Below are 72,089 nucleotides of genomic sequence, written 5' to 3' on the forward strand. Positions count from 1 at the left end.
TTTATTTTTTCATTGTATTTTTTTTTAATAATGCTAGAAAATGCTGCGCCCCCTTCATTGAAAGTCTCTTCCCCCATGAGAAATTCCTCCATGGGAAGATCCTCCCACGTAGCCCCCCCTCCCAAACCAAAAAAAAATCCTCCTGAAAACGTCTGTACACTTCCCAGTAACCATTACTATATGTAAACACAAGTCAAAGTTTGTAACTTGCAGCCCCTCCCACGGGGACTGCGGGGGAGTAAGTCGTCCTCAAAGACATAGTTATTAGGTTTTTCGACTATTGTGAATAAAATGGTTAACTCAGAATTTTGATCCGGTGACTTTGGGGAAAAATGAGCGTGGGAGGGGGCCTAGGTGCCCTCCAATTTTTGGTCACTAGAACTAGGTCACTAGAACAACAAATAAACACGCATCCGTGATTTGTCTTCTGGCAAAAAATGCGAAATTCCATATTTTTGTAGATGGGAGCTTGAAACTTCTACAATAAGGTTCTCTGATACGCTGAATTTGATGGTGTGATTTTCGTTAAGATTGTATGACTTTTAGAGGGTGTTTACCCCTATTTTCTAAAATGAGGCAAATTTTCTCAGGCTCGTAAATTTTGATGGGTAAGATTAATCTTGATGAAACTTATATATTTAAAATCAGCATTAAAATGCAATTCTTTTGATGTAACTATTGGTATCAAAATTCCATTTTTTAGAGTTTCGGTTACTATTGAGCCGGGTCGCTCCTTACTACAGTTCGTTACCACGAACTGTTTGATGATGGGAATCCCATCCATGTGAACTAACCATTAATGTAGGTATCTCCTCTTGTCGATTCAAGTAGTTCATCCGCAGATCCCCCAAGAAATAGATAACACTAGAAAAAAAATCAATCGGCTTCAAAATCGACTTAAGCGACAGAAGCAGCATCAGAGGAGGCTTGAAAAAATGAAGGAAATGCAGATGACTAATGGAGCAGCTAGGAAAAAGGAAGGAGTAAATAAAAAAAAAATCAATATGTTTTTTACTTAACAATAATTATAGCCTGCATACTCACATTATCAGAACCATGTCTAAATGATAAAATTACGATTATGTAGAAGCTAATGTAAATTAATCTAAAAAATGTACTAAATTGAATATTACACTCAAGAATGATAAAGATAATGTTTTATCAAAATGCGTTGATTATGGCGTAAACAAAAGAGAAAATAGAACTAGTAGAAAAAATTATTTTCGAAATTTAGGCTTTTATTATGGTACATTAGAATTCAAGATGGGATTTTAAAAATTTGTTAAAAAGGTTTGACAAATTTTTATTTTTGAATTAATTTATGCGTTGAAATAAAAGCGCTAGTGCTAATCTAAAACTACTTTCATCTTAACTGCAATCTTGCTAATAATTGCGCTTCTCTTATAACATTATTTACTATTCAGGTTTAACTTTTAAGAATTGAGTCAGATCAACGACAATTTGAAAGTATTAATTACAAGCAGCTTTTAACTGTCAAATTATAGCCAAATTTTGTTTCTTTGCCCGACAATTAACGTAAAAGACACAAAAAAATGACACCATTTAAACTCATATTGACGTATTTGCACCTATAATGAGCAATTTCCCCATACAAATGCATGACTATTTGTTTTATACAAATATTAAAAAGCAATTAAAAAAGAAATAAGTTAAAAAACAATTTAAAAATAAAAAAAGGAGCCAATATATTATTTAAACAAAAGCTACTGAGCTTGTCTACTAGATTCATATCAGCTCTGTGGTCTTTTTTGTTTTGAATAAGCAATCAACAGCACAATTATGAATTTCAAATATATATATATATATATATATATATATATATATATATATATATATATATATATATATATATATATATATATATACAGGAACAAAACAACGGGGCTACGGCCAGTAAAAGAAAGGGAAAAGCCAATACGAATCATATTTCGCCTGTATAAAACTAGACGTCGTCGTGGCTAAATATAGAAGAAAACTAATTAAAAGATAATTAATAATCTACAAAATCTAAAGTTAAAATCTAAAAATAGAAAGACAATAAAAAAACATACAACGCAATATCTATGTATAAAATTAATACTACCGGGATACACCATAGAATATGTGTATGCACAGTTATGAATACCTCTCGTGAACACATAAAAACAACTAGATAAAAAATAAGAAAATGTTTATAAAATTATTTTGTTGTGAAACAATTTTTCTTTTGGCATCCAGTACTGCCATTCTTCTTGGTCTCTTTGTGATTTTGCGAAAACTTATTGCAATTAATAGCTATGGGTTCATGTTTAAGAATAATATCATAAATTGAGTCAATATTTAAATTCCCCGTGTCTCTGTAGGAAGTTCTACAAAAATACGTTTATTTTTTATTTTAACGATTTCTCTGGTCCATTGTGTTAAGCCTCTATTATTGGAGATGACTATGGCCTCCTCAAACTGTACGAAATGATCAGGTATGTGAAAAATTTGCTCTGCCAAAGCTGAAGCAAATGTTTCTGGAGGTTTTCCAAACTTTAAAGCCTTATCGGTTGAAATATGACTTTCAATAAAGCGTAATATACAACCTAATGGTATGTTTTGAATTTTTTTGGGGTAAAACAAATAACTGCTGGAAAACCAACAAGTTTGGCTTTAAAACGTATAGTTAAGCAATTGCTGCAGCTTCAATGACGCCTTTTGTTGGTCAAATTCATGCAAAATAGAATAAGCCTCCCTCCACTTAAAAAAAAATGATCCGAATCAATTTTCTTGTTTGTTCGTGCATGGTAGTATCAATACTTGACTCGAACCATAATCGGAGCAGAGGATGAAGGCCCCTCCTACAAACGATCCCTTCTATAGTGTGTATTAGTTTCACAATTCATTGCAATATTTATAATTCCTAGGAAAGTTTCATGGATGACAGACCAAACAAATAGAAACAAAGACTTCACTGAACCTTTGCTCTGAGTATTTAGGAGGTTTACAATTTAACATTAAAGTTCGGTTCAGATATTTTTTTTTTTCAGCAAGTTTAGAAACATCTTAAAACGATTGGGTGGAAACTGGAATGTTCTTCAAATCTTCCTCGTAGCCTCTTTAAGGCTCGGGTCCGAGGGTATTTAACTTGTTTTAAGGAAAAAGAAGTTCATAAAAGATTCTGGAAAAAAGAATAAATTATAAATTGGAAACCAAACATCTAAACAATTTTCTAGATATTTAATCTCAGATTGAGTTTGGAGTACCACTCCCTGCTCCCCACCCCATTTCTCTCCGGTGCAGTTTAGGTTGCCAAAATAAAAATTATACACTAAAAGGATGACTTTTTTTTTGACAGTTTTAACAATGCAACTACTCCTGGAGCTTAATTTTTGGGGATAGCGTCTTTTCTTTCTTTCTTTGTCTTTTTTTGTTTACATTTATTTTTTTCGGGGGGGGAGGGGTATTGAGGCAACAAACAATAACACAACATAAATAATCAAATGTCAGCTTAATCTAGCAAAAAATAACTTGATAAGTACTATAATGCCGCTATAAATACTGTTTAGAAAAAAAAAGGAAAGTGAGGGTAGTTTTGGATCTCAACTTGCCTTTATTGGTAGCGCAATAATGGCTTACTTGAGGACAACACACAAGACCATTGAAGAATCACCTTAGCATCCAAAATCTGGTCGCATCTAAACCTCCGTCTTTAACGGGCAGATTTTATATATGTTAAACAAAAAATAAAAATAGTAAAGACCAATGTTTCAACTGAAAAAAAAAACAGAAATTTAGCTAAATATAGGAAGGCTGGCCCCTCTTCTAAGTTTTTTTTTATTGATTTATTTTATACATATATATATATATATATATATATATATATATATATATATATATATATATATATATATATATATATATATACATCAAAATGCCCCGAGAATGAAAGTACTCAATTAGTTGTATTTGATTTAAACATGAAAACTCTCAGTGAATATTTTGATACGCAATCAGTAAATAATACACTTACAACCAGCAACTGGCAGCAGTTTTATGCATTTACAAGAAAAGTTAAACTTTGGCGCAAAGGGTACAGTACTGAGGGGGTCGCAGCTCAACACACATTTCAATGTATATTTATACTACACTACTTTTATATATATATATATATATATATATATATATATATATATATATATATATATATATATTTGTATTCTTAATGCATTGGATATGAAGGCTCCTTAAAACTCCAGTCTACATTGAGCTTCGATTGCCTGTTATAGTATTTCGATACTGAATATGCTCGTTTGGATTTACCTGTATTACATGGTAAAGTATCGACCTCGTAAAGCGCATTTTAAACTATAGTTTACAGTATGATGGGAAGTGTAGGTGGTTTAAAGTGGGAAGCACTGATTATTTTTCACGTAATTCGTGTTCGTCTTTAACGCTATTCTATTCAATGACGCATAAAATCCTTTTTTTTACTTCTTTTAACTAAGTTAGACTAGTGTCTCCCTCAGACGCTCATTCTTTCCACTAAAGGTTAGCTTTACCTGGAGAAGTGAACCCTATAATTCTCAAAATTTTTGTTAAATAAAAAAAAGAAAAATTTTGCAAAATATCTGGGGGCTGAGGTTATAAGTAATTGCATCACATTTTAACTTCTAATCTTTTCAAGTATTAAATAAAATCACGCCTTGAAGATTTTTATCACTTTCGACGACTAATACACAAATCAATAAATTCAAATGAAAAGAGGCTGAGGAGTTGAGCGTACACTTTTTTTATTGACCTGAATGATCTCTGGCAGAAAACCTACTCATTTTCTTATTCTTCTAACAGAAAGTGAGAATCTATTAGTATCACAGTCTGATTAACTTGTGAAGGAAAAGCAGACAGACAAAGAAATAGTTCAACCTGTGCCAGAAAAGATGACAAAGTTACAAGATTTTATGCAAGTGTGTTCAAAGAAATAATGGGGCTAGGATCTTGGGACGGAATTCTCTCTGTAGTAACAGGAAACTTAACAATTTGAAGAAAATCTTGTAACAGAGATTTTAAAAAAAGCTACTTAGTGCCAGATTTGGACCATAAATGGAAGACCGGAAAGCCGCCACTTCTACGACTGAAGTTGTAAGGAAATCTAATTTGAATCCCAGAACTAAAAGTTATGACAACATTCAGTGGGTCCAAAAAAAATTCCTTACTAAAATAATTATATTTTATTTTAGTAAGGAAATTTCGAAATTTCAGTCTTCCAACAGAAATTGAGAATGTGTTAGTATATCAGTCTGCTTAAAAAAATAACATAAAGGAAATAATTCGACTGTGCGGCTTTATTCCAAACATCTACACTGAATCATAACAACATGACAGAATTGTATGCATTTAATATATAATTAATTTACAATTGGCTAAAAAAAAAATCAAGAAAGAAAAACTGAGATTGTTTATTTTGTCTTGACCATTCGCCACTACCTGTCAATTTTGTTTAAAATCAAAAAGACTCCTTGAATATTAAATAGCATCAGAAAAAGCACGATTTTTGATAACTATAAATTCATTATCCTGAACAAAGGTTACACAATAAAATTGATTTTGTTTTAAATAATCCCTAAACTTCGTAGCAGAGGCTACAACATAATCGAAATCCTTTTTTTTTAATGACATACGATACATGAGACAGGAGCTGATATACAATACAGCAAGTACAGAGAATCACGCTCCAAACTTCGATGGCATGCAAATGTCATTTACCACAATAGAAAAACAAAAAAACAATCTTTCACTCTTACCTTCACAAATATATAAAACAATTCATACAAACAAAAACAAAATGTAGTCGACAGATCCATGGAGATAATTACACACTTCAATCACTGACACTAGCGCAAAACTGAAGTTCTTTACATCAAAATTACTGCTACTATACATCTTAGTGACAGCATCTATATACTATATACAATCGGACTTATCCCCATAATACTTCTTAGAGACAGTTGTACAATATCCTTGGGGGAATTATCACTCCAAAATACTGTATTCCACAGGTTAGCTAAATAATACACTGGGTCAAATATCAAACGTGTGTACCCCCACTTTTGAGTCACAGCTTTGTCCACAAGGCTCTCTTCTTAGTCCTCACTGTTAAAATAAAAGATAAGCTTCCAACCACCTTAAAATACGCATTTGTCTATCATAGCGCATGCGCTTTGTTTCACAAGGAAAGGAGGAGGAGAAGGAGGGTAGTTATTGCATAAAATAGTCTGGATGATCACTGTCCGTCTCAAACCTCTTAGCCTCTTCTTGCATTGATTCTTTAATTTTCAAAATGGCCGCCGACTCGGTCTGGTCCTACATGAACAAGAGTTGTTTCAGTTTTTGAAATAAACGGTTATACAAGTAGAAAAAAAGGACAGAAATTAAAAGAGAATTGCAGATGTTTTGCTGCCAATTCCGTCTGGTATTTTGCCAAGAGAGCTTATCTATCCGTGCGAGGGGAAATTTATTCATTTGAACTGAGAGGGAGCATATGCTCCTAAAGAGATCTTGCAATGCAAGAGCTCCCGAATAAACTCAGAAACGCTATTTGGAAACGGAAAAAAAATGATCCATCATCCCAAAACATTTGTACGGAAGGATTTCAAACTGGAGAGCCCTCTAGAACAATCTTAATAGTAAACATACTTTTGAAGAAAAAGAAATCCAACTACTGTTCCACGAACAAGGGCACATTGCTCTAATAAGGACAGTACATCGTCCAAAATCCAAAAACCCAATTTCGACGTGTGTACATGGCTATTACCCTTGTAGTTTCGATTAATGAAGTCCAAATTGCCACCTTTGCTCTTGATCTTGTGTTTTAATGCTGCAGATAAATCATCAAAAACCGAAATTATCGACTTCTAAATGGATAAAAACAACCAAATCATTCCCATGTCAAAAACCTTTTCCACTAATAACAACTGTAGATACATTGCCCTAATAATGGCATAACATCGTGAAAAATCTGAAGATCCAATTTGACTTCAGTGCATAGCTATACTGACTATACTGTTTCGACATAACTAAACTGTTTCGACTGATAAAGTTTGAGAGACCATTTTTAATGTTGATATCACGTTTCGATCCGTGGATCAATCATCGAAAACCAAAGATATCGATCTTTAAACTGATAAGAGCAACCAAGTCATTTCGAGATGAGACGAGCAATTTGGAAATAAAACATATTGAAAGCCCAAAAATTCTATGAAGAAATCCCGCAGTTCAGCGGATACATTGCAGAAATCCGAATTTTTGAAGAACAGATTACCGCATATCAATAACTAAATCTAGGATGTCAATGACTTAAAATGTAGCACCTTGCGATCTTTGGCTAGATAACCAGGGCAGACAGGCTTCGAGGTTTGAATGGACCGAATAATCTCTACAGACACCAAGGCTATAACCAGCTTCTTTCTTGCAAATATTAAAATAAAGTCCCAATGACAATGCAATCTTCATACTTAGGTGCGAAATTACCAGTATTTTGCGAAGATATTTCCCAGGCGCTACAAGTTTTTGAGTGATTAAAGCTATTTTTCCACTTTTATTACACAGGTTATGGAATATTTCCCTATGGGAATTACTTATCGCGAATGGAGAAAAAAAAGAATTAAATTAAAGAAAATTCGAATTTGAAAATGTTAATTTTGAAAAATTTCCAAAATATAAAAAAAAATTCACACAAAAATATACGCAAGCTGAGAACCTATCACATGGAATGGCGCGATAAGTACGAATTTTACACCCACTCAATGGGTACTTTCATAGAATTTACTGACCGCACAGCTGATCAGAGACATTAAGTCTTTTTAAAGGCCTTTAGGCTAAAATTATACTTTTCTGAAACAAAATTCCCATAAACGTGACTCCCCCCTCCCCCTTCAACTGGGTATAGCCTTGGTTAGAAAGTAAGAGCAGGGTAATCTAAAGAAAAGCATGCAAAAAAAGCAACAAAATGAATTTATTATAATATCATTGTTATTCCGTCCCATCACCACGTTTGGCAGCAAAACTCTGTATAATAGCAGCAGGTTAGTTTCAATTTAAACAAAAATATACACAGAATAAAGAGAGTAGTCCAAATCTTTCATTGAAAAAAGACGATGAATAAACAAAACGGAAATATCTACAAATAGAAATCCTTCAAAGCTTCAGAATATTATTTAGTAGACAAAAAAAAAAAAAAAAAAAAAAAAAAAAAAAAAAAAAAAAAAAAAAAAAAAAAAAAAAAAAAAAAAAAAAAAAAAAAAAAAAAATCACTCTTTGAGGACTAAACGCATTGTGAATATTTCTAAGGGATTAGCAAATCCAAATTACATGAAGTCATGACAGTGCCCAGGAAAGGAAGGCAAGGAAGGAGATAAAATTTCGAGAAAATACCTCTCGTAGTTTTTAGCAATTTCAGGAAATAGTTCAGTTCAAAAAGTGGAGAACTTAAGTATGAGAAAAAAAAAGAAAAAATAAATATTTGAAAGCACACAGACTGTGAAAATTGTAGGGAAGTTAACTAACGCATTTATAGCAGGTATTGACTTTAATTTGAAGGTTATTGATTTGAAACATTTGATTTCAATAGTTTATAAATATGTCTTTTTAAAGGGCAGCAATAAGGAATGATAGTTTAATGCACAGGATCAGAGTTCATCAGGGTCAATTCCGCATAAATTTGGGCCTGTTTTTACCTAGATTGGGGTGTTATTGATTATGAACAATCAGTTTTTAGACTCGCTCAAATATATTTTATAGTTGTCATCCTAAATCATTGAAAATCGACCATTTGGGAAAGTGGATAATCTTGAATAGTTAGTAAAGGGAAATACCCAGGGAGAGGGCCTCGTAATTCTTTTTTTAATATCTGGGCACTTGTTCAAATTATCAGACAGAACATTTTTTTATTATTACACTCCTGCCCCCTAATTTTCTTGTTACCCCCCCCCCCCTTTAAGAAAAAAAACTTGCGCCCGTACCTGAGCTAGTATTAAACATTCTACCTTTATGATACAAAATATAAATGAAGAGTAAATTATATGTTTGTGGTTTTCAAGAATGAAATGCTCACTGACAATATTATTTATAAGTTAAAAGAAAGAAGGTTAAACAAAAACTTTTAGAACAATTTGGAATAGCTTTTATATCAAAATATGCGAAACAAAATTTTCTTGCAACCAGAAGTTTTTTCGACAAAAAAAAAAGAAAACTTAGGGCAGCCATAACTTTTTTTTTGGAGAGGGGGGGGGGTATTTGGCTATGGCATTTGTTTTCATCTTACTTTTCATTTTACTACCGTCAACTTTTTCTTTTTTTACCCAAAAAGGGCTAACTAAGCTGAAGAAAAACCAAGACCAGGAGTGGTAAAAGTTTAAGAATATTAATTCAATAGCTGGGACTTGTTCTTTGTGTATCTGAATAAAATACAGCAATCGGACTTCATTAGAATTGCGATCATATCCAGGGACTAAGGCAAAAGGAAACATTGTCAAAAGTCACAGGAGCTAATCCTTTCATCAAAATTTGACATTTTCCCATCAAAGTTTACCGAAGTTATGAAACTCTAGGGGTGTTTATAGTTTAACCAAATAAAGTACAAATATAAAGGAATAATCCCCAATCAAAAGAAAACATGCAGGAAATAAGTTCTTTTGTGCATTTTCGGTACAAGGGAGAAATTAAATCGTGTATTTGGCTTGTTCACACATTTGTGGAATTAAATCGAGAATTAAAAAAAGATAAGAATTTTGATACACTGTTGATGCATAAAGAAGCGAATTGAACGTTTCAGGCATTGGGTCTTTTTTACAGAAAAAAAGTGTCACTCAATCTTGCTGCGGCAGGGATCGAACCTCGGACCCCATATTGCCAAGCAGAGCTTTGATCAACTGTGCTACAATAAGGCGAAGTCGAGTATTGGTTATAATCGAAATGCAAAGAAAGTTCTAGGGGTACATCCGCAGATAAATTCAGCGTTTTTTTCCTTTTCCTTTTTTATTTTGCTAATATACAAGCATGAGAAGCAAATTATTAAAATAGCAGCTAACAAATGAAGCTAAGGTAACAAAGTTTGTAATTAGCAACTGAGTTTGAATATTAGTTCCTATTAATAGTAACAGACAAATTTCAAATATCAAAGATGATGTAATATCACATCCTATTTTGAATAAAGTTAAATTGTATACAAAATTTCATACTTCGAGAATATTTGTAAAAAAAAGAAGAGACAAGAAAGAATGCAAAGAAAAACTTAGATATGCACAAAAACAGACAAAATAGAAAACGAACTAAAATATAACATAATAAAATTTCCAAGTTTCTTTTGTAAAAAGACAGGTTCAGTTTTGAATTTCCATGTATAAAATTTGTCTGATCAGTTCACGGTATATCCTTGTACTTTCTGCTGTTTACAGGAGGAAGGATCACAAGCACGTCCTGCCATCTAATTTATCAGGGACGGAATCTTGCTGAGCCGTTACGCCAGGTCTCTTTCAAATTCGCATAGATGGCTACGGCGTGTTTTTTATTTTAAGAATTGAAAAACCCGGCGCCGATACTCACATTTTCTCCAGGGCCACCGAAGCCCCCTAGCGAATAATCACTGAGAGATCCACCACCACCAGCGTCTTCACGGGGCGTGCCTGGCGTACCGTTAGCGGGAGACTGTTTCATACCATCCATTCCGTCGTTTCCATTCATTACCGAGTTGAGGCCAGACGGCCCCATTGGACCGCTCATTGGATTTCCATCAGGCCCACTGTTTATTGGGAATTCCTACAAAAAGAAAGATTTTATATTTATTCGTGGCTGACAATCGACAACCTGCCAGGGTCCAAGTTCTCAATTTCGGGTAAATCTCCATTTTTATTATATCGACACAAGCAATATGATTTTCACTTGATTTCTCCTATGACCTTAACTAATAAAAATATCTTCCTACATTGAATGATGGTTTCAGTTTTATCCCCAAGTATACGTACTCTGTCTTCTTGACAACAACCACAGCAAGATTTTTCAGGAAACAAAAACCTTTGTGCATTTTGGAACATTTCCGTAATCTTAGGATATGTTCTGGTCCCGTAAAAAGTTGTGACTCGCTGTGCAGGGTTTTTCAGAAATAAATCATGGAAGCCTGTTTGTTTGACTTATTTTTTGTGCACGGATCGAACAATAAATTTCAATTGCTTTGTTTTATATATTAATAATTTTACTTTTCAGCACCAAAGAATTAAATTAAACATTAATTTCATCAATTCCGCTCCTAGATCAAATGTAAAAGCAGAAATTTCGGAAAATGCTTCAAACGACTTTTTCTTCAACTTTTTATATGTTTCATCAAGCTTGTCAAACTCATAGAACACTCAAAAACTAACGGTGCTTTCACAGTGCCCCGTAGAACCTATCACACCAGCACAACTTGCGGTACGTGATCGTACAGGTACGATACATGATCGCCAAGTAGGACAACTAGTAACAACCAATTTTAATTTGTTTATTTTAAATGTTTCAAAAAGCTTATCGAACTAAAAGAACGCTACACAGCTAATGGTGCTTTCATATTAGGGGCCATATCCAGGATTTTTGTTCGGAGATAGGGGGAGGGGTACAAAAAAATATAATTGCGTTTTTATTCTTTTTATTACGTTTTTACGATTAAGACAAACATATCGGGGGCAGGAGGAGGGAGAGGGTCTCGGTTCCCAATAGACTATAGGCCTACATAGAATTTTGGTACAGAAGCTCATGTTACGATATCGGAAAGTCAACATAGTAGCAACAAAGTGGTATTTCTGGGTGAGCAGTTATTCAACTTGAAAAAAAATTAACAAACTTTTCATAGAAAGCCTTTCACTCTTAATCAGATCATGAACATCCCATCTTCATTACATATTTTAATTTTTGAACACTTCCCTTATGATGATTATAATGATTTTAGACAAAAATATGCTTTTTTTTGGGGGGGGGGGGAATTTTACGTTAGTCTAGTTTGACTTAAAAGTGTGAGATGTTATACTGAATCTAGCGTAACTTAACCATTTACCATAAAAAATTACGTACACAGTATTAAAGCAGCTTATGTGGGTTACATTGTAGCCAAAAAGTAAGCTTTCAATAGGTGGTTATGGTGCGTACTGTTATAGTAAGCTTTAGAGCTACTGAAGCTTCAGAACTACCATTCCTTTTACTCGTATAAATTAGTATACCATTAATGTACCCATAACAAATGTACCCACAATTAACAATTAACAATAATAACGGACAATTAACAATAACAACGGAGCTCTGATTAGTTTTAATATACAACTTGCCCTCTGATCCCTTATTAAAATGTACAAAATTTAGAAATAATCTTGTTTTTGGATTTGAACTCTCAGAAAGTCTTCAAAAGGGTTGCAGATAAAAATACAACTAATGGTTTTATAAATTGAACAAGTATACACTGCTATACCCAATAATTTAGTATTTTAGGATAAAGGTGCCTTTTTTTTTCTAGGTATATAACCCAATTTTTGGGAGAAGTTTCTAACCATTTCCTTAGACAGTGCATTATCAATAAATGATTTATAGATGAACAATATAGTAGAACATAAGTATCCATTTAAAATAACAGAGATGGTAATAATGACATTCTGTCTCCTCTAGGAGTCACATCCAATTGTGACACGAGACACAAATAACACATTTAATAACCCCTTCAAAGCATAAATATAGGAAATGTTAATAAAATAAAATTTAGAACTGGGTCAACCCTGGCTGAGTCTACATTTATATATTGTAAATTAGTACATTTTATCTTTAATAAAAAACCTTTAATAGAATGAAGTAGATTTAAAACAGAAAAAAAATCCACCAAGAATAAAGAATTATGAATAAACTGAAAGGGGTAATACTTACCCCTGGCATAGGACCTCCTGGCACTGATTTCATCATTCCGTACATTCCTTCTCCCCCTGATCCAGATGAGTCTTGTTGTGGACTTTGCATTATCGGAGTTCCTGGGCCTGGAGGCCCACCAGATACAGGCGGTCCCTATAAAATCATTGCATTTAATCTTATGTCATTTCTAACATTACATCTAGATTTGAATACACCAAGCATTTCATATACATCACTGACTATGCACTGCACTTTAAATGCATTTGTAACTGCGCCAAGTACTTCATATTTTGAAACTTTATCATTACTGACACGAACGATAATTCTTTCTTTGATGAAACTATCGATGGTTAGATAATATACCTACGCATTGCAGGATATAAGGAAAGTACTGTTGTTTTTTTTAGTAAAGTTGGGTTAAACGAGTGGTTTGTTTCAGTAATAGAATCTAAGATTATTCGATAATAAAAAGATAGAAAAATAAACACTAATTGGAAATAAAATATAAGGAAAGCTTTTTGAGGGGGAGTTGAATGTTTTTTTTTTTTTTTTTTTTTTTTATACTTCTTTCAGCCATGATTCACGTGGCTTTAAAGCATCCGTCTATCTATACCGCGAACCTTACAATTACACAGCTGGTAACTGTGTAATTATCCCATACTATATACAAGAATTTTCCCGAGACACCTTTGAATCTCTGAAGAATTCATACTACAAGCAACTCACCCCTAAGCCCCTATTTTGAATCAGCTTAGCTGTACTAGGACAGTTTTAGAAGCCCCTACAAAAAGTGACCATTCATATTTGTGAATTAGTCTAATATATGACTTCTACAGAGGGATACTCAATCTAAGGGGTAACAGATTCTGAGAATAAACTATTAAACCCAGATTTCTCGTCCAGGAAGATCGGAGTCGATCAATATTTGCACCCAAGCGAGATGTAAGGAGCAATAAATTCCAAAAAGACAGGAGTTGTTTTTTTTGTAGCCCCTACTATATTCAAGCTCTGGAGGCAGAGTTGCCAACCTAAGCACAAGCTATTAGGTCCAACTGAAGTGTTATCTGCATTACAAAGTTAAGAAAATTTAAATACTAGCCAAAATTGGACTTCTCCTGCCTTTCTATTTGATCGCCAAATTTTGATCAGAAAGTATGTGAAATACATGCTTCATTTTGATAATAAGCAAAAATTAACACTATCAATACTAAGTTTCAAAATCAAGAATAATTTTAATATAAATAAAATTTAACTAGCAAATATTTTATCTAGCTATTATACAAAGATAAAACTCGTGCATAAATGACAAAAATGTAGCCAATCCGATATTTACAATTTTGATCAAATCTAATTTTCCATAAACATAGTAGTTTCTTATATGTAAAAATTGAAAACTCAACAATAGCAAGGCAAGGTTCTTGACCAATAAAATGTGGGGATGAAGACAGATATATTCTATAAGCTACTACTGCCACTGACAAAGACTCAACAATAGCAAGGCAAGGTTCTTGACCAATAAAATGTGGGGATAAAGACAGAGATATTCTATAAACTACTACTGCCACTGACAAAACTCAAAAATAGCAAGGCAAGGTTCTTGACCAACAAAATGTGGGGATGAAGACAGATATATTCTATAAGCTACTACTGCCACTGACAAAGACTCAACAATAGCAAGGCAAGGTTCTTGACCAATAAAATGTGGGGATAAAGACAGAGATATTCTATAAACTACTACTACCACTGACAATTCTGTGCTGCATTAAGCTGTCGAATACCAATAAAGCAACACACAATCCCCCTCCATCCCACACAGTTCAAAGCTTCACTCTTTATTTCTTCCCAAGAAATTCCTACATTCTCCTTTCTTCCAACGCGTCTTCTTTTCTGACACTCTTATGATTCCAGGCGATCGATGAAACTAAATTAAGTTATAATTAAATTTATGAAAATAAACTAGTCTACATTTATACAACTTTTAGCGCCAGAAAAGACAAAAACAATTCCAAGAAATCTTCCCATACGTAGCCATCTATAACTGGTTAATATTTCTACGGGTAAAGATACCTGAAAAGTAAGGATATGTACTACTTTAAACATATATTTTTAAAAAAAATTTTCCATAACATCACATCTCCTTAGAATCTTTATAATGCTTCGAAGACACTGCAAAGACCAACCCTTTTCCACAATTAACTAAATTAAGATGTATTTTTGAAAGAAGAAAAAAAAAAATACGTAGTAGGAGACTGATTTTGAAGTTAGTTAAAGAAAATTTCTTTGACTGGCGTAAATCAAGGATGGTAAAATCTTTGGTATAGCAACCCCAGAAAAGTGTAGTTACCCACTACACAATTTGCACCAGAGTCTACAACTATTACTAACTTGTGAAATAATTGCCAAAAATCGCCTTCTGAACTGCGCTCAAGAGGAAGGTCAGCAGGCCAATGTAGGTTCAATCACACCTTGGGTCCTCTTTATCTATATTTATCTGCTGATCCTCCCTTTGAGGACAACTCGGTAACAGTTTTTGGCTAATAAATCAAAAATGAAAAAATATCAGAAATGTCAAATTGCAACCTTTAGGTTAAGAGATACGATAAATATGATCATGATTATGAAAAGTAATTATGAGAAAAATACATAATTTATAATTGTGTTGCGAGAGCAACACTTTGGTTTTGTCCCGTTTTTTTTTGTTGTTTTTTTTTTTTCCTATGCCGCCGATCTCAGCTTATTCCTGGAAACTGGTAAGGGTCTAACCTGTGCGGTTTTTACGGAAAGTGTGGACCTCAGGCCGGATTGATGAATATGACATTACATTTTGGAAAGCTCCGTAGAACTCTTGCCTGGGGCCAAAAAGGATGGTTTTGGCTTGTCCTCGAGCCAGAGCCTATGGTGTGCGAAGTGAAGTGGAGTTATATAGCCTATGTCAGAGAGGAGTATCTGAAGTTGTGCAGCCAAGCTTTCGTTTCATCAAACCATGTTTCTGCTTTCGAGTGGAAAGCTCCGTTCTAGCAGGCAAGCAGGCAGGCACCAGTTTCAAATTGAAGATGGACTAAAATCTATAAGTGTTAAATATATGCGGTAGTTCCCCGGCCCCACAGCCAATATATCTTCTTTGAGTGATAAATAGAAAAATTTAATGAAACAAAAAAATGCGATTTTCCCACGGGTCCGAAAGTGCTGTCATCTATTGTTTCTAGCCATTTCTGTTCGTGATTTCAGCTGACTTTACCATTCTTTTTTTTTCTACTTGGGATTGCAATAGAGAAATGGTATCAGATATACCTCTTAAACTTTAAAAGTTCTCTCATTGCTAAAGAAATTAGAGCTTATCCTTTGCTCCTTTCTAAGTGGTGGTGTTAGAAAGTTGGCCTCCGGCAAAAAAGTCAACTTTTGAACTAAGACAGATAGAATTTTTTTTTCAATGACAATCGATAGACCTTGATGAGCTGATCAAAGTATATGTCACCCATTTTTTGTTACAAAATTCCTTCATGACATACACCAGTTTGAAAGTTTCAAGGGGTTGACAACTTCAGTGGTAAGGTACACACTTGAACCAAAAATAGGCCGATACCAATTGTGAGATATGTAGGGGACCTCCAAGCAACAGTCGATTATTAGCTTATAATCATCTTTGGCAATGAGGGGTTTGCAATTTTTGCTGATTGGTGTACCTATTATCTGTTTCTGGTGTAATTGATGGTAAGAACAACTTGGTTCCCGATTGTAAGACATGTAGGGGAGTTGTAAGTAATAATCGGCTGTTAGGCTACAATGACTTCAGCGACAAGGGGTTTGCAACTTTTGCTAGTTGGTGTACCCATTATTTGTTTCCGGTGAACTTGGATGTATATCACGGGAGAGGGACTTGTAAGTAAGAATCGGTTGCTAGAGGAGGTTCATCAGAGGCTAAAAATTTGTGCAAATTGGTGCACATCTATGGTATTTGATCCTGAAAAGTCACGAATAGCTTTATAATACCAACTAGATTATATAAGATAATGTTCCAAGTTTCCATCGGTCACGATGTCTACGGTTGAAAAGGATAAAGTTCAACTGGCTGCAAACTCAATTTAGTCCCTTCTTCCGATATTCTTTTGCTGTTGTTTTTTCAACGCTGAAGAACTTGATCATGTGATTACTGATTGTGTTCTGCTTTGAATATGCCGTTTTGAATGCTTTGATAGTTTTGACAACTTCAGAATTTAACCGATAGCGAAGAAACAAAACCAAAGTGTTGCTCTCGCAACACTTTTATCGGCGAAGCCGGACAAAGGTTGCCGCAACACTTCACGTTGCCCAGGCAACGTAGGTCTAGTTAAAATTGTGAGAAATAAAAATAATTCTATGGAATTCGAAGCTTGGACTTAACATTTTTTTAAGACAAATACACAGTAAAATTAACTATCTTCAACATCTTAAAAAGAAAACTCATCGCACCAACCTAGGTTGCTCCTAGAACCTCTAGATGGTATTCAAGGTAGAACACAGGTATTTTACTCTCATTAGGGCGAGAAAGAATACAATTTCCGATTTCAAAATTCATAACTGACATTTCAACTGCAAATAATACATTTTTTGGCGAAAACACCGATGCTTCTGTTTTTACGTTTATTCTTACATGCTCTAAATGTCAAGAATAGAATAGAAGGGGTTCCTAAATAGCATTATCAAGTAACTAATACTTGTTATAGATTTTAAAGTTCCTCTTTTTGCATTTAAAACGTTATTTTTTTATGCATTCAAACACTACAAATTATAAAATTATTATTTCTAAGACATTACAAACACAGCCAACAAGTGACTAAGTAGTTACACTCAGATGACATTGATGAGAAGTGCCGTTACCGTCTTATGCGCAAGCCCAAGTGGAATCATCCAACCAGGGACGAGCAGATAAAGACCCCCCCCCCCCCATGGACAGATATCTGTTGAATGTTGCGACTTTAAGTCAATCTTGTTTTAAAAGCTTTTTTTACACACGGTATTAAATGCTCAATTTCAAATTCTTATATTCCGTGACAAAACAGAGATGTTCCTTGAGATGAAGCACTTAGTTATGGCTTCACTACTAAGATTTCATGAATGACGGAGATAGTAGGAAAATTAAATACACTAAATTTTAAACATCAGACCAATTAATTAATAGACATCTGAGACCAAGAGACCAAGAATTTGAAACATCAGACATAGTAATATGATTATATATTATCTTGTTCACACATCAAATGCATCTGCATATTATGACATTTCAAACAAAACCCTTATTCACCAGGAAAGCATGTGAAAACAAGGCATTATCACTTCCCTTGTTGAAAGTAAAACTATTCCATCCATTGACATAGTTGATCCATTGACATTAGTAGAAGACAAAGTTAAATGCCTAGGTTGGAGATTTTCACAGGAAGTTACAAGACACCAATAAGTTAGAGCTAGTATTATTTTTTGTTTAGATTTTAAAAGATTTCACCTTTTTAGAAAATAAGTTGATTCAGTCCCAGAAAATATACTGTCCGAGTTGCTTACTTGACCTCCAATTAAATTATAACTTAAAAGTTTTTATCGAGTTTTTTCGGCTGGAGTCATATGAATCAGTGCCGGAAGCAACATTTCTATACTTACAATTGTAAAAGTAGTATCCCTATTTTGGCCCAAACATAATTGTGAGCAAGCGTTTTCATACTTGAAAACAAACAAGTTTAAAAACAGGTCACTGTTGACTAACTACAAGTTGAATGCAGTTAGGAGAAATACAACCTAACATGTTAACACAGTTCAAAAATAGTGTCCTAAAGTGTCAAAAGAGATTTTTCAAGTATAATTTTAATATGTGGTCAGACCTGTGTAACAAATTGAATATATTATATGTATGTAAATAGTGTAAATTGTAGTCAAATATATATGCCTCCCCAGCTATTAGATGCATTCCTTCATAGGAGATCTGAGTGTAGCTATAAAAACCGGAATCTATAATTACGAAAAAAAAAACTAAATACATATGTAGTATATTGGGTTCTGAAATTTGTAATTTAGTGGTAAACTTTTAGCAAAAAAATAGCTGACAATATTTTCAATGAAATGTTAATTGCCGAATACTACAGCTTCTTGAAATATCTTTTTGAACTTGCAAGTACAATTACAGATTTGATCAGACCGATTAATGAAAAATGGTATATTTTACTGACAATTTTTATTTTTTTTGAAACTTGAAACAAAAAAAGTATCTGAAGTAATGACCTCGTAAGTAATTAAACTAGAAAAAGTATGCACCATTAATGTCCTCATTCATAGGCTGGTTATCTAAAGAAAAAGGCTTAATGAGATTTTTGCAAAGCAGTATTGTCACTTCTTCATCCCAGTAAACACCTTAACACTAACAAGAGATTTGACTGTACTTGGGCAGAATTCAATCTATATTACCTACTTATTTCAGAATAAACTTACTGTTGAAGAATTAGGTTGCCACTGCGGCCTTGGACCACCAGGTCCCATTCCTATTGGCATTGGTCCTCCGGGCCCCATTCCCGGTCCTAAGCCTCCAGGCATTCCTGGGCCAGGACCACGCATGCCAGGACCGTAAGGTACAGGCCCCATCATCCCAGGACCTCGAGGACCTCCAAGCCTCGGCCCTAATACACCCATTGGGGGTCCTAAAAAAAACATGAACATTATAAAGTGCGTTAGAAAAGACTTTTAGAAAAATAAAATCAATGATAGGCTAGTACGAGAAAAAAAAAGCGTCTACATTTACATCAAAATTACTTCTTTTCAAAAAAAGAAAACGAAAAACAGCTTACAAGAAAGATGAAACCTCAATTTGTGTACTGTTACGATCGAAAATCTTTGGCAGATATTCGAAAGATGTTTCTTCTAACATCACAATCCATAAACTTCGCAATTAGGCTCATTAAACCAAAAGAATTCAGAACAAATTCATGAAATGTGAATTTGAAAACTCTCTCGATTTTATCTTATTTGGGAGTTTACAAGATTAATGCCATCTCAATATTGGTCTTCTGTTTTCATTTAACCATTCTAAATACTGAGCTGTCACGACCTATGATTGTCATAAAACTCTCCCGCTCAATAGAAGGACTTGAGTTCAAGATATGCTGTGGCAGCAATGTGGAGTACAAGCAAATATCTTTCTTTCGCCCGACGTGTACCAGTGAATTGAACTCTGCTTGGCATTACGAGATCCAGGGTTCGATCCCAGTTGCCACAAAGTTGGACGACGGGCTTGCTACCTGTCCTGAAAAAAGACCCGGCAACTGAAACGTCGAGGGCAGTCGACGCGGAGTTCTCTTTCTTTTTTAAAGAAAAATAGCTTAAACAACCAACTCCATGCAAAGACGGTGAATTAGCATAAATTCGTTATCTAAATTATAAGTAATGAATTTATCCAGGATAACCAACAAAGATGCAACAAGTGCCTATCTTGCAAAACGCGAGCTAGCAGTCTCTATCTTTTTAGTTTAGATAAACGCAGTTCAATTTCCCAAAACTGAAACATCTTTCAAAAACTTGCAAAACTAATTGGTGCACACAACAACACAAACTAAAGAAGAAACGAGAACGTGTTTTGGGGACAGATTAACTTCTCTTGAGCATTAGTCAGATAGATTTTAGGTAATTATTCTGAATGCTGAAGACTTTCTACAAGTTTAGAACCGATTATATCATTCAATATTCATAAATTATGAAGACCTACAACGCTATTCTGACAGCACAATGATCAATAATGCCATATATCGAAAAGAAAATACTTTCAAAATTATTTTTTCATGAGATTTTTCAGACGGTGAATCTTCTCCGGGTACATGTAATCTGTTAATCTATTTTAATTCAGTAAGATGTATTTACAAAGCAGACAGCAATGATTTGTACAAACATAAATCAAAGAATGGAATGAAACTCATTGGCAGGCATTTTAAAAGTAGTTTTTACACATCTAACGCAGCTTTAAATCAAATCTAAACACAAATCAATCTTGATCACGATACCTTTAAGCATTCAGTAGTTCCAAAAGAAAGGAATATTTTCCCAATAGCATAAGAACCCTAACCTTTCCACCTTCAAAATCAGTCCATAGATTAGTATTACTATAAACATACATTTTCACTGAGATATGTATGAATGGGCTATAAATAGAAGAAATTCTATAAAACAACAACACCCATTTTTGTCCAATACTTTTTAAAAAAATAAGGAACAGCATAAAATAATTTATTTATTCAAGAAAATTCATGGCAATTCCTGAATTCCGAGAATATGATCAACTGATGATATTATAACTAGAGAGAAAAACTTTAGCCGTAAAAATACGTCTAAAAAACCTAATTCAATTTAAAATTAAAACAGTAAGTATAAAATAAAACAGTAATTTTTAAAATAATGTCGGAAGTCTAGGCAAAATTGCACCAAACTATTAGCATAATCCTCAAAAACCGTCAAAAAACGGTTTTAACTTATCTTTCTTCTTCTTCTTAAACATTTATTTAAATGAAACAGCAGCATGCTCTAAGAAATTACTCAGAATGGTATAAAAGGGAGGTTACCCTAATGACCAGCATAGACATCTTAAGAACCGCCGACACAGCTTGTAATTATCAAAAATAACTCTACAAATCATATTTGTTAACTTATGATCTTCCAGTGGGCTGTCCCAGCAAGGCAAAGCTCATTTGAATTATCCTTACTCCATGCTTATCTACCTTAGTTCTGCCCTAGGATGCATGACAGACTATCTATCAACAGTGAAATGACATCATTTTTATACATTTCTGAAAAGGGCTTATGACAGCTTTGCCTCTCACTGAAACTATCTGTCTAGGCTCTATTCCAAATAGCCATGGATCTTAAATCTTTCATCGTTTCCACCTAGTTGATTTTAATTCAAAATTGTAGGGTATCCTTATATCAACACAGAACCTTGAAAATCGTTTTCACTTTTAGTGTTATATTGGCTTTGTCATCTTTGCACAAAAATTGGGCCCTAGTAAAGGGCTGGTAAGTCCTTCATTCCGGTCAATCCCATGCATTTGTCTTCATCTCAATTCCCATATGGTCCACATATTTCTTGTCATACAAACGTTCCTGAGCTCTAACGAGCTCTAGTAGTTCCTCCCAATATTTTACTTCTTTTCTATTCCCCTTTTTCGGTTATTATTTGCAGTTATTCCCTATCTGGATAAGGTTCCTCTCTTAGCCAATCAGAATATTCTATGAGAAATTTTGATTGACTCGGCCTTAACTAAAAACAAATCAATTGAGCTCTAGTCTTGGCTCAATTCAGTTATGGACACTAGACAGTGCGCAAAACTGCGTGACTCTCACTCTAACTAGTATAAAGATTGCAGCTCCAAAGCTGAAAATTTGCCAACTCTGATAAGTATCTACAACCATCAAAATTTTTTAGTTTTTAGTTCGTCTTCTTTTCTTATGCATTAATCTCGGAGCAGATAAAACCAAAACAAAAAATTACTTTTTTGCATAAAACAGGAGTGTGGTTTCATAGATCACGGTTGGTGAATTTTCCAAGCCCCTCCTGGAACGAGCTGCTACAGAGGCACTCACTGTCATTTTCCTCTACCAATACAATAGTATATTTTAGCCTTAGTAAATTAATCAGAGAAACAAAACTTGATTTACCTTGTCTGGCAGGATCTAAGGTGTTGGGCATCATTTGTTGTCCAGGCTGAAAAAAAAAAGAATAACGAAGGTAAGTAATCTAAAAAAGCTAAAATTTTGGCGCTTCATTGTAGCCAAGAACCCATTCGGGAAGAGAGAAGAGTGAGGATACTCTACCTCCTACCCCTATAGCCTACAAATGCCTACCTACTCCAAGAAAAACCAACAAATAAACTACTCTCTCAGTGAGCAAAATAAGTCGCACATTAATGCACACAAATTTTGGAAACTTTTTTTTCACAATATCCAAAATACACAAAACCTCACTAGAGATTTTAAAAATATGATTTTGAATTCAAAATTCTGAACGATTAGGGGTATTGCTTAAAATTTTCTTAGCTCCATTTCCCCTATTTTTTTTATTTTTTTTAATCTTTTAAACAAATCCTGCCTTTCCGCGGGAATTACAAAATAAAAATAAAAAAAATATGTGTTTGTTTGTCACTTCTTACTGTTTTCACCATATATACAAATATACGAAAACTTTTTTCAATATATAAATGAAGGTTACCAAAACGCGCACAACTTATTATACGACAAAATTCAGGCATCTATTTTTCCGACTTACTTCTTAAGGACTTTGATACCATAAATGGCCTTTGGCGAGTCTAATCGTCAGCTTACAGTCTCAAAGACAAAGCCAATTATCTCAGCATCAAAGGGAGCTTCTAAGGTAATTTTTGTAAAAAATGATAGGGGATCATACATGTGACAACAGTTCGAAAAGCTAAGGAGAGGCCAGTTTAAAACAAAGAAAACCTATAATCTCTTGCTAATTGTTATGCAAAACATTGTCTAATCAATGCACGTAAAGCATAAATAATGTGCATCCTGTGCCCACAAAGATTTCAATCAAAGCACAATGAAACCTCCGAAACTACCAAACTATTCTTATTCTTTTGAGCTGGTTTTAAGGTTTTCTAAGCAGAGGTTTTAACTGGAATATTTAAAAAACGACCATTTCCTGACTTAAAAAAGAAAATTTTGCTCGGTTCAATAATAATAATAAAAAAAAACAAACTAAATTAACGCTTTCTAATGATGCAAGTTTAATTAAACCTGAATACCACTATCATTGGCACAAACAGGATAAGTTACCTGTTTTTCTAAGATTTTCGGGAATGAAGGTGACGTCTTTTAGTGTTCTGTCGTTTATATGGATCCCTTTTCTAAGCTATACAAGTCATGGCAAGAGCATCACCCAATCAGTTCCGAATAGTTTGGTCACACAAAATATAATACAAACTTGTAACGGACGAGATAGGGTGATCCTTTAAGGCATCGAAGAGCCTTAAGTAACAGAATGAAGAAAAAACTGAAAGAACTAAGCTACAACTAAATTTTGTATATCGTATCGTACCCCTATTATTGCGATATTAATGACTTTCCAAAATCAAAGGAATAAAAATCTTCATTTTGCAAAAATTCAGAATTTAAGGTTTGAAGTAGCCTACCAGGGACATTTATTCCCAAAAACATGGATTTTCGTCAATTTTTATTTAGGTTGTTATATTAAGAACTCATTGTTTACATTCCCTCCTTTATTGCCACACTGAGTCATGACAAGAAACAAATCACTTGTCAACTTGTCACTAGTCATGACAAGAAACAAGCAAAATTTTTTCCTGTTTACAAAAAAGGCCAAACCTAACGCTTGTACCACCCAATTTACATGCATCATAAAGTCAAGTATTTCAATAATTAATCGGGCGATGCAACTTTTTGGTATTGAATAAACATAGAGTAGTGAGAATGTACCAAAATTAAGTAAGAAAATTGATGTTTTTCGAATCAGAAGAAAGTAAGGATTCTATTAATATGTAAATAGTCAACTAAAGGGATAAATACAATAAAATAGCCTATCGTAAAATCCTAAAAACATTCTAGTGTAGGTAAGTCAATTAATTATTAATTTGGATTATTTAATCTTAAAGAATTGTATTTAGTGCATAGCTTAGATACATATGTATATATATATATATACATATATATATATATATATATATATATATATATATATATATATATATATATATATATATATATATATATTTACATATATATATATATATATATATATATTATTTTTATATATATATAGATACTAGCTGTTGGGGTGGCGCTTCGCGCCACCCCAACACCTAGTTGGTGGGGCGCTTCGCGCCCCCCAAGCCCCCCCGCGCGCGTAAGTCGTTACGCGCCATATTAGTTACGCGCCATTGTAGCAGTGTCCCATGTGTCCCACCTGTGAATAGAGATAGATATAAATATATATTTTTAACTACGTAAAACATGCGAATATACAACATTCTTCGCTGTCCCATTGTCTGTGCATATAAATAGCATTTATATTCCCTGTGTCCCGGTCGTCATTTGTGTCCTGGTGTCCCAGTTTGTATTTCCTCTTTGAGTGTCCCGGTCGTCATTTATATTCCCTGTGTCCCAGTGTCCCGGTCGTCATTTGTGTCCCGGTCTGTAATTTCTATTCAAACAATCCCTGTGTCTCAGTCGTCAATTATATATCCCACCTGTGCCCCCGGCGTCCCCGTTGTAGTTGTGTCCCTGCGTCCCGGTTGTCATTTATATTCCCGGTCGTGATTTGTGTCCGGGTGTCCCAGTCTGTAATTTTTCTTTGAGGTTCCTGGTCGTCATTTATATTCCCTCTGTGTCGGTCGTCATTTGTGTCCCGGTCTGTAATTTATCTTTGAGTGTTTTTTCTTTTTAGTTTTTTACATTTTTTCAGTTTTTTTTTTCTTCTTTATTTTTCAGCGTCACTATGAAGTACATATCGCCGAACCTTCAGTCATTTTACAATTAAACATTTTTCCGTGAACGCATGTCTTAAATACCATTAATGACGTCACCGTCAAAGCAAAAATGACGACAACTAATTTCATGACGTCAGTCAACACAGAAACATGACGTCACCTGATCCACAGACAGACAACTTATTTTTATATATATAGATATATATATATATATATATATAAAGATATTTCTTTTTAATTACTATTTGGAAAGATGATATTAGGGCTATATTCTTGGCTATATATTTTTATCATTCAGTCACTGTTTTTTTTTTTTTTTTCTACCCAGTCTATACCAATTTAAACTTGGCACTCATTATGCTTTAAAATTGTATAGCTGCATCGAAAATTTTTTTCATTAAAATTGAGTTCCCAGACTTTCCCTATTTTTTAAAACATGTATGGTTGTATAAGTTATCACTTAACCAATTAAAAGAATCAGAATCCACTTTTAATGAACTCAGTATTTCAATGGTTTGGGCTAAAAAACCGACAATAAATGAACCGAGTGTCAAGAATACAGTGCCCTAACTTATTTTTTGGCGAAATTGGACCCAAGTGTCACTCGATTTGGGACGTTATACTATTTTATGGAAAATCGGTCATATAGCGTTGAAATTTTTGTCAACCCTTGTTTTTGACCAAATTCAGTGTTACTATAAAAACATGCAGTAAGAACGCGATAATAAATTTATTTTATTCAACAATTCGAAGACCAGATGTTTCAATTCATAAGTATCAACATTTGAAACATCTAAAATATTTCCAACACGGTATGAAATATTATATTAATAAAAAATAACTTACTCCATTAAAGTCAGGTCCCAACTGTGGCATCCTCACACCAGGTCTAGGTCCTCCTGGATACCTAGGGTTCATAAACTGAAAAAGAAAGAAGGTTTAAGATTTCATATTATAACCGTTTCAGTAGCCAGTTCAGTAGCCATTCAGTTCAGTTCAGCCGTTCAGTAGCCATAAAGCAAATACTATTCAAAAAGCACTATTATACAGTAGAGCCCGAAGCCGCCCTGAAATAAAAATTGGCGGCGGCAGATTGATCGTCGTTTGTTATATTTTTAGAGTTTAATGGTTACTTTTAAAAAGCTTTGGAAACTTAATCGGTATCAGTTTTTATTGGAATTGGGTCCACAATTTCTTTTCAGCTTCATTACCAAAACCAAACCTCAGACAAAATAAGGATGAGATATCAATCTTAACTTCCAAAAAACATTATTTAATCCAAATGATCGACAGCACGACCTTAAACTGCCTGATAATTGAATGAATCCGACAAAATAGGTAATTTAAAATTTAAATAAAGTTCTAATTCAAGTTAAGCTCTAAAACCTGAAATAAACAAATTTACTTGCACCGTAAATCCATGGTTAATTTATAAAATACCAATGGAATCTCATGTGTATATCTTACTTTCTGTTCGAATTTCCTGGTCTTGCAGCCTGCATTCCACTTCTTTGACTACCCTACCCCTAAACCCCTCACTCTCGACGCTACAAAAGCTATTATTTCTCATTGCTTCAAGATTAAATCCTGTCAAATGATATAATAAAAGTTTTAGAGTTAAATATTTTAACCAACTTCTTTGAGGATGAAAGAGCTTATTTTTTGTCCTTTTTATCTCAGCAATTAAGATACTGTGGTCGTGGACGTACTTGAACATGGCGGGTAGGCATATCAAACAATAAAAGTTTTAATTTAGCATACATAATTCAATTTTTTTTTTTTTTTTTTTTTTTTTTACATAGCCAATTTTCAGAAAGTTAGCACGTCGTTTTTTAAGAAGAGTTGGTTCCCAGGTGTAAGAAGAAAAAGAAACAACATTTTGTAAAGAAAAGCTTTCATATAAAAAGAGGCAACATCATATGAAGAAAAGCATTCTGTAGTGTATTATTCAATATATTATTAAAATTTTTAATTCAGGCTTTAAATTTCACAATTTAATTTGAATTAAGCTTCAAATTCCCTATTTTGTCAATTCCCAGGCAGTTTAAAGAGCCAGAATCAAAAATTCAAAATACTTAGCTAGAAATAAACTTTAGCACTTTCCTACAAAACTTTGACAAGCTTGTAGTTATCATGTATAAAAATAAGCTTGCTTACACGGCGTGGAGCCAACATAGAACACACAGCAGTGACAGTTAGTCATGTCCCACTGAAAACCTTTTCTGCTGTGGTACTTGTTGCCAGCAACATTAGAACCTTTCTTGCCAAAGAAGCAATCAACGACAGCTGAATATATTATATTATTATTCTTAATTATTTATTAATTATTATTATTATTTAGAAATATTTAGAAATAATATATTTAGAATTATTTAGAAATAATATAATGAATATAATAATATAATAAATAATATAATTGACTATATTATTCAGAAGGCAATGGTTTGGGACAGGATCATCTCCTGGCATGGGCTGCCAAAGCATCGACTTGACGCCAAAGCACATCATCATTTTCATCCTGTTCAACATCATCGCTCTCACACATTTGTCTGATCGAGCAGCCTCCTCTTTTTTATATAAGATCATGAGGAGATTTAGAGTACCTGCTCATCTGAGAAAATCCATTCGCCATATTCACATAACTGATTGGGCTAGCTGATCCACTGAAAGCACCAGAGATTACAGCCTCCTCTTCAAGCTATTTGAGGGCCCTCTCCTCTTTGTAAAAAGAACTTCCACTGCAGTAAAATACTCGCCACAAGTTGAACTGGAGGAGCCTGGAGTGTTCCTTGGACACATTCCGTTCACATGAGATGTGATAAATTACCTTATGTCAGTCCCTAGCAATAGAATATTAACCATTTAGAGCAAGAATTCCCTTCTTGTCAGTGAACTATAAACAAGGTTCAGATGGTCATCAGTTTCATCTATCTTGAATGTTTTGAAGTCCAAAAGTGCAGCTGACAACAGTATATAGGAAGCGAATGTCAAACTTTTTTATCATCTTTTCTTTCAGAAGCAAAATACAGCTACCATGATTAGGTTGCTCCTCAAGGTGACCTTTTAGGAGGTCCCAACAAAGCAGAGCGACATTTAGGGTGGGAAAGGACTCTCTCTCAATAGTGTCGACTGTAGTGGAAAAATTTGTAGAAGAGGAGAGCAAAGGTCACACATCAGTTCATATTCCTCATCATCTAGAGCAAGGTAAGTTTTCCCAATTTTACACAAAACACTTGCCAGACGGCCTTCGTATTGAATAATACTTTGCACCATGTTATATGTTGCATTCCTTCTAGGCAAATTCCGTTTTATGAACCTGTATTGTTCATCTTTTGGTAACTTTGGAGGCAGATGATCAGCAACCTGAACAATGGGCAACTGAGCATCAGCATCAAGAACATAATCTAAATCACAAATTTTTTTAAGGAATTCATTTCTATTTTAAATTTAAAATTTTTCGAGAAGGTTGTTGGGAAGAGAAAGGATTCTTCCATATAAGTTTAGTTCTTCCACTTCGTACATGCTTCCATGTACAAATGTTAAAAAAGCATGTACATATGTAAAAACCATGGCAATATCATGGCTAGTCAAAACTCATTTTAATTAGAGAATATGGCATTGTAGCGAAGAGGACAGAAACAAGTGAATGATAATCTAAGGTCCATAGTTGATGAGTAGATAAAAAAATTGAGAGGATCCGAAAATTTTTACATGTACCATTAGATTTTGCATTATATTTGCTTCTCAATAGTCTCAGAAAATAACTCATCGCTTCAAATTTTCAGCAGATTGCCGCCGCCGGACGTATCAGTGGGGTTGGCGGCACGCCGCGGGTTTTCGCCACAGTTTCGGGAACTATTATACAAGACAATAGGAAATCTCAAAAAACAAAGAAAATTAACACGTGAAGAAAAGCCACAAGTTATCTTTTTAAATCACTTAAAAGCCCCCCCCCCCTTGCCCCAAGAAGAGCTGAAATACTTCGGAATAAAACTGCACTTTTTCTTGTTTCGAGTCCACCCCACTCTAACAAAACCCTCCGACACCCATGAAAAGCTATAAGGCTTTACACACTTAATGGTTGACGTTGAAAAAGTGCCAGACGGTTTTAGCCAATCATCGGCTTTTCATTAACAAAAAAAAAGAAAAGAAAAAAAAAATCAACTTGCACAGCTTTTCTTTTTTCATTAACATCATTTCGAACCAGAAGAAAACCGGAGATTTTTTTTTTCTACCGACTATTACGACAACAAATCCAAGGAACTTTGGAGAGCCTAAACTTCAGTAATTTATGACAACTATTTAAAAAAGAAATAGTGAAGTAAAAAAACTCTTATATGAAAAAAAATATTAGCACTACAATATAGCGGAGGTCTTAGAATGTTGTAGATACAGATTAACGCTGCTTTAAGCAACATTCCTGCATCTCTTTTCTATTGGCAGAATATGCCCTCTTTAGCCTTCATGCTTATTAAAGGCTATGTAACCTTTGTTTGTATAATAACCATTCAGCAAATCAAACATATTATGCCCAAGAGGAACAATCTTTTATTCTTGCTTTGATTTTAGTGACAATTTGATTTAATGACATTTTGGAGGTCTTCCACATAGCTATACTCAGTCTGATTAAAAAAGTAAAAAGTTTTCTAAGCTAGCTCCACGAGCAGCAAAATGAATGTAGGACTTAATTAGTCCCAACTAAGATTCCCAAGATGGCAGTGATGAGGATTTGGAAGATGTAGCCTCGCGGTATATTGGTAAGATAGAGCATTAGCATGTTAAAAAATTGAGACACAGTTCAGACTATCCTAGTTAAAGATAAAAAAAAAGGACCTGAAGTAACGATTAAGAGTGATGATGGGTGAAATATTTTGAGAAACCAAGAAAAAATTTTAAGACATGATATAAGCAAATAGCAAGACTTTTTTTTAATTTAGAAGCGAAGGAAGATTTATTTAATAGGAAGAAGTTTAGAGATGTTTACAAAAGACAGAAAAATAAAATTGCCCTTTGATTGATTGATAGTATGGTAAGTTAGTTTTTTTTTGTTTTTTTTAATTCGATGGTTATGAAGTTACAAAAATTATACTGAATATTATGAACATGAGCCTGGTGAGGAAGTACCAAGTGATTTAAGGAAAACTTATATCAAACCCCTTTACAAGTATGATGATAAGATAGAGTGCTGTAATTAAAGATTTAGTAGTCTAACTTCGGTAGGAGGCAAATTAGTATGAGAATACTTATTAGAAAAAGAGATGCTCTAGATAAAACTTTTAAGATGAAAATAATGTGGTTTAAAGAGTTAGAGAGGATATGTTGACCGAATTTCAGTCATTATAGTGAAGATCATATTCTTGTATAATATACTAAATAAGTACGTCAAAACGATTAGCTTTATGTAAGAGAAAAATTTCGCTGCAGCAAAGACAGGAAGTGAGGGGAGTAAGTGGTTCTGTAAGGAGTCCAGAGTTAAGCCGGATTGTGTCTTATCCCCGAATAGATAAAAATAACTTGACGGACTTCGTTTTAGAAAAGATAGCAAAAGCCATGTGAGAATATGGTATCAAAGGGGAAAGTAAATCTCCCCATATATATTTTTTGGATCGTTTGAGCAGCCTAAATAAAATAATCGCGAAATGAACGAATTTGTGGGGATTTTGAGAGTTCAGATAACAAAATTAGGTTCCACAAAAATGTCCCACAAATAAAGTTGTGGCCAGAGGGCCAGAGTCATGATTTACGGATGAAAGCCGCCAAAAATCAATTTTTTTGGCAATAGAGTTGAGGATAAAATGAAAAAAAAAGAACGTCGTTGAATTGGGTAGATAGAAGTTATAAGAAAATATTTAAGGGAAATAAAATTAACGAAAGGGAGTAAAAATGAAACCCTGAAATAAATGGACGGAGATTGAGTGTGCTCAGTTTTGTTGGCCTCAGGTGGCTTTGCGCGATGGTAAATTTTGCAGTAGTAGCAGTAGTATAGTGTTTTAATTACATCCCCTAAAGTTGTTTCAACCCTCAGCTTTAGTATTATGATGTATAAACAGAGCTGATTTTTATTCTTCTTTCCTATTTTTCTTATATCCCAGTTGTTTCTTTCGTCATGTTGGGACCTACTGGTCCTTAATACATTTATATATCTGTTTACGCCTGTAAAATAAAAGCCATTACCTGAGGTCCTGGCATCATCTGCGGTGTAGGTGGTCCTTGTCCATGTGGAGATGGCTGTGATACTGGGTGTGTGGGAGGTGATGGCCGCATACCAGGATTCTGCAATTTGTATTACTTTGATATACAAACAACAACTACATTTTAATATGATTCTTGCTATTTAAATCCGAGAAGTTTGTCAGACAGAACATAAATAAATTGATCAGCTGATACTACAGGATAAACCACTTATCACGCTATAATTAAACCAGTGGTTCCCAACTACCTAGCCGCGGCTCATTAGTGTTCCGCGGCAAGTACTCTGGCGTACCGCAAGCTGATGCCATGAGACAATACGAAATATATTTAACTAGCTGTTGGGGTGGCGCTTCGCGCCACCCCAACACCTAGTTGGTGGGGGCGCTTCGCGCCCCCCCCAAGCCCCCCCGCGCGCGTAAGTCGTTACGCGCCATATTAGTTACGCGCCATTGTAGTTGTGTCCCTATGTCCCACCTGTGAATATAGATATATATATATATATATATATATATATATATATATATATATATATATATATATATATATATATATATATATATATATATATATATATATATATATATGTTTTTAACTACGTAAAACTTGCGAATATACAACATTCTTTGCTGTCCCATTGTCTGTGCATATAAATAGATTGTCAGGTTTACCGACTCTTGAACATGCAACATATAATGGTCCATGGGAAAACAATCCGTATTCAGATCTATACCTCATGATTCTAATGATTGCCCTTGAGCTTTGTTGATGGTGATTGCTAATCGACCATTCCCTGAGTCGCCATCGTCATTTATATATCCCCCTGTGCACCCCGGCGTCCCCTTTGTAGTTATGTCCCTGTGTCCCGGTCGTCATTTATATTCCCTGTGTCCCGGTCGTCATTTGTATCCCGGTGTCCCGGTCTGTATATACATTCGTTTTTTAGTTTTGTTTTTCTCCTTTATTTTTTTCCTTTTTTCTTTTTTTTCTTTTTTAGTTTATTTAGATTTTTAGATTTTTTAGTTTTTTTTATTAGTTTTTAGTTTTTTTGTAGTTTTTACCATTTTTTTAGTTTTTTTAGTTTTTTTTTTTACTTATGTCCTGGTCGTCATTTATACTCCCTGTGTCCCGGTCGTCATTTGTGTCTCGGTGCTTTGTTGATTGCTAATTTATATTATATTTATATTTTTTATATTTATTAATATTTTTTTAGTTTTCTTTTTCTCTTATTTTTCAGTTTTTTCCTTTTTTTTAGTTTTTTCTTTTTTAGTTTTTAGTTTTTTTTTGTTTTTTCAGTTTTTTTAGTTTTTAGTTTTTTACCTTTTTTTATTTTTTTTTAGTTTTTTAGCTTTTTTAGTTTTTTTTCTTTTTAGTTTTTACCTTTTTTAGTTTTTTTTCTTCTTTTGTATTAGTGTGAAATAATTCAGACATCATATGCGGACAAACACGACGTCACTCGACAGACAGACAGACAGACATAACCCACAAACAACTTATTTTTATATATATTTATTCATATTTTTTTAGTTTTCTTTTTCTCTTTTATTTTTCAGTTTTTTCCTTTTTTTTAGTTTTTTTCTTTTTTAGTTTTTAGTTTTTTTTAGTTTTTTACCTTTTTTTAGTTTTTTTTAGTTTTTTTAGTTTTTTAGCTTTTTTAGTTTTTTTATTAGTTTTTATTTTTTTTGTAGTTTTTGCCTTTTTTTATTTTTTTCAGTTTTTTTTTAGTTATTAGATTTTTACCTTTTTTTAGTTTTTTTTAGTTTTTTAGCTTTTTTAGTTTTTTTTTCTTTTTAGTTTTTTTTGTAGTTTTTACCTTTTTTAGTTTTTTTCTTCTTTTGTATTAGTGTGAAATAATTCAGACGTCATATGCGAACAAACATGACGTCACCTGATCCATCCACAGATCCACACACAGACAACTTATTTTTATATATATAGATATACGCAATAATTAAACAAGTCTCTGAAAACACCATTTTCCAATGTTTACAATCAAATGTAAACAGCAGTTGCAAGCTATCGTTCACATAAGTTAAGTATAACCCTTTGTTCAACGATTAAATTTGTTTATGACACTTGAGTAGACTTAATGAAGTTAAACGAACTAGAAAAGAATACAGCTCTTCAACCCCAAACAGTGTGTCAACTCCTCTTTTGTCAACTCCGACTTAAGGGTGGCTTCCTATGTAACTTTTCGCGTTGAATCGATTAGTATATAGGAAGCTTTTTATCTCCCATGGTTGCGTAGATTGGCATTCCAATTTTACAGTGAATCTACTGTTTGTCCTGATTATCCAAATCAAAAACAGTATATCTGACGGACCAATTAAAAGGTTCCAAAATATTCACTAGCCCAAAACAGCGTATCTGAAGAACCAATCACAAGCCTGAATCTTCACGACATTCACCACCTCTGCCATCACCATTACCAATATTTACCTTTGAGACAGTTCAAACCTTGTAAGTGGTTGATGTCCCAGTCTATTGATTGTTTGAGTATAACTAGTATCTGTAGAACATGGTGTAATCAAAGTTCCCATTAATTTCTTACGACGTGAAACAGGGTATATATAGGAAAGTCTATTTTGTCCAGAATCGGGCCAAGCTTTGACAAAACAAATAACTCTACAGGAATGAGCAATAAAAACTCGTAGGGAAGTACTTTTCACTTAAACTTTTTTTTCCAAGCGCCGGAAGTCTGGCCTTTATGCGAAATTGTCGAGGTTCTCCTGTAAAACTTTGAAAAATATATATACCCTGGTTTAGAATTGAACAGCCGAAAAGCGCCGCAGCCAATCGAATTACAGAACTATCACAACTCTGGTCACATTTTTTTTTGAGCCATAATATTCCGTTCGTTCAGTTACCTCAGTTCATTTGATTTACAAATAACAATTCTTATGAGAAGTGTGTCGCGAAAATGCAATTACCGTAGATTAATAGTGCCACAATACAAAAAAAAAGATTAGGAACCACTGACTTAAACAAGATTTCAATTTTTGTTTAGTGATTTTTTTTTCTAGCGCAAATAAATTATATTCGCACTCGTACTTGCTCGCTAAATAACCATTTTAATAGTTTATAACTCTTTGCCACGCGTCGTTTTATCTTCTATGAATCGATTCAAATGTAGAAAAAAAGAAAAACGCTTCATAATAGACAAAAAAAAATCTTGGTATATACTAAGTTTCTTTAGAACAAAGATTCTAAACAAAGGAGATACAGAGCCCCATTCTTCTCCCTCTGTAATACTGTTAAATAAATTTCCATTATTAAAAACAGTGATTCCCACGCCATTCAACGAAAATGGAAATTTGTTTTTAACTGAATTTAAAAAAGAGGGAATAGTTGTGGGAAAACTGGAAGTCATGGCCAATTGTAGAAAAAAGCCAAGACAGATTGTTGAATTAAGTGGGCAGCCCAGTCAAGGGTTAATTTTATCCCTTTGATTGCCGTTGTTACTGTCTGCCATTTATGCTACACCTTTCCGTGCATGTGTGTCCCTTCACAAATGCCAAACTAGAGTCGTACCTGTTGGAGGTTCTCGCTGGGGAACACACGCAGGTTATTAAGAAATCTTTTCGTAATAAAGCGTAATAGCACGTCTTTTAGCATCGATCACAAGTAGTTCTGGATAGTACGCAATAGCACAGTCCATGTGCTACTTTATTTATAAAAATTAAACGTTACAGGATAAACAAAATTTAAAATTTAGAAGAAAACTATTTCAGCAGATATAAAAATATATTTAAAAAATTCAACAGGGTTACTAAGCAATCAGATACTCGAGTTCGTATATTTAAACATTGAAGTACATAACTACTTAAATAATTCCAATGTGTCTACAGCTCTAAAAAACCCGTTTATTTATATATATAAATACAGCAAAAATGGAAAAACAAGCAAGACCGGCTAGCTAATAGGCGGAGCAGATAGATCATCCTGCTTTCAACCTCGTGGTCGTGGGTTCAAGCTCAGCGTTGGACTTTTTTTTCCTTAATCGGCAAAAAGTAAAATATTGAGAATCTTTGGAGTAGAATTGCAGTTGTGTCGAAAAATTGACATTAAACCATTTTAGGTAAAGTTGTAGTTTTGGAGAAACAGAAGTTTCAGGCAGTTTTTTGGTAGAGAGGGCAACTCGATTTTTTTTTTGGGGGGGGGGGGAGATTTCTTCAAGCTTTGTAAAAGAGCATCCGCTGACGTTTTTATGCCTGCTGTCCAACAGGATCCGCAGCTTGTACGAGAAAAGGATAAATAAACGTAATTGTTCTTTCAATAAGAGGAACTTTTAAAAGCTGCCTATATTTGTGAACTTCAGTCAATTTTATAGGAACATTTTGATCTTTTCCTATCACAATCCTACGAAAAAAATATCGAAACGGAAAGAAAAGAGACAGAAAGAGAGAAATAGAGAGGGATTTAAATCGACCAATATTATAAAATCACGAACAGATAGTTAGAAAATCCTCGTTTTTTTCTACTAATGAATTATCATAATGTTTTTGTTTTACTAAAGTATAATAATGTTTTTATTAATGAATTATCTGTATGCGAATAGTTTACGAATTAATTGGCTAATCTTCCCACAATATCCTTAAAACCTTTAATTTTATATATATATATATATATATATATATATATATATATATATATATATATATATATATATATATATATATATATATATATATATATATATATATATATATATATATATATATATATATATATATATATATATATATATATATATATATATATATATATATATATATATATATTATATTCGCTGGATTCAGGATCCTTCGTCTGAGAGGACGCGGGTTCGAATCCCAGTGTACCCAATTATTTAGTTTGGGACGGGAGTCAGTGGCGTGACTCTGTAAGCTTAGCCAGAGTCGACCCAGCTCTAAGTGGGCAGCTGGAGAAATCTGGGGAAGGTAAACAGGAAGGGTGTGCGAAAGCACAGGATGGTTGGCCCCCAGCCCCCAATTGCACTTCCTGGCTAAAGGGCCAAGAAACGGAGATCAGCACCACCGGTAGGGATTGTAAAGTCTAATGCCATATCATTTACCTTTTTTTTACCTTATATATAAATTAAGATCGTTGGCTTGTCGCCAAAATAGCACCAAAAGATGTCTAACTAAATTGTACCAAAATATCCTAATGAAAACACATACATCCTAACAAAAAATATATATATATATATATATATATATATATATATATATATATATATATATATATATATATATATATATATATATATACATTTTACTTATTAAAACTAAGATATGATATCTAGTTTGCGATTGTGGCCTTTCGATTGTTGGTCAGTACAGAAATTTAATGCTAGTAGTAATTATAACAAATAAGGTGGGGAAGAAACAAACGTAAAAACAATGAAGCACACTTAAGAAAAAACAGGCACAAATGCTAACTACACAGTCACGAAACAGATAAAACTACTAGATAAACACCACACCAAAAGAAATAATTAATAACAAATAGCATTATTACCGGAAAGAATCCATGTGGTAATGGGCCTCCAGACATATTCTCAGATGAAGGCATCTGGCCCAAAGGGCTAGGAACTGGGCCCGAGCTCTGAGAAAAATAAATAATTCTTAGAAAAATTTAATAGTGTTTACTTACGAGGCAAATATGCCTCATGGAGAAGGACGTCGGTTTACATTTTATACACAGATTTCTTAATTAAATGGGATGGGGATTGTCTTTAGTAGTTATGAATGACACAGCGACTCCAAGCCAACCTATATGTCTCGTTTGTGCTGGAAAACCCCCCAAAGTATTCTCTTTTCAACAACAAGGGCACGTTGCTGATAGATAATGCCAGAACGGGACAGATAAGAAACATTTATAGTTTAGTGATTTTCAAATTTTGGGATGGAAGAATCGTTATGTCTAGTAAATTTTGCATCTGTTTAACTGTTTATTCTTTTTTTTACTTGATGACAAACTGCACCCACATAAAAAGATCAAGAAAACGTTTATGTCATAAAAAACGGTTTCCATCTTGTTTTTTCACTTAGCTAAAAAAATTAATTTTTTCCAAGAATTTAGAAGACTTGAAATATCCTCTTAGAGTCGATATATATATATATATATATATATATATATATATATATATATATATATATATATATATATATATATATATATTAATTAATTTTTTTAAACACGGCTACGATACATAACTAACTTATACGATCAAGAGCTTGGAATTGAAAAGATGTCAGAGATACATCCAAGCACTTGTGGCGAGGACGCAAATAACAATTCGAAAAAAAAAAACATAAAAAAACACTTGACTAAAATTCATTAACATATATAAAGTGATATAAAATCACTGAAAAAACTTTTTTTTCGGTTTTATGAAGACATGTAGGTATTTTTACTTTGTTATTCCGGACGGAAAGATCATCATGAGGTGATTAGGTTTGAAATTATTTATAAGGGAGTTCGGTAATTTTGGTAGGGTTGTCTCGGCTGTTGCTCCAATTGCCGTTTCGATCAAAGCTTTCACTTCATGTTGTTTTAATCTCATAGTTTTAGTCTGTAGCCTCCAACCAGCAATGTATCGTCAATCGGGTATGAAAAGGACGTATCTCCATAATTGTAAGTCTTCCGAATAGCAGAAAAAAAAGCCTCACAACTGTCTTATTTCCCCTCTGATAACCGTAAAAAAACGAGTAGATATGTATTGATTTTACATACCTATCCGTTTTTGTTTCATGGTTATTGAAGGGGAAATGAAAAAGTTGTAAGTTTTTTTTTATGCTATTCGGAAAACTTACAATTATGGTTCCTTTGATACCCGACCAACGATATGCTACATCGCGGCTTTGCTACCTCGTTCCCAGTAAAACAAGAGTTGTTACAATGAGGAACAGAAAAACAATTTCAAGTAAAAATAATCTACACAGTAATATTACAGTCTCTAATAACTATTTATCTAAAAAGGAATATTCATAGAAAACATTGCATGAGCCATTGCAGTTCCTTGGAAGAGATAAAAGTAAATGTTTCTTTTCTACAGAACCCAAATGCTCGGAAACAAAAAACTAAGAAACAATTACAACAGCCTTGCATGTCGGCTTGCGTGAAATACAGCATGCCAATATTGTTAGTAAAGCAAATCTACAGACAGCATGCAGCCATGTGGCATATTTAAAAGCAATATTTTTTCAGTGATTTAAACACAACCGCATTAGACAGTGCTTTGATTATTTAATCAAAGCAAATATTATTCATGTAAGTATAAAATAGAATCATTTATCACAAATCTTTAATTTGCAGTAGAGTTCAATTAAAAGATACGATCACCTTCCAGCTTAATCAACAGAAGTTCAGCTAAAAGAAAAGAAAAAAGAATCTCGTATACAAAAAGATCTATGTAGTTAGGTCACTGAAAATAAACCAAGGGGCCAACAAGGGGCAATACCAAGGGGCCAACAAAGGGCAATACCGAGGGGTCATCCTCTGTTGATGCCACGTTTTAGAGTCTAATGGAATGGTCAGGGTTCCTTATAATGTGACTTGATCGTGAATATTAATGAAAAAACAATCGTTACATCTTTTAGCATTAAGGCTTACACTTGTTAGACTACAATTTCCAATGCTTTTGGATTTTCAAAGGCTATATCAATACTACTAAATAAAAATCCTACAATACTTTCAATGGGACATTAAAGCAATGTTTTCGGCAATCCAAGAGTAGTGTAAAATTCGAGTCTTGCAATTTGTAATTGCAGAACTTGAATATAGGGGATCGGCAGAGCAATGTTTTTCTGTGGTACTTTCCTATCGATAGCATCTTTTCTAATACGAAATAAAACCGCTTAGATTTTATCGAAACTTAGTCGAGGACTTTAAGATCTTCAGAGGAGTCCTAATACAGATACAAATTCTAGAAACAAATAGCTTGGTTAGAATGCAGTATTTAATCTTTACCGCAGAAATAAAAAAAACTAGAGTTTATTCTGCGCATTCATTCCCACTTTGACGGAAACGCTATTATATCTATAAGGTCATGTCATTCATTCAGCCGTCTTTCAAATTCAATGGTCGCTATAGTGATAACTGCAGCCCCCCACAAAAATTATCAGTTTATAACACGACGAAAATTTCTATTAATCATATTTTCATGGTTGTCCAGGGTTTTCCTTCATCCACGTTGTCAAATCGTTTCGTTAAATGTCTTGAATTAATATTAAAATGGTTCCATTACAAGGGTTCCGTATAATGTGACTTCATGTTGAATATTAATGAATATGAACGGCATTTAAATACGTAACTGGTTCCTTATGAAAAAGCAAAAAAAACGTCAAAAATCAGAATCGGTAGTAAGGCTAAAAAATTATTGGAATGCGTTAAAACAGGGGATAGCCCGAGAGTTATTTGAAAATTCGGCTTCATTGTAGACATGTTGCCCGCGTAGATAAGAAAATAACGACAACAGACGAGATTTATGTAATTTGAAAATATTCTTAAGGGGGTATATAGCAAAAAAGTTTTTGAGAGGTCTCCTTCTTCATTCTTCAGGATGAAAGATGCCCTATGATAGGCTAATATCTCACTTCTTTTTACTAGACTTTTTATCTTTGTTAAAATTCTTGGTACTTTTGTATTATTCAGAACACACTCAATAAGTGAAGTTAGGTTCTTTCATGAAACAAACTACGATGCAGTTACATTTGAATTAAATATTTGCTACTGGTTTATTATTCAAAAGAAACTCAAGAATTTTACTAAGAAAATCCGTTTTCATAGCCACAAAAACTAAATCAATTTAGTTTGCTACGCATAGTGATAGAAGATAGTGTTTGAACATGGATTTTGAAATGAAGATTTGGGATTTGCCAAAGACTGAAAAAAAGGCAATTATATTTTTCCAGGATAAGGGGTTGTTGCCCATAACAAAACAGTTCGTAAATGGACACAACAAGACTCTTACGAGAAGGAACATTATTGAAAGTGTTACAATAACATAACCTAACCTAACCACCTCTATATATAAAATATTTCATTAAAATGTACCTACATCGTAGTTTGTTTCACGAAAGAACCTAACTTCATTTATTGAGGGTGTTCTGAATAATACACAAGTACCAAATTCTTAGTATTATTTCAAGTGTCAACAGTGCACCAATTTTTGCAATTGGAGGCACTATTTTCAAACAGGTACAAACCTTCATTTGGACACGGATATCCTCACAATATTTTATACCCCGCAATAAATGTCAAACCAATGGTATCGATATGAAATGAGTAGCCTTTTGATAATATAGAGCCAATTAATACAGAATTCTTCAGTCTACCCTTTTCGTAGCCGTCGACGGGTTCTTTCAGTGTCGGATCACCAAATTTTTTCTTTATTCTTTTTTGGACTACTAGTTTGACGGGTTGACTACTTATTCAGTACAAACCTGTTTCTCACATTATGCAAAAATTAACACATATTTTGCTTCCAAGCAAATTTTGGCTACAGTCTGACCAACAGAGTAAAAAAATACTTAAGCTAAGAGCTTGTTTCTTAGGTGAACTTACACTTTTTAAAAGCTTAAAATGAAAAACGAAAAACATGTCATAGAATCACTAATTAGTGCTATTTTAGCAATTCAGCTCGAATTGTGTGGCTCAATTTAAACTTGAGAAGCAGAACAAGTACTACGTTGGGTAGTACAATAATGTTATCACAAAAACTAGTTGATATATTTTAAGGCTTCAAACTAAATAGATGATGAATGTTCACAACGCAGAATTTTAGCTGGAATTTGTGAACAAAATGACATAATAAAAAGAGCATGCCGGAGGTACCACAAACAGCAACCTCATGCAATGTTCAAATGTATCGTAACAAAGACCTCTGACCTAACACGAAACAGATAGCCATGAACAATCTTTAAGACATTTGTCGCCAATTTAAGCTAAAGTTGTGTCTTCGCTTTGGTAAACAGCGCAATTAAAATGTGTAATTTTGTTATATAAGGCAGTTATACAGGAATTTATTTCGGAAACCGGAGAATTCTTGGGGGTCCCGAAATAGAAAAAAAGTAATACTAGTGAAAAAGCGTAAGGCATTATAATGCAAATCGTAAAAACTTAGGTATTTGGAGGAGTAAAAAGTAAAGTGTTCTCGTACCAGAGGTAAATAAGCCGAAAACCTTGCACTCTGTCTATCAAAATGTACTTCGTTTCCATATCCATGTTTTCGGTCCTGTCTCTGCATCTAAAACCTTTGGTGTATATGGAGAGGATCAACTAGGTAGCATCTTGATCAGGCTACATATTATAGACTATGAATTTCTAAAACTTCTAATTATCAAATGTTCAAAGTACCAAGGACAGAGAAAACTAAGTTCGATTTTTTGAATTGGCAAGTAGAAACTTTCACAACCATATGTATCTATAGAAATCGGGAAAAAGATTCCATACGTAGTAGCAGTTTTTCGTAGAAGAGGGGACCAAAAAAAGACATACTAAAAATCAGCCAAAAGTAAGTTAAACACACACCGCACCAAAGAGCTTAGGTAGCTTTTCTTTTGAAGGTGTAGTTGTTTTTCAGAATCAAGAGCTTGTTAATGTTTGATTTCTTAGACACGAACAGCGTTGTCAACTCTAACTGACTACTTATGCCTATTTATTTTCAAGATTCAATGCCGATACACTGATGTAGTACTGTCCTAAAAATTTCCTAATTTTCGACCCACCAAAAGTAAAATATAGAAAATCGTGGTTTTCGTGTATGAATAGTCCTAAAATAGATCCAAGGTGGGGGGGGGGGAAGGTTTTTTTTCCTTTAATGTCCTTTGCATTTTTAGTGCATCATTATGACCATAGTCACCACTACTATTACATAGGGGCCAAAATATTTTTACACTTCAGGATCAAACTATTTGATTTTTGTAGAAAGTTTCAACCAAAAAAAATCGAGTGGAAAGTGATTTTTTTTTCTGTAAACCTTTAGCGTTTCTTAGGTCAAAGTTCTAAAAATTTTCTAGTTTAGCTTTCCTTGCTAAACTAAAAAATGTAATCTTTTCTTAGTAACCATGTTTCATGTATAGCAGTTTCTAATAGAACTTTTGAAGATGAATTTAAAAATGCGAAATGTGTAGCCTAGAGACTCTCAAAATTTTACGCTAAATTTGAAAACTATAAGAACTTTTCATTTTCACAGTTTTTCGATTTTTTTTTTCTGTCAGAAATACTAGCAATGCAAAAATTCTTTCCCAAACGACACTGCTTTTATCATAAACAACCAAATTTGACAGGAAGTTCTTTAAGGCGAAATCTAGACAAAACGTTTTTTATAATCTAGAAACTGATTGTATTGGAGCCCCCTCTTAAATCCTGAGTAAAACCTATTGCTATTCTTGGGGAATTTCGTTTCACAGGGACCTCGTCCTCGGAACACGGGTAAACAAGTCAAACCCGTCCAAAGGGACTTCTGGAAAAAATTTGAAATACAAAATTCAATATTTGGACCTAAAAGCAAAAATCAAGTCATTAACTTTTTTGGTTGCAACAAGAAACTAAAGCTTTCGTACAAGAACAAGGTTATTCCGTACAAGCTATTTTGGATCTCCTTTCTTTCTGCCTCCCCCCCCCCCAAAGAGAAGTAATACATCACAGTTTTAAAAGCAAAAGCCTGAACTCGATAAGGAATCACTTGTAAAGTTCATCAATTATACGTTAAAATCTACTGAACAAGAATAAACTAAACTTAGGTATGCTTGAAATTAACTATTTGTTTCGTGTTCCACAAAGATAATCCGACTGCACATATGTCAATGTTTTATGTTAATGTTTATGTTTTTAAATATGCCACTTGTTTTTTAGCGGATAAGCCTAAGAAACACAAAACGAACACCTATGAAAGCGACATTTAACTGAGATACTTACATGTGCAATCCCATTGACACCATAGCCGGAATTAATAAATCCCTAAGAATGAGCAAAACATTAGAATATGTCCCTACATTTTTCATAGGAACAAAATAATACACAAGAGGCGACCCTAGAACATACAATTCAGCCAAAATGGTTTTTATATTTGAAGAAAAAAAGACAACTGGAAAGCCAAATCATCAACCAACTATCAACCAAATGTCTGAATTTCACCTCAGATTTGAGTACCAAAACATTTTTTGAAAATACTGACGCATCTCCCCCAAAAATTCTACAGTAGAGGGAGGTGGGGTCAGTGGACATTTCTTAGAAGGAGATTCGTACTCTCCTTGTCCCGACACTTATGTAGTTATGATGAGTTAAGCTCTATATTATTATCTGTTTTAATTTATATTACCATCATATTCAGGACCAATCCGGGGACTTTGATTCAGAGATAGGAGAGAGGGAAGATTCAACGTCTTTTTCTAGCAATTTCTTAAAGTTTGTATTTTCATACAATCTTTCTCATTTTTCTGCGATGAAATCCCAGTGGGCCCAGGTTGCATTTTTTTTTAGATTTGGGAAGTTTTTTTCATTGTTTTTTTTTTAGGTGAAGGGATTTTGTGCCTTCTAAATATCTGGAATTTTGATTTCATAAATTTAAGGTAGCAGAGACAGACCCCATCTATTTTAAAATATTGATAACATAAAAATAAACTATCATATTTTCTAATAGGATTTTCTTTTGATCTATTTTACACGTGTAAATTTGACACATGTAAATATATAGCAAGGATGGTAGTTTCAAAATTCACAATGGATTTGGAAGAACTTGGAAAAATACAGGCTTTAAACAGTTTAATCATTTCAGTTTAGTTAGCGGGAAATACGAAAAAGAAGCCAAACATATCATTAAGCAGAAGCTTTTTAATTTAATCTACTAAGCAATAACTTCCAACACCTAGCCATAAATTAAAAATAGCGTCATAAACTTCAGTTGGATTTGAACTTTAAATCCCTGAAACACTGATAGAAGAACCACGAGCCCAATTATCCTTCTTATCTTTTTCGATTCTACATTCTTAGATTCACTCTCTCTCTCTCTCCCTCTTCTAGTAGGTTATCAACCAACCAAAGCTTCTAACAATAGGCTATATTCATATCTGCACAAGAGGCATGAGCCCCACCCCCTCCTACAGGTCCCAAGAACGAACCCCAGAAAATTGGGATATTTTAACGCGAAAATTGTCGTTTTCCCCGCTTTTACGACACCCTAAATATCTTCTGAAATCCCCTCCCCGAGCTGGATCTGAGTTCATCTACGAACAGAATATTTTCATTAAGCTTTACAGACACACAGACACGTCCACAGAACGTTTCAAATATTGAGAAATGAAGCAGGAGAATCTTAAACTACTGAAGTAAAAAAAATAGTACATAAGCAAAGAAGTAACCAAGAGAAAATCACTTAAAAACACCTTAATAGGTCTTTTATAAACATAAATTCTCATTTAATATAGTATTTTCCAGACTTTGAAAAGTAAGTTTTCCAAAAGATAAAATAAACTTAAAAAGGAACTAAAATGAATTCTTCCAGAAGATGAAATAAAAATATGAAACAAAAAGGTGTTCACCCATGAAACTTACTGTCAAAATTGAAACAAGTCAAAACTTTTAAAAACGCAATTTGGACTTTATAGAAAGAATGGCAAAAGACAACTTTTATTCGACCCTTCCTCCACTCCAATTAACATTATATGCTTTCACAGTCAATTTATCATTGATCCAATCTGTTTAGACGATATTGTTCCTTTCGCAAACTATACAAAAAAAAAATTAGCAACACTAAAAAAAAAAAAAAGAAGAAAAAAAAAAAATCTAATTACTCCATACTTATAACCCGTGTCAGCCAGATAGTTATCTACGCATCAGCTAAAGAGCCTTAAACGCTGGAGGTTTATTTATGAAGAAGAAAGTAAAAGTCTGGCTATCAATTATTTATAGAATGAAAAGTAACTTCAAAGGTCTGAAATTTGCACGAGTATGCCTTCAACTCCTAACCTTATTCTGGACAATTATAAACACACACTATTCCTATTTAAGTGTTGCGGATCACACAGATAAAATCCATAGCATATTTCTATTTAGGCACAACATTATTCCTTTCTTAAGTGTTGCGGACCATACAGTTATGTTATTGAAAAAATCAATAACATATTTCTATTTAGGCACATTATTAACACACACTATTCCTTTTTTAAGTGTTGTGGGCCACACAGGAAAAATCAATAACCTGTTTCTATTTAGACAAAGCATTATTAGCAAAGACTATTCCTTTTTTAAGCGTTGCGGACAACACAGAAAAAATCAAAACATATTTCTGTTTAGACACAACATTATTAACACACAGTATTCCTTTTTTAAGTGTTGCAGACCGCAGAGAAAAAATCAAAACATATTTCTGTTTATACACAACATTATTAACACACAGTATTCCTTTTTTAAGTGTTGCGGACCGCACAGAAAAAATCAAAACATATTTCTGTTTAGACACAACATTATTAACACACAGTATTCCTTTTTTAAGTGTTGCGGACAGCACAGAAAAAATCAATAGCATATTTCTATTTAGACATAAAATTATTAACGCACACTATTCCTTTTTTAAGTGTTGAGGGCCACACAGGAAAAATGAATAACCTGTTTCTATTTAGGCAAAGCATTATTAGCACACACTATTCCTTTTTTAAGTGTTGCAGACCGCACAGAAAAAATCAAAACATATTTCTGTTTAGACACAACATTATTAATACACACTATTCCTTTTTAAGTGTTGCGGACCACCACAAAGAAAAAATCAAAACATATTTCTGTTTAGACACAACATTATTAATACACACTATTCCTTTTTAAGTGTTGCGGACCACCACAAAGAAAAAATCAATAGCATATTTCTGTTTAGGGACAATATTCAGTGCGTCGATGGAAACAATATAATAATATAAATTGCATTAAATAAATCATTAATACAAAAGAAGAAAAACTACTTTAAATGTCACTAAGTCATAAAATAAGATCGAATAAAAAAAAATAGGTACTTAGTTTTATTAAGGAGGTCTTTTGTTACATATTTTCTTTATATAGTAATTAATTATAAATTTGAACATGGAAATTAAAACATATTCACTAGTTTAGATGGACTGGAGATGCTACTAATTTTTTATGATATTAATTTGGAATTTTGCTCAAGTTATAGTCCTAAATAAATGCTTAAGTTTTACTTTACCGCATAATTTTTAAAAACTTTCCTCAAAATTGCCCGAAGCAGATCAACCATTCTGTCATAAACAAAAACTAGCCTGTTATTCTATATAAATTCTATTCAAACAAATTAAGAAAAGGACAAAAAAAAACTAAAGAAGTCAAATCTTCAAAAGGTCTATGGCCTGTAAGGACAAAAAGAAGAGGAAGAACAACGAAAATCAATGATTCACCTGTATACAAACAGGCGTTCTTAACGTTAAAAGAGGGAAAGAACTAAAAAACAACAATTTTTTTAAAGGAAGAATATAGAATAAAAGACCAAAAACCAGATTTTGATCAGTTTTTTCCTTTACCCCCCCCCCGAAAAAAAATCCTCGATACGGCCATGGTCCCACCCTAAATGTAAAGTAGGCAGCCATTTTTGATGGTAGGAAGCGACAACATCATGATAATCTCGTTTTATTTTAAAGCATATCACATACAAGAAAGGGGGAGTATTTTGGGTATTTCTATCCAGCGTTTTGAACAATAAACTATAAAAGACTGGCCCTGAACCAAAGGGATAGCCTGTAGAAGAAGAGTAAAAAAGCATCCATAATATTTAAGAAAGCAGTTTTTAGCGTTTAACATTTTACCATATACTTCAAACTACAAAAAAGAAGAAATTTTGTAGAATAACTTACATAGTCATGGAAAGCTTTGGCTTCACTTGAATGCTCACAGGTTTCCCGCCGCTCTGGTGCAGCGCAATATAAATCCCAGAAAACGCTAAAAAAATAAAAATAAATTTTATAATCGTGATTAATTCTAATTCAGTGTAAGATATTAAAGTGAGGGTAATTGATATTTAATTTACTAATAACTAGTAAAAAGATATTTTCATTGTACTTGAATCAAAGAAGCCTGAGTAAAATAGCCATGAAGAGAACATAAATAAAAATGGAGCCTCCAGCAATCTTGCTGCTAAAGATCTATTTACACAAATGTATACAAACCCAAACAGAGATGGAATGGTATCCCTAATTCTAGTCCTAAGAGCCCCGTCTATGAAAATATAATTTTTTTTTTGGGGGGGAGGGGGGCTTTTAATGTACCCCTAAGGAGCAGACCAATGTACACTAATAGCTACATAGAGAGCATGAAACATTTGCTAACTACTTTAAAACTAATTTTGCAGTATGAATTTAAAGCAACAGGCAAGGTCGTATCCAAGAGAAGGGTTGGGGGTTTGAAACCCAACCCCCCAAAATGTTTGTCCGACTCGTAAAAACGTAACAAAATGCATATAAACAAATTTATTTTTTGTTTTTTAAAGTTTTTTGTACCCCCCCCCCCTCAAACAAAAGACCTGGATACGGCCCTGACAACATGGACCTAGTTTGAAAACCAAACAAAACTGGCTGGATTTAATGATCAAGTTGTGAACCATTTCTGCTTATATAACCCATAATGATTGTATCATCGATTTCTGTGTACAAAAAGGGATCCATCTTCTCAAATTGCAACTTCGTATATTCATATCCCCTTCAACAACGGGATGTGTCTGATTAGTCCTTTGAAACGCACTGTCAAAGATTATTGTGATCTTTGGCTTCAGCAAAACTTTGACGAAGAAGTTGCACAACCTTCAAACCACCATTTACTCAAAAGTTGAATCTTCAGAGCAGAACAACAGGTTTTGTCAAGACCCATAGTAGCCATTTAATCCAGATATATTTTTCCAGAAGCTGATTTCCTTCCAGCAAGCTGAACAATAAAGGATCGTTTACCACGAGGAAAAAGGCCAGCATCACAAGAAGTACGGCTGTCAGAGGCAACGCTATAGCGTTGTCTACAGAAAAGGCCATAAGGTTTCATTGTTTTATTATTTACTATTATTTATGAAATGAGGAGAGCAACGGTATTGAGTCAAGTTCAAGTCCTAAGACGCCAGAAGCTGCGAAGCTTTTACCTAAGGTAAAGTTGTACATCAACTGGGCAGCACCAGAAAGCAAAGCAGATCTAAACAATCTTCCCGATAAGAAAGAGCTTGAAGTGTAAGCTCAAAGGGTTCGAGCACAAGAGATGAAAGTAAAAAAGGAAAAACATGCAGAGGTTTGGTGGTATGAAGCAAGATGAGTAACTTGCAACAGATGAAGACTCCAATCAAACCCTTCAAACCAAGAGCGAGCCCAAAAATGAGACGGTTGATCACAGTCCTAGATATTTCGGTTTTGGCGAATTTCCTAGTTAAGAAAAGCTATATTTTGTGATAAAGAAATAATACAGAAATTAATGGGCTATGGTGACATTTTGTCACCATATTTTACATTCACCATATGGGTACATTTTGTCCGTTTTGCCTCGTTTAGAATTGTTTCCTTCTCCCTAGGCTGATGTCAAATCTTTGAATAAATAAAACATATCATATGTGGTGAGATGCCACCCCAGTCAACCCCCCCCCCCTCCAAACCTGCCAGGATACAGGTTTTCCCTTTAAAACACTGATATTAAAACATAAAAGTGGGATAGGTTTGACTGATAAATCATAATGGCTTGCCACACATCCAATAATTTAATGCATTAAGTGAAGGCACCTTATATTCTAATTACAAATTTATACTCGTTTAAGTTTTAACTATTTTTTGATAGACATTTTTTTTATAGTATAACATTAAAAGCAAGGCACTTTCTACGATTAGAACATTTTTGATCTGAAATTCCCATCTATTTACTATTCAGCTTCTTTCAAAAAGTTTGGCTATCTTTGTCATTATTGTTTCCAATTATAACTCATTCATAACAAAATCTTTACGATGAGGATATGAATTCTCATCTACAGCCAGAACAATTTTGCCTCAAACATAGACGTTTTGCAGAAAATTGAGCCCCAATTAAAGAACCCCATATATCTAATCTGTTTGACATCATACGGACCATAAATAAGAGATATATAACTATAGTTAGAGCCAACTTACCACCACCACGAATGCAGAAATCCAGGAGGTTCTCCTAATGTGATGTTTTTTTCCCAACGAATCTGGAAATACAAATGATAAAAGATAGTTTTGTATGGATAAAAAGGAGCTCTACAGCAAAACATTGTAAGAGCAAAACCACAGCTTGAAGTTAACATGAAGAAGGAAAAATGATTGTGCAAATACGAGTCAGCTGATACGAGGTTATCTGGTAGTTTACACATGTCACTTGTTTATTCAGCATATTTGTGATAACACCAAGCTAGGGAAGGCTTTCTAGCCGAGGAAAATTCCTGGGCCATACTTAACAGAGACTCAACATGTGGTTCAATTAGGTTTATTTTGTTCGTGGACTTTTAGAGATTAAGTTCTTAAGCTCAAAAAAACACAACTTAGAATGGAATAGTAAGGCAGCTTTTAGATATTCAGCTTTTTGAAATTCACCATTAATAGTGATTAAATAAGTTTATCTTACCAACAATACAATATCAAATTAACTGTGAATAAAGCATGTCAGATGCAATACGCCTTCAGTGTATTATTTTTTTCTCTTTTTTTAGATAAAATAAAATTGGAAAAAGAAATGAAGACATGTCAGAAAGAGAAACAAGAGTCATTCATGTATTAATTCTAATGCCTTTGAATGTGCTAAATTAGACATTAAATACTTCTAAAGACAAGAGGTATAGTCATTCTTTAAAAATTTTTATTCCAACATCCCCAGCCTCCTGCCTAGTTATCTACACGGATTAAGCCTTCCATTTTACAGTCATAATCTTTCTGCAAGTAAGATGGGATATGATGGGAATTTGGGGTGGTGGTCATGTCGAAGGTGAAGTGTGGGGAGGGGGCGAATTGACGGGGACACGACTTCTTCTCTGCATTAGAGGGAAGGGACTGAACTTGAGAGTTGAAAACAAAAACGAAGTACATATCTGTGATCGACATACCGGGTTTGCCTACTTTCTATACATACAAATTAAATTGTTTTTAAAAACCCGTTATTTTAGAAGAAAAGAAGAAAAACACTCGATTTCGCATTGTCCGATTTTTCCCAATTTTTTAACAAGATTTAAAACAAAATTTTAATAGCTTTAAACTGTTTGACTATTTCAGAATTACTACTAATTTTAGTTAATCTCAAACATTACTTACATTATGTTTAAACAAAATGGCTAAATATTTTTTGGTACTTAAAAATGACACTAGAGCTCAAAATTTGCTTTTCTACTGAGCTCTCTTCTCAATTTTCTATAACTATAGGTTTGATATAATCATCCATAAAAAAGAAACAGAGGCGCCCATCCATAGTCATTCTCACAATTTATTAGCCCATATGAGATAATTAACAACGTTCCTCAGAATAATTGCAGATACTCCCTGTCCTTCCCATTAAAAAAAAATTCGACTTCTATGTAAGTAACAACAACAACAGTAGCAATCATATTAAGGAAAATACAATAATAGACAACAGTTATAGTAATATAAGCAGTAATCAATACATATTCCAGGACTGTAAAGTCCTTGAATGTGAAGTTCTGGGTTCAGGACTATGAAGTCCCTCAAAACAAGACAATGTGCAGACAAGATTTTTTTTTCTTGCAATTTACAGATTGAGAGTTTAAATGCACTATCTGGCCAGGACATCAAAATTGTCCCAAATTTATCTCCCAAATTGTTTAAATTTAGTCAGATTTTCTGCAAGCAACTCCAATTTACACACACACACAAAATGGAGACAGTAGTGAAATCTGGCAAACAGAGGTCTGACCATTTCGCAGGGTCATCCCTAGAGGCCAGGATTTAAGGAACAAAAGCAAATTTTAGCTCGTAAATTTCCAGTCCCTTACAAAGAGGGTTCTTAGGATAAGTCTTGAGAGGTAATAGATCTGACAGTAATTAAAATTTTTGCTCTGAATGTAATTACAGCTCTTTATATAGGATATTTTTTTTCTGAAAAGAGCCAAAGCAACCTGTTTTGGGAAATCATAGCCAAAATGAGTTTTTTGTGTCTGTTTTCCATCCTACCCCCATTTATTTTCTCTATTTGAAATGTCAAAAGGTGTCTAATATTTCCTGAAGGTTGAATCTGTGTATTTACCAAAATAATAATAATAATGACAATAATAATAAGAATAACAAACAGTCAATAATACAAGTAATAAACAAGACAAGTTTTTCTCTGTCATTGTTGAGTTTTATCACAGGTTTTCTCATTAAGAACTTATAATTGCCATTGCATTTGATTTATATTGTGAGAACATTCCATATTCACATTTTGTAGCTAATACAGAAAACTTAGAACAAAAGAAAAACTTACCTCCGACAGGAATGTTTGAGCTGCTTTTTGGGCACCAACATGCAACAGGTACTCATATACATATAATGCTAATCTACAAAGAAAAAGGAAACACAATCAATAAAACATAGCAAAATAATTTGGTATTTTATCTGATAGTAATTAAAATTTTGGCTCTGGATATAATTATACCTCTTTATATAGGACGATTTTTCTCCCTGAAAAGAGCCAAAGCAACCCATTTTGGAAAATTATGGCCAAAATACCTTTCTTGTGTCTGCTTTTCATCCTACCCCTATTTCTTTTCTATTTTTGAAATCCTAAAAGGTGTCTAATATTTCCAGGAGGCTGAATCTAGAAGAAATAGAGTCTTGATAACAATAGATACATCAAAAGAATGAAGTTTGATGCTTATCCAAAACATATAAAATTCACCAAGTTTAATGTTACCATCAAAAGCTACAAATCTGAGAATATTTGCCCAATTATTTAAAGAGTGGAAACACTCCCAAAACATCCAAGTGATCATAACTAAAATCACACCATCAGATTCAGCATATCAGAGAACCTTGCTGTAGAAGTTTTAAGATCCTATATACAAAATGTTGAACTTTACTTCTTTTTTTGCCACAATAAGGTTCATAGATGCATGTTTATTTGTTGTTGTTATGTTCAGGGGTCATCATATTCAACCAGTTATCCTAGAAGATCAGGAGAGGGCTCCTTTGACTGGAAGTCTATAGTTCTAGTGCCCTTTTAAGTGACCAAAAATACTGGAGGGCAGCTAGCCCCCCTCCCAAGCTCTCATCAAAATTTTCAGATACCCATTTTGTTCAGCATGGTCAAAAGACCTAATAACTATGTGTTTGAGGATGACTCAACCCCCCACAGCCCCCAGGAGAAGGACTGCAAGCTATGAACTTTGCCTTTTGTTTACATATAGTATTGGTCTTTTGGAAGCATAGAGATATTTTCAAGAGTGGAAATTTTTCTGGCAGGATCTTCCCATGGAGGAATTTTTCCTGGGGGAAGGAAATTTTCCATGGAGGGGGAGCTGGATTTCCTGGCAATATTGAAAACGATCAGAAATTAAAAACTAACTTTTTTCAACTGAAAGTATGGAGCTACATTAAAATTTAAAACAAACAGAAATTGTTATGCATATGAGGGGATTACCCTCTCCTCAATACTTTGCTCTTTACACTGAAGCTTCTTTATACTCATCAACAACAATTACGTTTAAGCAACTGTTCTTAAAGGATTTTGACAAAAAATTCAACTTTAACATAAAGAGCATGGTATTGAGGAGGGGGCAACCCCCACCCCCATATGCATAATAACTTCTAATTGTTTTAAGTTTTAACGTTGCTCATTACTTTAAGTTGAAAAAACTTGGTTTTTATTTAATAGCTGTAAAGAAAGATGCAGAGACTAATGAAACATATGATTTAATTCACAGATTATCACAAATAGCATAAAGCCTGGGTCTTCTTCCTTAAAAAAAAAGAAAAGAAAAAATACATAAGTGAGATCAACAAACAAAATAGAAATCAACACTTAAGTATACTAAGAAATCATAATGTCTATATCCAAGAATATTTAAACAGCTGGTGTTCTTCCATAAAATGCATGTATGATAGTCCACATTGTTACATACAGATTCAATCCTCAGGGGGGGGGGGGAGCAAATACTTTAGTGTTGTACATTTTTATGCTTGGAGGGAGGGGTCGTTTGGACTCCTTGAGGAAAAATCCTCCCACTAAACTTCCCTGCTTTTCTTTTTTCATGTGTGGTTATGCAGATTCCACACTTAAACCTAAGACATATTATATGTCAGTTTTGATTAACAGGACATCTCAGCAATAAATAAAGACTAACCATTTTTTTATTCCTGAATCCTAGTGTGGGTTTTGAGTGGTTGATCCCTGTTGTCCAGCTATGCAGCATAAAAAGGTGTCCAATTCACCTTACCTAAATGCATTGGGAAAGCAGGCTTTCCCAATGCATGGGACTTGTTCCATGAAGTTGGAATGTTACTGGGAAAAGAGAAGTTTTTTTATGAGTCTTTGCCATTGACAAAACTTGCAAATCAGGTAATCTTGTGACCCATATTTCAAAAATCAACTGTCACACCCATCCAGAGTTGGTCAGTCCATATGATGACCCAAAGAGCATGATTTTTTAACAGCTATAACATGAATACCCACTACCATACCATACCTTTTCCCTGAAATTATCTTCAAACAGTTCCTTTGGCAAACACCAAGCATATCCCCACTTTGTTCTTAGATATCCATAAGTATGTTTTTTGTTTTACTTAAAATTAATAAACTTTACTTAATGTGAAGTAACATGAAAAGCAGATTTTTATGTATATAATGTTATCACAGTTCTCATTTTAAGATATTAATATTTTTTACTCTACAAAAGGGTACCCAAAAGAGACTAGAATAGTATTGAGGTGTTCAGAGCTTCTTTAGTATGCACTTATGCTGAAAGAAATGTAAAGTGCAACTTACTATCAATTCAGTACTGTCTGTGTTGTTAACCTGCAATTCATCTCTAGTGAGTTCTTTTTTTTTTCTAGTGCTGTTGTGTTCTTGTTACATTCTTTTTTATGCCAAGTTGAACACACAGGGAAACAGTGAAGTTTTGTTTTCTACCTGGTAAAAATGCTACTGTATGTGTTACAACATTGAATTTAGGCATAAATATTCCAGAATTTTTCTCAGTTCCTATTCTAATCATTATGGTGCAATGGTTGATTATCAATAACTTGCTGTTTCTTAATTTCAGACTTCAAAACTAGTAGTGAAACAAAAAGCTCAAAATTCAATCAGATGCCAGGGAGTTAAGGATTGATTCCATCAGTGCCAGAGCAAACATGACGAAAAGCAAATAACAGTAATGGCTATATTCATGGTGTCTGTTTTTTCTCTGCAAATTTACTTGCTTTTTGTGTTGCAATAAGCAGAGCCACCTGGCTATGTCAATGATTTACATATTTTTTTGTGTTCAACAACCATAATTCATGCCAAGAACAAAAATTTACTGTATTCCAATTATAGGTTAAAAAGCTTTGAGGGGGGAAAACATCTTATCTCTTGAAGATGATCAATTTGTCAAATAACTGATACAAAATGTCTCTAAGAAATCAGAATTATCTTTTGTACCAGTAAAAGGTACTGTACTTTTATTTTTATATTTTCATCATAAACACAAACAACAAGTAGAACAATAGGGAATTTTTTCATAAGACATTGAAACTTAAACCTTGAATGAACATTTCCACCCCATATCCATGGGCCATTCTCAGCAAAACAACAAATGAAAATATAAAAGAAACTTGCATACAAATTAAAGCCATTTTTTACAGTCATCAACTTTAATGGTATTGTCTACTGGTTTTTTAATACAAATGGTTAAATTGTTTTTAAGTAAATTAGTGCATAAAACATTTAGTAAATACCCCCCCCCCCAAATTTCTATTTTAAAAAATATTATCATTCATTTTTAGTGCAACTTCAACTGCTTCTCAACAACATGTTTTATGCCTAAATCATTGCCCATGAGGGAGGTTTCTACAAGAAGTGATTTATGGCTGGGGTTATCAAAAGCATAACTACTTAAAGTAAAATCAAAAGATTCTTTTGAGTTAAATTAGATTCAAACCAATTTAACTTAAATGAATAAATTATGAATCAAAAGCATTGCTCAAACTGTGGGAAACAATTTTGCTAAGATCTACAATCCAAGACAAGCAGACTGTTAACCCATACTTGATCAAAAATATTTCTTTCAAAGTTTTTTTTTTTTGGTTTGGGATGCAATTGTCATGGTTGTGACATTGATTTTTGGAAACAGAGCAAAATGGTAATACCTTTTTTTTTAGGGCAATTCAAAGGAATGTTAAGGTTTTATCATAGGATAGAAATCAGATTAAAAAAAAAGGAATTTGCCATTAGATTATCTATTCAATTTTCTTCCCAAATATAATTGCTACCACTGCAATTGGATTCTAACATTTTTTTTTCCAAATCAGGTCAGATATGGCACTAGGATATATGCAAAAGTTTGCTGATTAAGTCATTACCTTTTGTCCTAATGTCTCATTAATAGTTGGTTCATAAAAACAAGTAAAACCAATTTGAAAAAAAAACAAACAAACTAGTGTATACAGCCTAGAGCTACATCTGGATCCATGAGGGGGCTGGGGCATAATTGTGATAGCCCTCCTCAGTACAGGCTATAATACTAAGGGATGCCAAGTCTTTTTCTTGTTATTATTTTAGCTTGTTCTAAGTTTGCCTGAACATTAGGGAAAAAATTTCTATAAGCAAGTATTTAGCCTATTATAGGCTTAAACAAAGAAGTGGCAATATAGCTTACTTAGCTGAGCATGAAAAAAACTTAGTTGCCTTTGTATCTACCAATCAGTCAAGTTCATAAACTGTCTATCTGATCTTGGTTATGGGTCAAATTGAAAACAGGATAAAAACCCTGAGTAAAATGTATCATTTCTAAACAAAAACAGCCTGATTCTAATCTTGGACAGTACATAGATAGTTTCTATACTATAATCTTGGAAAAGTTCTTTCTTCAACATTTAATCTAAAGCACAATTTATCATTATAGTTAATGAACTTATCATTATCTGATCTTGGGCCAAATTGTAAACAGAGTAAAAATCCTGAGTAAAATGTATCATTCCTAAACACAGACAGCCAGATTCTAATCTTGGACAAGATGTAGATAGATTACCAGACTATTATCTTGGAAAAGTTCTTTCTTTAATATTTAAGCTTAAGCAGAACTTATCATTATAGTAAAGCCTAACTAGATACAATTAATCTTTTCATGACACTAGTCTAAGCAATCTTTAATAGTTACTACTTGCATAGGTAGCACTGGTGATTCATCTTTATTTTCTTATTGTTGCTAACAGTACACTGAAACATCATAATGAGTTGTTCAGGGCCTGATTTAAAGGCTAATTTTTATATCTAATTAGGTTTAACTTCATGTCATAGTCTAAAAACTATAGACAGGGTAGCCTAGTAAGTAACCTTTGGGCACCCCATTAAGGACTTGAAATGGAATTTGCCATAGAAGTGATTATTGAATTTGGAAAAAAGGCATCAAGTGATGTTTTAAATTATTTCCTGGCTAACTTAAAAGAATATGTATAAATTTACCTTATAGTAATTTTAAAATAATACTAACAAATATAAGATTCTCCTTTTTGGCCAACTGTCTAGGGCTAAACAGAAGGCAGGTTGTCTACTGTTGGGGTAAGAAGATGTCATAAGGAAAGATTTAAAACAAATGAGAACTTCTTGGGAGGGTGACTTTGAATAGATTGGGATGGAGGAGGAACATGCATAACTCTGTTGGCCTTAGGCAGCTTGGTGTTGTTAGTATTAGAAGTATTTTAAAATTTGCATAAAACCAAAAACATCTTAGTAATAGAAATTGTTTGTTTACTATAAACTATAACTTATAATTAATTAACTTTTGTATAGTTAATTCTACCATAGTTAGGACTATACATTGCTCTATTAGGGAGGAGAGGGGTAATTGTTGAACTAGCAAATTTAGGCGAAAGATAAGTATTTTAGGTACTTTTCATAATTTCATAGGGTTTCTTCATGAAAAGTAGCATGTCTTACAGATTAGATCAACTTTTAGGGCTTGGTGACTTCTGAAGAAAACATGTTAATAGAATGGATTTCTGATAATACAAACACTCTACCATCCAAATTACCCTAGATATAACCCAAGGATACATAAAAAATAGAAGAAAACAGGAAATATTATGTTTCTTTCCATTTGGAAAGAGCATGAAAAAGGGATCTAATAGTAAAATTGTATTAGCATATGTTCTTCTGAATAACCCACCTGCAATTCTACTCTGTCTACAAGGTTTTACCTTAGCCTCAAGAATTTTGTTGAAGATTGGGCTGTAGCCTATTTTCTAAATTTAGACTTATGCTAAACATTAACCCTATATTAGTGACTACTTTAAACTCCATTAGCAATTTATGTATTTAAAATAGGCTAAATAGCCTAGTATACACATGGGTAAAATCTTTGAACTAATAACATAGAAAAACATAGGAAATCATTTGTTTCTTTACCAAATGACTACCTGTAATACATTATAGACTACAGTACTTCTAGGCTTAAATAATGGACAAATGTAACAGTGAAAAATTGAATTTGTATTTGGGACAATAGAATTTTGCAATGATTTAACTGTTGGTATGGTAATTACCTATTTAACTACTGTGTTGGGTCCTACCCTGATGATGGGAAAAGATTTCATTGTCTATGCCACTTTTGCAAGAAAAGGTATGTAGGCCTAGGCTATAGCCTGGATGAATTTAGACTATGTTTTTACTAAATTTCCTGATTCAATACTAAAAAAGCATGGTATGTTAGTCTAGTTCCAGATTCAATATTAAAATGCATGGTATGTTAGTCCAATTCTAGTTTACAGTCAAGTGTATGACATAGGCCTGATGGATAAAGTTGAACCAAGAAGTTACTAATCATGTCTAGATCTGTGCTTAAGGTGGTAAAAATTTCACAATTACTTAAATTTACATATCAATTAAGATATAAACAGCTAATATATTAATAATAATCATAAATTAACAAAATAAGAAAGATTTAAATTACTTTTCTCTAGCTTGGGCGTCTGATGGGACTGTGCTTCCTTTTCCTTTTGTGTACATTATCTATAGAATTATATGTTACTGTCATCACATAGAAATAAATTCCTAATTTCTGTAACATGTCTTGAAGTTGTTTAGGCACATAATGTTTACAATTTTACAAGCACAAAACACCATCAACAGGACGCCATGATAATTTCTTGTTTGAAATGCTGGCGATAATGGACAGCGCTAGTGTAGCAGATCGATTTTCATTAAAAACAGCTAATAGCTAGCGCTAAAAAAAAAATCCAAAATGAATTGAAATCATCAATGATCGTAAAAACAAGAGTCTTTGGCCTAATTATGTGGCCTATTTATATCAAAAGTAACTGCAACAATCTCGCTAGTAATGATGAACGTTAACAGGGAGGGAGATCTTTTTCATACTATAGCTTCCCACTTTGCAAGAAAGTATCATAGTTTGTGGTTGAATCTGATTGGAAGTCATCAACAAATGTACAGTCTTTATATATGGGTTTTCAACGTAACAAAAATTTGCATGCGTAAGTGTTTCTGCGGTTCCCTCACTTAGGGTTTTTGGAGCAAAATTTGTATCAACTAAGAGGTAAATTGATTGACAGGAGAGGGTGCACAGTTGAGCTACTACTTAATATGAATTATCAGCCTACAGTTTTAGCATTTAAGCTGCTATAACTTTCTTTGCGGATATGGATTGAAGTCAATTGTGTAAGTTGAGGAATTGGTTAGCTTCAATATTACCAAAATGTTGAATAGGAGGGATTGAGGACATTGGTAAATAGTAAGTATTCCAAAGTCTTGACGGAGAAACATATATTTACAATTGTTTTTAACGCCAAAGATGATACGAAAGGCCTAATCTTGAATTTTTATGAGCTCTCTTTTACTGGTGGTTGGGGCAACAAAGCAAATTACCAAATTCAAGTTGGGTGTGGATATACTAGTTAAAAAAAATTGAGGCTGTAACCCCAATTGGTTGTTGACAAGCTCATCGTGAGGATAATTTTCCTGTTGCTTTTTATTGTCAGGTCTTAGGTATTTTTGATGTTAACCAGTTTTTGGTCCAAGATTATTTATAAGTAGTCTCTTTAGGGTGGCTCCATGATGCCAGAGCGGTTAAATTGGATACTTATTTCTTCGTGGGTGGTTTTCCTTTGGAAAAGAACGATGGCAGAGACTTCCACTTTCTTCCTTCTCTGACAAAACTTTTCCACCAGCTGTACACCCCTCTGTAGTTCAGTTTTTAAATTTTGAAGTGTTTTAACTCTTTTTCAGTTTTTTCAGTTTGCCAGACTATTAGAATATTTGGTTCTTTGAGCTGAAGTTTCGAGATTCTACCAAAATATTGCTAACAGTTTTGCCAAGCTGTATCTGTATGAAAAAAGAGTCATGCAATTTGCTGCTTCTAAGAAGCGATGTTAATACTCGGACATTGCTGGAGAGTTTTAGAATACACTAACGGTGGGCCACTTTATAAAATAGTCAGCTGCTACTGAATGTAAGGAGGTACCGTAAATTTTTTAGACCTTTATCATTAATTACACTAAGAAGCTCATGTATCCTTGAAGGTTGGGCATTGCTGTTAATCTATAGAGTTTTGTGGGAGAAAAATGATAGCCAATTTTTGATTTTTGATCACGTTTTTGTTGAATAAATGAATTCTGAACTCAAATAAAAGCTAAAAAAAGGCTTTTGTCTGGAGCTTTTTAGGCTGCAACTCTGGGGCGTAAAGGTTAGCTACTTCAAGGAAGAATTCGCTTGAATTACCATTGGGGTTGACTACATGGGAAGGTTGTTAATTTCCATTTCATAGTAGTCAATCATTGAAAGGTAGGTTTTGAGGCTTTTCCAGTTCACTTGGAGTTGATGAATTGCTGTAGATATACCTCAGTAGCTGTAGTGCTTCTCCTGAATAATCTCTGGTAAGTCTGTCCATTTTTATGGGAGGCAAGCTAATCAATGGCTTAAATGAGATTTTCTGGAGGCTGGTTGTCAAGATGTTTTTGTTTTGTTGGTCATAGCGGTTGTTTAATTGAAGAGGGGTTGCAAAAGCAATATCTTTGCTCTCAATCAATAATTTCTAGTTGAATTTTTTGGGTCTAGTATGTTTTTTTATTTCCCCTAACACTGCTTGGGGTATTCATTCTACCCATGAAAATGGTTACCTCATTTAAAAGGTGTGATAGGATATCGTGGATAAATTTGTCTGCCATACGAGCACTAATGACTTATGTCATCGCAAAATAAAAGTGCATTCTTTGAATACAAGCCAAGAATATGAACTGGAACTCGTGAAACGGACTATTTGACGTCAACAAGAAAAATAAAAAAATTAGAAGAGCAAGCTGGAAAGTCTAAAGAATGGTAAGATTATCTGGGCTAGAAATCAAAAAGATAAAAAAATTTAGCTAAATCTGGTTCACTTTTCAGTTTACGTGCAAATGACCCTTCAATGAAAGACACGGTATGAGTTCAAGTGAAAACGTAATATTTTCTACAAAAGAATTAAAAAAAAATACTTGAATCCATTATAAAACATACCTTAGTCATTTGTGTTGGTCTGTTTTTGTTTGTCTTTCTTCAGATTTAATGACGTCGCCGTAAATGACTAAGAAACTGCCTATGTGGAAACCAGGCTCTAGGCTGTGCATATACATCAATGGGATAGTAAATATAATAGCTCCCCATATCAAACATAAAAAATAGTTAAAAAATAGTCAAAGCCCCATTCTCATTTGATGTAGCTCTTATTTTAAATTTTAATATGCTTTTTAATATTAGTTTATTGTTACGGTGTTGATGATATTAGGACTTTACAGAAAGATGGAAACTTTACAGAAAACTTATCGTTTTCTGTAACGTGCAAAGAAAAACATAGCAATAATCCCCACCGACAGGCTAATAATACATCTCCAATATTAATTCACTAATAGCGCAAAAAAAAAGTAAATAACTCCAAACATTTGGAAGACGTGCTAAGTAAAAAATTGTAACCGAGTTGCTCCACTCCTTGACCGTTGAAACACGTGTACGTTTCTTATATTATAGCTGTAAAGGTACAAACCACTGGGCTATATGAAAATACCACTAAAATATTCTTGGGCGGGGTTATTAATAATATCAAACAATAACATCAATCGATAAAACAAAACTACAAGTAAGAGGAAGAATATTCAGTTTAAATTCACATTTCCCACTTAATCTTTCTGTCCATAATTTGCTAAAATTGTAACAGAAGGATTTTGTAAGGCTTTAAGGCGTTACAGATGAAATTGAAAAGTTGAAGACCATATTCAACAACAACATAAGTTGTAATACCGAGATTACGGGATATTTTAGATTTTATTAAATTTTATATGGTCTGAAAAACAAAAGTTCTCTTCAAAAGGAATGCCTAAATACATCATATGATAATTGTGTTTGATGTGATTACTCATTTTATTCTCTGATCAAAGAGTATGGGTAAATTGTATGGGTTACTTATTCATGGGTGGCCCATATACCCACACTATATAAGTTACCCATACTCGTTGGTTCTGACCACATTAAGTTTCATCAGTACAAGCACACTAATTTCTGTCTTTTTTAAGCTTTAACTATTATATGAATTTATATCTGCTCTTTTCTGGTTTTAATATAAATCTTCACTTTTCCTTGAAAAACTCTTTTTTCCGAAACCACTTCTAAAATTAACGTTTGTTAATTTTTAATTAACATGGTTTTATTACTGATTAATAGAACAAGTATCTTAAATTTTATTTTTCAATTTTTATGCTTCAGAACAAAAATATTCAAAAATTTATTTGAAATATTCGTGGAGGCATGCATTTCTAGAATTATTTTACAATATAATTTTGAGTAGATGGGGATATGAACTTTAATTTCATATGGGCAATAATTCCCATAATTTTTGTCCTCTGCAGGGCTGAAGCCACCTTGTAAGTGCCCTTGAATATTCAAGCATCTTAATACACCATTTAACTAAAAGGGTTGGTACTTGTGTCTCATAGCCACCACACTCAAATTCTATCGAAAAGTGAGGTTTGGTTAATGCTAATGATATAAACCAAAATATGATGAAAATATAGTCCTTCATCAAATAATTTATGAAAACGACAACACAGAAATATGCGCCCAGAAAGCAAAAATGTCACTAAGAATCACGTTGAAAAAATTTATGAAAACTACAACACAGAAATATGCGCCCAGAAAGCAAAAATGTCACTAAGAATCACGTTGAAATGAGCTCTGTATTCTGCCGTTACTGCCTCCCGCCACATGCTTTCCGCTAGGTATGACTTTAAATGATAGCAGGATGTACCTTGGTGCCGTTTATTCCTCCCCTTTAAGGAACCCCACATTCTCTCCGCTTTTTGGGTCGATGCGCTGGTCTCTGGGTCGGGAAGTTTTTTTTTTATGGTTCACATTCAAATGTGTGAAACCTGTTTGTTCCGGATCAGTTGTTTTTTGTAGCCCCTCCAAAAGTCTGAAATGATTGTTGATCCTGGCTCAATGTTAAGTTTCATCTCACCCCGTGGGGAAATCATTTTCATAATGAACGAAGCGACTATCTCAAAATTTTGACAGAATGTCCTGGGAGGTTATGGAGGGGGCTTGGTAGTTAAACGGGCATGGGAGGGGGACTGATTTTGCCTTTATTGTAATTGATTCCCATAAAGGACACCAGAAACTACAGTTTCAAATAGCATGAGACCCTCCCAAACTTATATAACCACCCTGTCTATGCAAACTGGCGAGGGGAAAAAAGAAGAAATAAATATTGCATTTAAAACACATGGTTGTTTACTAAGACAGTATGGCGCGTCGTCTCAGATGGTTTAAGAATCAAAATGAGCCATTGCGTGGGTTGTTCCTGCATAACGAAAATTATCATAAAAGGATTTTAATAGTTCGAAATCTATTGCCTGTTTAATAATATTTGTTTGTTGTCACTTTGACCCAATTTCGGCAAAAGTGCAGTTTCGTGGCACAAAATGACGGAAAATAGTACTTTATTCCTTCGACATAATTTACTAAGAAATAATTTATTTATAATATACTTCAGAATTACTAAGAAAATTCATTAAAAGCTACGAGTGATGCTGAAAAAGAAATGGTCAACTTAAATTGTAGCTACAGGGCAACTCTAAAACACCAATTTTAACCTGTATTTCCTAGGGAGTATCTTATTTTTACCAATTTTACCTTATTTTACCAATTTTACTTACCGAGTTTTTATTTTACGGTAATATTACAACATTAGATGAATTACATTTTTTGTTTACTGAAAGTATTATGCCGTGAATAGATGGTGCTGCGCAACTAGTGCTATAACTTGAACACTCATGCTTTTCAACTGCTGTTTTTGCTCACTTTTAGCACTAAACATCTCCATAATATATTGTGATTTTGGACATTAGCATTGAACATTTCCTAAATCTATTGTTCACTTCCTTCGTATGGTTTTAAACCTCTCCAAAACCGGATGGCGTTGTATCATTTGCTACAAAGTTTATTTCCGCTGTCTTCATGCACAATTACACGATGATGATAGCAACATTATTACAAACAACAAAAACAGTAGAGGAAACAAAAAATTGTTCGTTAGGAAGGTTTTATTGATTTTCTGTGTTAAGAAGGTGAGAAATTTCCATGTTATCATTCAATAGTGTCGTATTCAAGTAAGCTAAATGGAGAAAAGTTGATTACCAGATAGGCTACAAGCTTCCGAATGATTGAAATTGTATCCCTAACCTTCGGTGATGGTTTGATAAAACTGTAACTTTCAAGAGTGGGATTAGGATTTACAAGAGTGGGACTAGTATTCACAAAAGTGAGACTAGTATTACAAGAATGGGACCCATCAAAACATGAAAAGAAATGATCACTGAACCCATAGATGCAAAAACTTTAGTCAAAGGTAGCAGACCTAAATGTGTAATTTAACGCTATACAAAATCTGCCTGGTTTTCGAAAAAAGGACAAACCACAGCTAAGAAGACGAGTGATCTTGATAAAATCACACCATCAAACTCAGCATACCAGAGAACTCCACTGTGAAAATTGCAAGCCCCTATTCATAAAAATGCGAAATTTTTCTTATTATTCGTTTTTAACAGAACCATTTTTCTTTGTATTGATCCCCTTAAATCAATGATGCTATAAAATTTTGAGAAGGTCTATTTTAAAGGTTCTAGACCCCTTTTTAAGGAGCAAAAAAAATTTCGCCACAGCATGGAGGTGTTATAAGCTCTTTTGTAGCATAAAACAGTAATTTTTTCCGAAAGAGGGAGACATAACTATTGACCAAATATTTTGAGATTGCCAATCAATTTGAAATTTTCAAAAAATTCAATGTTGACCTTCCCAGTTTCCAAAGCAGTGTTGCCGCGCTGTGGCCAACTCGCTCCTTAAAATACACATAATCCATACAAAATAAACTGTTGGCATCGAAATTCGTTTTAAAGCATAAGTAGATTTGAGGCTTGATATGATTATGCACAGGGATTTTTGATTGTGCATTAGCGATTTGTTTATTTGAAAACCTCTATTTAAATATATATATATATATATATATATATATATATATATATATATATATATATATATATATATATATATATATATATATATATATATATATATATATATATATATAAATCGAGCAATAATAGAAAAGAAAGAAAAAAAGATTAAAACAATACAGACAAAATTAAACACCTCAAAATTCATCATAAATTCAATACATCACTATATTTAGTTGATACAGGCTGATACGAATTATTACTCCCATGCCTAGAGAATGCCTACCAGCCTATTGTGAATGACCTAATCCTTCATATTAGCTAATCCTCAATTATGCATTACTATATATATTTTTTTTAATATCAAATATCAAGTGAATGAGCTTAGTTATTTACTAAATAAGTTATTTACTTTATAAACTAAATACCTACATTAACTTATTTCATATAGAATGCATGATTATTTTGGAAACGAAAAGTACCATGACGTGATATTACTTTCTCTGAAAATGGCAATCTCAACATTTATGTTTCAGATAATTTCGAATCAATTTGAAATCTCATTATCACCCTGAATCAGGAAAATCCTGATACAGCTGCCGTCATTTTTCAGTTGTTCTCTTTGTAGAAAAATTGAAGTTTTTTGCAATGAAATGGCAGAAAACTCTATTGTGACTATTTCTTCCTTCTGAAGAAAGTCTCATAAGTGGCTAATTTGCATTTGGGTGAGCCTTCTTTGGCTTTCTAGGACTATTGGCTGGATATGTTCAGGTATTGAGAAAAAGAAATAAACCCGTATCCATGGCTTTTTTGTCAAAAAACCCAGCGAAGGTCCACATTTTTGTAAATAGAGATTTGATAACTTTACAATGGGCTTCTAAATTTGATTATGTGAACTTTATAAGGATAATTAGGTCCTTTGGGGGTATAATTCCCCTTTTTAAAGTCTGATTAATTATCTCAGGCTCGTTGCTTTTGACCGGTAACCTTAAACTAAAGAATTTTAGATATCTCGAAATATCATAAAGATAATTTTTTGTCTATATTGCTTAAAAAAATTTCTTTGCTTAGAGTTTCATGTTATTATCCCGAGTCGTCCCTTTCATACAGTTTAAAATAAAAAACATAACAGTTTCAAAGCTAAAGACCTGAAAACAAATAAACTGTAGAAACTTACTCTGTTAAACATCACTCTTACCTGATATTAAATAAAAAAAAAACAAGTTTTTTCAACTGAAATTAAGGAGCGACATTAAAACTTAAAACAAACAGACATTACTCCGTATATGAAATGGGTTGTCCCCTCCGCAATCCCTCGCTCTTTACGCTAAAGCTTTTAATTGTTTTAAAAAGCAGAATTGTGGCAAAGAGTCAAACTTTAGCGTAAAGAGCGAGGGATTGCGGAGGGGACAACCCATTTCATATACGGAGTAATTTCTTTTCGTTTTAAGTTTTAATGTCGCTCCTTACTTTCAGTTGAAAAAACTTGTTTTTTTTATTTAATTTCTGAACGTTTTTGAATCAATGCATCTTTTGATTTTGGCTCTCCGCAGAGGAATAATTAAAACGAAATTTGCATTTTTTTTTTGGCTAAATGGCTTTCTCATAATTTTGATCGAATGATTTTGAGAAAAAAGAGCGGGGGAGGAAGCCTAGTTGCCCTCCAATTTTTTGTTTAATTAAATAGACAACTATAACTTTTAATTTTTTACGAATCTTTTTATTAGTAAATGATATACGTAACTTATAAATTAGCTTACGTAAAGAACTTTTTATTCTCAAGTTTTTATTACATACATGAGAGGGTTCGCCCCCTCGTTAGTACCTCTCTCTTTACACTAAATCTTAAATTTTGTCCCACTTCATTAAGAATGACCCCTGAATCACAAAAGCCGTAGAATAAATAGTTGGCATTACTAAAAATACTTTAGCGTAAAGAGCGAGGTACTAGGAGGAGGTGAGCCCCTCATATGGGTAATAATTTCTGTTCGTTTTAAGTTTTAATGCTGCTCTTTACTTCCAGCTGAAAAAAAAATTTTCATATTTATTTTTTAATTGTTTTATTTTTAAATAATGCTAGTAAATCCAGTGCTCCCTTCATGGAAATTTTCTTCCCCCATGACAAATTACTCGATGGAAAGTTCCCCCAGCATATCCCCCTCTTCTCAACCCCTCCCCCCAACCAAAAAATCCTGCTGAAAATGCCTGTACACTTCCCAATAACCATTACTATATGTAAGCACTGGTCAAAGTTTGTAACTTGTAGCCCCTCCCACGGGGACTGTGGGGGAGTAAGTCGTCCCCAAAGAAATAATTATAACGTTTTTCGACTACGTTGAATAAAATGGCTAGCTCAGAATTTTGATCCGTTGACTTTGGGAAAATAATTAGCGTGGGAGGGGGCCTAGGTGCCCTCCAATTTTTTTGGTCACTCAAAAAGGGCACTAGAACTTTTCATTTCCTTTAGAATGAGCCCTCTCGCAACATTCTGGGACAACTGGGTCGATACGATCACACCTGGGGAAACAAAACACAAAAAAAAACAAACAAACAAATAAACACGCATCCGTGATCTGCCTTCTAGCAAAAAATACAAAATTCCACATTTTTGTAGATAGGAGCTTGAAACTTCTACAGTAGGGTTCTCTGATACGCTGAATCTGATGGTGTAATTTTCGTTAAGATTATATGACTTTTAGGGGATGTTTCCCCCTATTTTCTAAAATAACGCAAATTTTCTCAGTCTCGTCCCTTTTGATGGATGACACCAACTAACCTACACATGACTACCTTAGAGAATGCTGAGGGGGTGTTTAGGAGAATCAAAACACGCTTTGTGTCTGCTGGTAGTCAACAAATTACAACAGCAGTATCTCAGGAGCGGCTATAGACATTAAATTAAAACTTTTAGGATATGTTGATCAAGGTTAGGGTGGCAAAGGGCCTCCCCCTTGTCCTTTTTAGGCCATCATAAAAACTGATCAAAATATGAAACAGCCACATTTAAAAAAATAGTCAATAGGTCTAATAACGATGCCTCTGGAGATGTCTTACCTCCACAGCCCCTGGAGGAAGGATTGTGAATTATGTAATGTGCAGATTCTTTAAAATCAGAATTTATCACTGTAAAAGAGGGGTATGTTTAATCCTGAGAGGGTCAGAAAAGGCTAAGTAAGCGTATAAAGGTGAAATGTCAGGAATTCTGAAGGAGAGGTTAATTAAATCGAATGACGCTTAGTGCATCCAGGTTATTAAATAGGTATATGAGCAATATCTTAAGAGTGGATAAGGGCATTAACTTTATACTTTCATAATTAGTATTACCACTACTACTGCGACATCAACTATGACTACTTAAGAATGCAACTATTTGCGACTTCGATCATCGCTATGTTTCGAAGTTTTTCGAAAGTAAGGAGCAACATTAAAACTTAAAACGAACAGAAATTACTCCGTATATGAAAGAGGCTTTTCCTCCTCAACGCCCAGCTCTTTACGCTAAAGTTCGACTCTTTTTCTTAACTCTATTTTTAAAACAGTAAGAAACTTTAGCGTAAAGAGCGGGGCGTTGAGGAGAAAAAGCCATTTCATATACGGAGTAATTTCTGTTCGTTTTAAGTTTTAATGTTGCTCCTTACTTTCATTTTAAAAAAAAACTTGTTTTTTTATTTAATTTCTAAACGTTTTTGAATTAACGCATGTTTTGATCTTGGCTCTCCGCATATAAATAATTAAAACGAAATTTGCATATTAATTAATTGCAATTAATTTTTATTGAGAAAAGACTTTGAGAAAAAAGGAGCGAGGGAGGAGACCTAGTTGCCCTCCAATTTTTTGATTACTTAAAAAAGCAACTACAACTTCTGGACGTTTTTGAATTAAGGCATGTTTTGATCTTGGCTCTCCGTATATAAATAATTAAAACGAAATTTGCATATTAATTAATTGCAATTAATCTTTTTTGAGAAAAGATTTTGAGAAAAAAGGAGCGAGGGAGGAGGCCAAGTTGCCCTCAAATTTTTTGGTTACTTAAAAAGGCAACTAGGGCTTTTAATTTTTTACAAACGTTTTCATTGATAAAAAATATACGTAACTTACGAATTAACTTACGTAACGAACTTCTATATTCGTATGTTTTTATTGTGTATATGAGGGGGTTCAACCCTCGTCGATACCTCGCTCTTTACACTAAAGCTTAAATTTTGTCCCAATTCCTTAAGAATGACCTCTGAATCACAAAGGCCGTAGAATAAATAGTTGAAATTACTAAAAATACTTTAGCGTAAAGAGTGAGATATAACGAGGAGGTAAACCCCTCATATACGTAATAATTTTTGTTCGTTTTAAGTTTTAATGCTGCTCCTTACTTTCAGTAGAAAAAACTTTTCACATTTATTTTTTCATTGTTTTTTTCAAATAATGCTAGAAAATCCTGCGCACCCTTCATTGAAATTATCTTCCCTCATGAGAAGTTTCTCCCTGGAAATATACTCCCACTTAACCCTCCCCCCTCAACTCTCCCCCCTAAACCAAAAAAAAAAATCCCCCTGAAACGTCTGTACACTTCCCAGCAACCATTACTATATGTAAACACAGGTCAAAGTGTGTAACTTGCAGCCCCTCCCACGGGGACTGCGGGGGAGTAAGTCGTCCCTAAAGAAATAGTTATTAGGTTTTTCGACTATACTGAATAAAATGGCTATCTCAGAATTTTGATCTGGTGATTTTTGGGGAAAAATGAGCGTGGGAGGGGGCCTAGGTGCCCTACAATTTTTTCGGTCACTTAAAAAGGGCACAAGAACTTAATTTCCGTTAGAATGAGCCGTCTCGTGAAATTCTAGGACCACGCAGTCTATACGATCACCCCTGGAAAGAAAAAACAAATAAAAAAACAAATGAACACGGATCTGTGATCTGTCTTCTGGCAAAAAATGCGAAATTCCACATTTTTGTAGATAGGAGTTTGAAACTTCTACAATAAGGTTCTCTGATACGCTGAATCTGGTGGTGTTATTTTCGTTATGATTGTATGATTTTTAGGGGGTGTTTCTCCCTATTTTCTAAAATGAGGCAAATTTTCTCAGGCTCATAACTTTTGATGGGTATAACTGATCTTGATGAAACGTATATATTTAAAATCAGCATTAAAATGAGATTCTTTTGATGTAACTATTGGTATCAAAATTCCATTTTTTAGAGTTTCGGTTACTATTGAGCCGGGTCGCTCCTGACTACAGTTCGTTACCACGAACTGTTTGACAGTTACTGAGACTGTTTGTGGCTGCAAATAGCATTAATCTAGCGTTCTCACAGAATGTCATTCATTGCATTTTCTAGTGACTGTATTGTATGTTGATTTGACACTTACTCATGATGCGTGGAATTACGTTTTCTTAATAAAAACTGGTGTTCGAGTGATATTTAGGCACCCAATCCCTAAATGGTTTCGTTTAAAATTGTGCTAAAAACGCTAGTGTGAATAGCAATGCAAAAACAAATTGTATGTTCCTGAGGTAGTTTTGCAAGTCTCAGAGAAATTCTAACTGGTTGCTAGAGCTAATAATTTACGTCAAATTAATAAAATATTCACTAGCAACTCAGATGAATACTTTCAAAATATTCTGTTGGCTGCTTAAAACATCTTAAAACCCGAAGGTAGCTTTCTTTTAGCTTCCTTGTCCTTTGAGCCGATTTTTATAATTATCAGGTTGTGATTTCTATGTAGAATTCAATCTCTAGAAGTTAGAAAACTCTAGAATCCTAGAATTTCTAGCTGTAGAAGTAAAATGCTGTAATTTAAGAACAATCTTAAGTACTTAACTATCTTTTAGTTCGCTGCTATTTTTTAGAAATGGATCCAGGAATCAAACTCTTGTTGTGTTGCTATTACTATATATATGCACTTGCCATCCTTTACCCCATACCTTGGGCTCAGATTTGTTTTTACATGAATTCAGGCATGTAGGGAAAAGGAGGGGAAATAATACTCAAAGAAAAGTGCTTTATAGAGGGAGCTGGTAAGTAAAAATATTTCTTGGAGAAGAATAAAAAAAAGAGCTGCTGGAAACAACCTTTTCAAAGGGAAGAATCATTAAGTTAGTAGATTTTGTGATTTCGAAATTTATTTTGGTTCTCCTATGTGTTGAGAGCTAGTGAAGAAAGGCACAGTTACCCCATCTATCTGAAATAGATTTCCTTGCATGCCATTCAGCTAATTTTGTATTAAATCAGGAGTTTAGCAGGATTTTGCGAGGTTTTGCGCCCCCCTGGTTTTGCACCCGAGGATCCCCCTGTATATGGGTCATTTTATTGGACTTTGTCTTAAGGAGCACAGGAAAGGCAATGGGAGACCACCGAATCAAATGGAGAGGAAGAACTCCCCTGGACTTAGATTATGCTGATGATTTAAGCATCCTAGATGAAAGCGTAAACCTTTAAAGGTTTTGCGAGTTCAGGGTGCTATAATAGGCTTGAAAAATAAAGTTAAGAAGACTAAGTCATTAAGTGTGATAAATGTGATTTAATAAATGTGATTTTGGATAATGAAAAGATTGACCAGGTGGGGAGCTTCATTTACCATGGTAGTATTATTAGTAAAGACGATGGGAGCAGTGAAGATGTTAAAAGTAAAATAGCCAAGGCTCAAGGTGTTTTTTTTACAATGAAAAAAAGTCTAGACGACCTAGACGACCTAGATTAGAATATTGGAAGGTACAGTGATGATAGTGGTTAAACATGGCTCTGATTCTGGGGCACTCCGAAAAGCGGATTAAGATTTACTAGATGTTTTGCAAAGAAATTGCCTCCGGATTCTTCTGGGTACCCGGCTAACTGATCTTATTTCAAACAGTAAGGCTGTACAAAAGTCTGGTTCAAT

General features: G+C 33.7%; 1 protein-coding gene across 2 annotated transcripts; it reads right to left on the reverse strand.

Moving 5' to 3' along the window:
* Positions 1 to 5,312: 5,312 nt before the first annotated feature.
* Positions 5,313 to 58,881, reverse strand: LOC136026474 (single-stranded DNA-binding protein 3-like). 2 transcript variants are annotated; one of them, XM_065703091.1, is made up of 13 exons: positions 58,672 to 58,879; positions 52,011 to 52,083; positions 49,691 to 49,752; positions 47,417 to 47,501; positions 43,482 to 43,523; positions 37,077 to 37,163; positions 31,542 to 31,640; positions 26,214 to 26,288; positions 22,561 to 22,606; positions 19,354 to 19,559; positions 12,919 to 13,053; positions 10,585 to 10,797; positions 5,313 to 6,345 (listed from the first exon to the last, which is right to left on the reverse strand). In XM_065703091.1, the coding sequence occupies exons 1-13, from the start codon at positions 58,725 to 58,727 to the stop codon at positions 6,241 to 6,243; spliced, it is 1,284 nt and encodes a 427-aa protein (XP_065559163.1). In that variant the 5' UTR covers positions 58,728 to 58,879; the 3' UTR covers positions 5,313 to 6,240. The 2 variants fall into 2 exon arrangements, with proteins under 2 accessions (XP_065559163.1, XP_065559168.1); XM_065703096.1 differs by lacking the exon at positions 43,482 to 43,523 and having other exon boundaries at positions 58,672 to 58,881.
* Between the last annotated feature and the right edge of the window lie 13,208 nt (positions 58,882 to 72,089).

This window comes from Artemia franciscana, chromosome 1 (assembly GCF_032884065.1).
Source record: "Artemia franciscana chromosome 1, ASM3288406v1, whole genome shotgun sequence".
Lineage (NCBI taxonomy): Eukaryota > Metazoa > Arthropoda > Branchiopoda > Anostraca > Artemiidae > Artemia > Artemia franciscana.

Coding starts and splice junctions, on each gene's coding strand:
- LOC136026474 (XM_065703091.1), bottom strand. CDS start 58,727: ATGTACACAAAAGGAAAAGGAAGCACAGTCCCATCAGACGCCCAAGCT. Junction 43,524..47,416: donor CCAAAGCTTTCCATGACTAT/GTAAGTTATTCT, acceptor GCTCATTCTTAG/GGATTTATTAATTCCGGCTA. Junction 19,560..22,560: donor CTTAGATCCTGCCAGACAAG/GTAAATCAAGTT, acceptor TGTTTTTTTTAG/GACCCCCAATGGGTGTATTA.